The following is a 72,089-nucleotide window of genomic DNA, read 5'->3' on the forward strand; positions in this document are numbered from 1 at the left end:
ATTGCTGCTGTTTCCCAATATTGTAGGTAAAACGAACTTGTATAATAAGATTCCTTCTGGGATGGAGATATATATGGCTTCATTGGTAAATGCCTGAATAGCATGCATGAAGCCCTTGGTTTGAGCCCGAATATTACATAGTTCAGCATGGTGGTGAATGACTATAAGCCCAGTACCTGAGAGATAGAGGCTCGGGGTTCCGAATTTACCAGTCATTCTCAGATGCATAGGCAGTTTGAGGCAAGTCTGGCATATATGAAGCCATGTCTCAGAATATAGTAATAATTGACAGTAATAATAAAGATTCATCTGACAAATAGTAAGAAATGACATATGAGAGGAATGAAATTCGCTAAGGATTGAATTTATAATTCAAAGACAAAGCGGTTGAAAACACTTGGGAAATTTGCACATGAGCTCTAGGAAGAATGGAAGGGAAACTCAGGGAGCCCAAACTAAGGGCATGGCCATAAGACCCTTAGATAATGTGACTACATGGATAAAGGAAGCAAACTTTGGAGAAAATTTCCTTTAATGAGACTCCTTTTCTAACTTTTCTAGTTGGTTTTGGTTTTAAATTGATTTTGTTAGCTACTGGAATGAATACATTAGCTTAGAAACCCACTTTTCTCATTCAGCCTTTGATTATAAATTGTGTTTCTTAGAGGCAGCAAAAAGATGGGCCCTGTGTTTTATTCCATCTATTGTGTCTTTTAATAGATTTTATAATTTAATAAATTTTGGAATTTAAAAACCCTCCACTCAGTGCTCATGGATATTTATAGAAAAGGACATAAAAAGATTGCAAAGCCAGAAGTGACAATGGACTTCTGGGTAAGGGTATTTTGTATATACAACAGGGCAAAGGAATGTATGAACTCATAGCCATTATGACAGAAGACACAAGACTTATTCAAACTAAATTCACACAAAAATCCCAGCCGGGCGTGGTGGCACACGCCTTTAATCCCAGCACTTGGGAGGCAGAGGCAGGTGGATTTCTGAGTTTGAGGCCAGCCTGGTCTACAAAGTGAGTTCCAGGACAGCCAGGGCTACACAGAGAAACCTTGTCTCAAAGAAACAAAAAACAAATCCAAAAACAAACAGACAGACAAACAAACAAACAAACAAACAAAAACCAACCCAGCATTGGGATGGGAGTAGAAGGTATCTACACAATCACATCCTTAGCTGGCGGACTATTGATAATTGATTGATGCTTACGTTAATGGTAATTTCTGCTATATTGACTACTTTTCAGAGTAGGCTCTACACCTAATCTAAGAGTTAGTAGAATTGGCAGGTTATAAGGTCATATATATATATATATATGTATATATATATGTGTGTGTGTGTATACACACATGCAGTGAGAGAGACAGAGAGACAGAGAGAGACAGAGAGAGGAGGTAGATTTATTTGGAGATTGGGTAGATCTGAGAGGAGTTGTGGGAATGGATATGAATATGATCAAAATTGTATGAAGTTTCAATGAAATGATTCATAACGATATTTGGCTATACTCTTTGATCAGTGCCTAGTCCAGCAGTCATCAGAAAGCCTGACACTGGTAGCTAATAGGAGTTGATACTGAGATCCACAGGCAAACATTAGGCAGAAAGAGAACTCAGGATGAAGGTGTCCATTTGTTCCTTACTCTTTGAGCTCAAAGACAGCCACCCTCTCCCCCAAAAAAAAACCAGAAGAGAGGAAGAAGAATTGTGGGAGCTAGACACTGGGAGATCACAGCTAAGTGGGGCTCATGGGGGCTCATAGAAACTGGAGTGGCAATCACAGAGCCTGCATTGGTTTGCATTAGATCTTTTGCATATGATGTGGTCGTTATCCTGGTGTTTTGTGGGACTCCTAACAGTGGGAGTGGGTATATCTTTGACTCTTTTGCCTGCTTTGGGGAACCTTTTCCTCCTACTGGGTTGCCTTACCTAGTGTTGATGTTAGGGTTTGAGCCTTGTCTTGTTATATCTCTTGTTTTGTTTGGTTGATGTCCCTGGGAAGCTTGTTTTTTACCTGGGGCAGATGAGGAGGCTTGCAGGAGCTAAGGAATAGATCCAGGGGAATGGGGGGGGGGGGAGAGGAAGTTGAGGCAGTGGAGGGAGGGGAAGCAGCAGTTGGAACATATTTTATGAGAGAAGAATAAATTTAAGTAAAGAAACAAAAATGTCAAACCCATAACTTTGTATGCTAATTTTAAGAACTAATAAAAACAATTTATTTATTTATTTATTTATTTATTTATTTATTTATTTATTTATTTATTTATGGTTTTTCGAGACAGGGTCTCTCTGTATAGCCCTGGCTGTCCTGGAACTCACTTTGTAGACCAGGCTGACCTCGAACTCAGAAATCCACCTGCCTCTGCCTCCCGAGTGCTGGGATTAAAGGCGTGCGCCACCACGCCCGGCTAAAAACAAATATTTTTTAAAAATAAATAAACTTGGTGAAAAATCCTGAAGACTTTTTCAGAGATCTTAACAATAAGTCATGTGATCAGCCCACACATGGGTTGTTTCTAATGAAGCACACACTGGCCTTTTCATTCTCTACTTACCATCACCTTAGGACTGTGATCCCTGAATTACGGAGGTCAAGGACTATCCTACACATAGCTCAGATGAACTGAGGTGTAGTTATGGATACTAGTATAAGCACTAACCATCAGTTAAACTTATATGGTGCTAACCTTGAAGGTATACATAATGCATGACCTATGGGTACTTTGCCTATTATCCTACTAATTTACTTGACACTCAAAAGAACCAGGTAGAGAATTGTCACTGGAGAGATCTGTAGCTTCCACCAGGGTGATATTCAGCAAGACCACAAGAGTGAGGACATAAAACTGTACCCTCAGTTGAACAATGACATGGAAGTGGGGCGATTCCCCAACGCCAAATAAACAGAAGAAAATTAGCAACAAATTCAGCCTAGGAAGGTGCAGAGATAAAGATGTCTGAACTGTTGAGTAGATCAAATGTTCCAAAGTGACAAGGGAAGCAAGCATAGTACCAATCCTTAGTGACTCAACCATGGCCCCATGTGCCTGTAATGGAACATAGAGACAAAGGACATAATTGTACTAATGCTGCATCCATCTTGAGTTTCCTACTTACAGGGGGTCAATTAAAATGTTTTTTTTTTTTTTTTTTTGGTGGTGGTGGGGGAGCTGTTTTACCCTTTTGGAATAGGAATGTCTGTCTTATGTCTGCCTCACCATTATAGACTCAAACCAGATTATATTAATTTAAAAGGCTTATAGCTAGAGAGACATCTATTCCAGGAAGAAATATGACTTGAGACTCACTCTTATCAGATTAAGATGAAACTTTCTACTTCTGGAATAATGCCCTAATGAGTTACAAATTTGGAGACTAGTAGGATTCAATGAGTTTATTTTGCAATATAAGAAGGACATAATATAAGAAGGAGTAATTCTGTGATTTCCCACGTGAAATAGGGAAGATGAATGCTGATAAAGGCTGGCTGATAATGAGTGCTCTGCTGTCATGGATGGGTTAGTGTTGGTGACCTTGGTCAGTGTTTTATCACAGCAACTAGAATACCAACTTACACTCATGTTGTGGTAAATATCATTTGGGGGTTTCAACCTCACCTTAGATCATTTAGTTTCAAATAAAAGAGACAAATCCTTTTACATGTATAATAAGCCTTAAAGCATTAGATCTGGGCAGATGCCAACCCTATATGCTATCTTATCTACTTGTCTGTCTAGAACCCTGAGATATCATCTACCAATTTCTGCCTGGGCTGCTCCTCCAAGAGGCTGGCCCTCATGGTCATGTGCTCACAATCTCCCTACTCTATGGTGACTTCTTCCTTCTCCACCTCTCTTTTTGTGGTCTTTGCCTCTGACCACAAGCCCTGGAAACTTTACTCTTCCCCTTCTCTTTTGCCCAGACCAGGCTGTTTGCATGTTTATTAACTAACTAAGGACAAGGCTTACATTAAAATGCCTGGTATATGTAAGGATACAACTGTCTTGAAGCAGCCAGATCTTGAGGTACACAATTTAGCCTTTGAATACAGACAGTACCAGAACAACCCCCTACACAGTCATTCTGTGTCCTACACTATAGAAAGCAGAAGAAACCTAGGAAAGTATTGTAAAGGCAGTTATCCTGCCCCCCCCCCCCGAGTTTGAAAGAAGAGAAATACATGTAAGAGATCATTCCACAGATTTATGAATTTTAATATGTAACATAGTATTTTATAACATTTCATTCATTTTAATTGGCTGTTCATGTTAAAAGACTTTTAACCTTACTGGCATAAAGCAAAGGAGACCACGTTCCTTCTAGTATTTAAAAGCATAAAGACAAGGAAAACCACAGTTTATTATGTATAGTTTTGCTGAATAAAAAAATGGCCACCTGGTCACAGAATACCCTGCTACAAATGTTAAGTTTATCTAGAAGTCCTTCTTCCCCCTACTGCCTCTTTCAAGTATTTCTAAATGTGTGTCCTTTGGACTATTCTTCCATTGGCTAACAGTTACTGCCCATCCTATGCTCTGGGCACTGTTTCCAAGGAGATGTAAAGAAACATGTACCAAGGGCCCAAGGGCAGCCACTGAAGCCCAGCTTGATGAACCAATGAGTTCACTGAGGACTGGCTTACAGTGAGCTACTTACAAACAATGAATTACTTACAGGGCTGTATGTGAGGGGCTACTCATAGGAAGAGAAATGATTCAATGACAATGACATCATCAAAGTCCACATAAGCACTGATGACATCAAATGAAAGCTGGGAACCTGAATCAGCAGATGCAACCTGCAGGCCATTCACAGTCTCTTTCAGGTAGTTCATGTGTCTGAGGCTTTTCTAGAAAATGTAGCTGTTCTCTGCTTCTCTTAGGTGGCTCGTATGGTGTACTTCTTCCAGGAAGCTTGCCTAGGTCACACGCTGTCAGCATTCCTTACTGCTTATATATGCTTGGAAGAGTGAGGCTGACTGTACTTGGTCAATTTCAGTGACATTTTAAAGCTAGTGGGTTGTTTATGGTTGGAGCATAATGAATTTTCCTGTACGGTAGAATGTTTCCCTTCCCTATAGAATACCCTGTTGTTTCTCCTGTCTAGCTTCAAACATTCTGGGTTTTAATGAGCTCCCCTCTAAGATGGAAGACTTTTAACTTTGAAAAAAAAACTTTCTATGGGAAGAATCCATCCATCTCCCCAGTCCATACATCTACTAAATGAATGGGCTAGAGAACTTTAGTAGGTCAGACCTTCTCATATTTGACCCTTTCAATTGGGAAGGTCATAAGTAGAATTAGAAGATTTATGTTCCAGACAACTGAAGAATAACAATTAAAATATGACTCTCTTTCTCTCTTGTGCATGTATGTCCATACACACGCGCGCGCGCGCGCGCGCGCGCGCACACACACACACACACACACACACACACACACACACACACAGAGAGAGAGAGAGAGAGAGAGACAGAGACACAGAGAGAGAGACAGAGAGAGAGAGGCAGAGACAGAGAGAGGCTTTCTTATAAGATGTTCATTTCATGAATAACCACTAATTTGTTACAGTAGCCAGCAGCCTACCTTTGTTTCACATTCTTTGGACAATTACATATCATCCACCAGTGCTAGGATTTTGGAAGACAATGCCACCATTTGTGGTGGAAAATTCTATGACTTGGAAGTGAGTCTGGAAAAAGCACTATATTTTTGTTTGTAGTTGTATTAATAGGTACTTGTAAATTACCTTATTTATTTATTTATTTATTTATTTATTTATTTTAGAAGGAAGCAAGGTTGCTGGGATGACTCACCAAATAAAGGCGCTTGCTGTAAAAGCCCAAGGAACCCAAGTTTGATTTCTGGAACCCACAGAAGGATAAAACTAACTCCAGAAATTCGTTCACACATACAGACATGCTTGTGCACATATGAACTTGCACACAGATACAGTGATAATAAAAAAATTAAAAATGATAACAGTTTAGGAGGCAACAGACAAGCTGGGATCACAGTACTTCTCTTTCCTCAGACCCAGGAGAGGAAAATGGATGGGGATTTGAATCTAGGATTACATGAGGAACAGCTCAACTTCACGAAGCCCTGTCTGTGCTGCCATTTTCATTATCTGATACAGTGGAGATGATGGGGTAGAGGGTATGAAAACAAGACATTCAATATAAAGGAAGAATGACAATAAAGAAATGTACTTTCAATATCCAGGATAAGTCATGAAAAAAGTGCATTTTTGGAAATTTTAAGCAGTTGTTTTCTAAATGACTAAAGCTATTATGGAAAGATATTTTATACCTGGAAGTATTTCTCCAATATATACAGAAGATACCAAACTCCCACAGGACACTAAAGTGTCCAATCACAAATGAACACATGGTATGTACTCACTGATAAGTAGATATTAGCCCAAAAGTTCAGAATACCCAAGATGGAATTCACAGATGACATGAAGCTCAAGAAGAAGGAAGACCAGTCCTTCAGTCCTTCTTAGGAGGGAGAACAAAATAACCACAGGAGGAAACATGGAAACAAAGTGTGGAGTAGAGACTAAAAGAAAAGCCATCCAGAGACTGCCCCACCTGGGGATCCATCCCATATACAGTCATCAAATGCAAACACTATTGTGGATGCCAGCAAGTGCTTGCTGACAGGAGCCTGATTTAGCTGTCTCCTGAGAGGCTCTGCCAGAGCCTGACAAATACAGAGGTGGATGCTCACAAACAACCATTGGACTGAGCATGGAATCCCAATGTAGGAGTTAGAGAAAGGACTGAAGGAGCTGAATGGGTTTGCAACCACATAGGGAGAACAACAATATCAACCAATCAGAGCTCCCATGGACTAAACCATCAACCAAAGAGTACACATGGAGGGACCCATGGCTCCAGCTGCATATGTAGCAGAGGATGGTCTTGTCAGGCATCAATGGGAGAAGAGGCCCTTGGTCCTGTGAAGGCTAGATGCCCCAGTGTAGGGTAATGCCAGGGTGGGGAGGCAAGTGTAGGTGGGTGGGTGGAGGAACACCCTCATAGACGCAGGGGGAAGGGGAATGGCATAGGGAATTTCTGGAAGGGAAACCAGGAAGGGTGATAACATTTGATATGTAAATAAAGAAAATTTCCAAAAAAAGAAAAGGGAAAGAAAAGATTTATTTCTGGGTTAACAATTTTGAGATGGGTGATTGGCCCCATCCTTCAACTAGGGGCAGTGACTACCTATTGAAGGTGGTCTCTACAGGGGTCTGTCTCCCCTTTGTTGGGTATTTTGGCTAAAATCATCACTGTTAGGTCATGGAAACCACTCACTTTTCTGGCATCTAGGAGTTTCTAGTGGATAGCTCCAGTTTACCATCCCCCCACTGCTACATATTTCTATCTGATTTCCTGAGCCACTGTACTTTTGTCCTTCCAATACCTAATCCTACCCCCTTGTTTTCCTTCCCTCTTCTTTTTCTTCCCAAGTTTCTCCCTTCCTCTACCTCCTCTGATTATTTTGTGTCCACTTCTAAGTGGGATGGAAGCTTCCACACTTTGGATTTCCTTCCTGATAAGCTTCATATGGTCTGTGAGTTATATCGTGGATATTCTGATCTTCGGGATAATATCCACTTATCAGTGAGTACACACCGTGTTTATCTTTTGTGGTCTGGGATACCTCACTCAGGATGTTATTTTCTAGTTCCATCTATTTACCTGCAAATTTCATGAAATCATTATTTTTTAATAGCTGAGTAGTACTCCATTGTGTAAATGTACCACATTTTCTATGTCCATTCAACTGTTGAGTGACATCTGGGTTGTTTCCAGCTTCTGACTATTATAAATAAGGCTGCTATTAACATAGTGGAGCATGACATGGACAAAAACTGGAACAGAGACTGAAACAAAGGCCATCCATAGACTACCCCACCTATAGATCCATCCCATCTGCAGACACCAAACCTGGCTATTGCTGATGTCAAGAAGCACTTGCGGACAAGAGCCTGGTCAGATCAAGTCATCCTCGACTACATATGTTTGTGGAGCCATGGATCCCTCCATGTATACAATTTGGTTGATGGTTTAGTCTCTGAGAGCTCTGAGAGCTCTGGGTGGTCCAGTTAGTCGACATGGTTCTTCCTATGGGGTTGCAATCCCCATAGGGCCTGTCCAGGGAGTAAAAAGTTCTTGTCCTAACATTGGATTTGTAAAATTGGAAATAGCCAGCTTAAAGCCAACCCGATCTGAATATGGTTTTTCATCCTTTCTTAGACACTTTTGTCTTAAGTATATGAGAACATATGAAAGAGTCTATGTGCTTCTTTGCCAAAGGGGAGATCCAAAAGAAATGAAGTGGGTCTTCAATGTAGCTACAGTGTTGTCAATCCAAGCATGTCCTAGTCTCACCATAATTGAGATAAGCCAGGCCAGGCCCAACAGTTCCAACCACCAGGCTTCAAGCAGGCTGAAGGAAAGTGCAATGACACTGATGATCATTCCAGGCAACAGGTTGGACGATGGCTTGTAGGTACTTGGTTGAAAGGGGGAGAAAGGTTCCTATGTAAGATTGAAAGAACCTACCGAAATCTTAGCCAAGACTATGACTCTATGGTGATGATACAAACATCTACAAACTGACTGAATGTGTACATTCCAGGCTGGGGATAAAGTATAGGAGATATAAGAGATAATATAATATAAATAATATTATAAAGATAACTAATGCCATTCATAAAGTCATTTTCTTTTTTTTTACTTTTTAAAAAATTTTTATTATGTATTTTCCTCATTTACATTTCCAATGCTATCTCAAAAGTCCCCCATTCCCACCCCCCCACTCCCCCTTTTCGGCCCTGGCGTTCCCCTGTACTGAGGCATATAAAGTTTGCGTGTCCAATGGGCCTCTCTTTCCAGTGATGGCCGACTAGGCCATCTTTTGATACATATGCAGCTAGAGTCAAGAGCTCCGGGGTACTGGTTAGTTCATAATGTTGTTCCACCTATAGGGTTGCAGATCCCTTTAGCTCCTTGGGTACTTTCTCTAGCTCCTCCATTGGGGGCCCTGTGATCCATCCATTAGCTGACTGTGAGCATCCACTTCTGTGTTTGCTAGGCCCCGGCATAGCCTCATAAGAGAGAGCTATATCTGGGTCCTTTCAGCAAAATCTTGCTAGTGTATGCAATGGTGTCAGCATTTGGAAGCTGATTATGGGGTGGATCCCTGGATATGGCAGTCTCTAGATGGTCCATCCTTTTGTCACAGCTCCAAACTTTGTCTCTGTAATTCCTTCCATGGGTGTTTTGTTCCCAATTCTAAGAAGGGGCACAGTGTCCACACTTTGGTCTTCGTTCTTCTTGAGTTTCATGCGTTTAGCAAATTGTATCTTATATCTTGGGTATCCTAAGTTTCTGGGCTAATATCCACTTATCACTGAGTACATATTGTGTGAGTTCCTTTGTGATTGGGTTACTTCACTCAGGACGATGTACTCCAGGTCCACCCATTTGCCTAAGAATTTCATAAATTCATTCTTTTTAATAGCTGACTAGTACTCCATTGTGTAAATGTACCACATTTTCTGTATCCATTCCTCTGTTGAGGGGCATCTAGGTTCTTTCCAGCTTCTGGCTATTATAAATAAGGCTGCTATGAACATAGTGGAGCATGTGTCCTTCTTACCAGTTGGGGCATCTTCTGGATATATGCCCAGGAGAGGTATTGCGGGATCCTCAGGTAGTACTATGTCCAATTTTCTGAGGAACCGCCAGACTGATTTCCAGAGTGGTTGTACAAGCTTGCAATCCCACCAACAATGGAGGAGTGTTCCTCTTTCTCCATATCCTCGCCAGCATCTGCTGTCACCTGAATTTTTGATCATAGCCATTCTGACTGGTGTGAGGTGGAATCTCAGGGTTGTTTTGATTTGCGTTTTCCTGATGATTAAGGATGTTGAACATTTTTTCAGGTGCTTCTCTGCCATTCGATATTCCTCAGGTGAGAATTCTTTGTTCAGCTCTGAGCCCCATTTTTTTTTAATAAAGTCATTTTCTTTTTTTTTTAATTAGGAATTTTCTTCGTTTACATTTTCAATGCTATCCCAAAGGTCCCCCATACCCACCCCCCCAATCCCCTACCCACCCACTCCCCCTTTTTGGCCCTGGCGTTCCCCTGTACTGGGGCATATACAGTTTGCAAGTCCAATGGGCCTCTCTATCCAGTGATGGCAATCACTAGATGGTCCATCCTTTCATCACAGCTCCAAATTTTGTCTCTGTAACTCCTTCCATGGGTGTTTTGTTCCCATTTCTAAGAAAGGGTAAAGTGTCCACACTTTGGTCTTCGTTCTTCTTGAATTTCATGCGTTTGGCAAGTTGTATCTTATATCTTGGGTATCCTAAGTTTCTGGGCTAATATCTACTTATCAGTGAGTACATATTGTGTGAGTTCCTTTGTGATTGGGTTACCTCACTCAGGATGATGCCCTCCAGGTCCATCCATTTGCCTAGGACCCAGATATAGCATTAATAATAATTTATGGATGATAGGTGTAAATCAGGATTGCCACAGTGAATGCAGTCTATAGGAGAGGGTCAAATTCTGTTTTTCCTGTTGTGTGAGTGGGGTAACAATATGGAACCTAGAACCTCACCCTTTCTGAGCAAATGGTCTGACGACAAGCTTATCTACTCTGATTCTTTTTCAGGTGGATAATTTATTTAGACTGAGATATGAACAGAAATGGGAGAAATCTTTTATCCTGATGTATTCATTTGCTTATAATAGAATATATTTGTGGGACCACCATATATCATAAAAGTTATACTACAGCACTGAAATCGCCCTATGTAAAGTGTACATAGAAACCCAGTAGGTGAGATTTGGCTGAAAAGTGCAGAAGAGGAGAGTTGTAAGAGGGAAAAAACATGTTATAGAACAAGAATCTAGTGCCTGACAACTGAGGGACTGTGACTAGACCTTCCCAGCTAGGAAAAGTTAGTGGTGATGTGAACTCTGAACTACACCTGAAAGTGTCTTTTTTTTGCCATGGGTAGAGTTCCACAATTAGTAGGCTCAATCCTTGTAAAAATCTTGCTTGAGTATAGTTTTGATATACTAAGGGAGGAGGTGACTGTATTCATGATATGTTAGGTGAGAAGTAAAATAAAAGTATCAAGAACATCATTCAGGAAACCCTGGAAATAAATAATACCCAAGGAAGATGGGAAGGCAGGAATTAGAGAAGAATGTTCCCTGTGGAGTAGAAGCCCTCTATGAATTAAGGCACTGCCCAGAAGGGAGTAGGAATGGACTCATGTGCACATGCGCATGCATACACCCACACCCACACCCACACCCACACCCACACACACACACACACACATATGTATGTATATCAAGGAAAGGTTGATAATTGAGAAGTTAAAATTATCTGGCCCACAGAAATGAAACTAAATATATTTTATATGCTATTATACATTAAATCACAGTATCATTGGCCAGTCAATATCATTATTAAGTGAGTAGTCATTGCAATAGCAGACTATTTTTTCCTGGGCAATGGAAGTGTTGAACACACAAATTTAGTTAATGCTATAGTAAACACAAAAACTAAAGAAAGAAATTCAAATTAGTACTTTCTCAGCTATTGAAATGTCCTTTTCTTCTCATGTGTTAACGATAAATAAATAATTCCAGTTCTCTGCCCTCAAGTTGTTGTTTATTATTATTAAATAACTTACAGACAGTGGCATAGATTTATACCTACTGGTTATTTAAACTTCATGAAATGCCTTCAACTCTCTGGAGAAAATGCACTGAATACATATAACATAATAATAAAATAATAATATGCCCAAAGATAAACTGTGTGCCTGTGCTTTCATATTGAGAGCATCATGGGTGTTCTCCAGTACAGGTTGTTTATAAATGAGGCCCCCGGCTGTTGCTGAGAGTCTCAGTCAGAAAACGGGAGCAAATGGGGGATAATAATCCTGATTATAATAGGAGGCTGTTTCTCTAGTGAACCAGGGTGAGTTACACTCTCCATAGGAATAAACTGCTCAGTCAGTGACTCCTACCAAGTACCATGTGCTAAATCACCTCTTTCCAGGTACTAAATGATGCCTTGGAAAAATTAATGGGTGAGTGGTTTACTCTGCAAGCATTTTAGCCCCTGTGAGCCAACACAGGATTCCAACCAATTAAGTTTTGGAGGGCAGCATTAGTCCTCGAAAGAACAGTTTAAAGGTGTAGAGTTGAAGAAGCAATATAGAAACTAGTCCCCACTGTGTAGTAAAGATGGGACTGCTCACATGGGGAAGGCATTCAGAGGCAGCAGATCTATTTCCCTCAGGGACCAGTGCAATGGGTGAAGAGGATGAGAGTCAATATGTAAAGCATAAAATACATTAGCATATACGCTTTTCCACATTTATCAGCACAGATTATGTATCTCTTAGTCTTTTACTTTTATTTTTTATGCTAAGTTGTGTAGCCTTTCAGAGTGCTGATAATAATTCAGGCACTTTCCACACCATGCCAAAACAATACTGCTTCATTGTCTAGAGATATCTGCTCTGCACTGAATGGCTTATATATCCATTTACCAGAACCATACAGAAGTCCAATGTGGAGGCTAGAGGCATTGTTGGATTTTAAGAGAAAAGTTTTTGTTGTGGTTGTTCTTCTTCTTCTTTAAACAAAGGAAGCCAGAATGCCATTTTGTTTAGTTTTATCTAATTATTTCCTCAAGCTTCATGCTACAGCTGGTGAGATTAAATTAACAAAATTAAATTAATGGATGTCAGAGAAGGGTTTGTTTTGGAAGAATCCAGCCTTGTGTTTTCCGAAGCAAAACTAGGTATATATTGTTTTTATCTAAAAATGTTCACAAGTCCTTTGGGGGGAGTACAAGTGTAAATCATACAGATTTTTAGTAGTAATTGTAATAGACTGCCTGGTTAAGGTTATTATTGCATTTATAAAGCATTTCTTCTCAGAGAAACAGATTAGAAGTGAATGTGTGGAAAAATTCCACTGGCATTACAGCTTAAAAACAAATGTGCCTCTCCCCCCCTTTTGAAGCAATGTTCTATGCACATTTTCAGAATATAAAATGCAAGTACTATTTGAATAATTTTGAGGGAATTACACATGAGAAGAGAAAATTATATTTGCCATAATTTCTTCTAGGGAGGATAATGATTTGCTCTTAAAAAAAATTCTAAGCCACTCGAGACTCAGACACAGCCTCCTCCAAAGTTCATATCATGGAGAGATTTCTTGGTGTGCAGTGTCGAAGTCATACAGAGGCAAGGGGTGGTGACTTCTGTTGCCACAGGAAAGAGGTAAGGATGCCTAAAAGGGACAGAAAATGGCTGGGGCCAATAAAATGGGAGACGTGTTATTGTGCGATGTGAATTTCTCTTGTATCTTTAATTGTTAGTAAAAAAAACATAATTAGAAACCGTTAAGAGATAATATATGAGAGTCCTTTCAGCAGAGGAAGCTCTTCTGAGAGACGACTGCAGAGATTACCAGAGAGTTTGGGGTCAAATTGAAAGTTTGACTAGAGAGTAGGCCTGGAATGGATCAGATTCTGTATTTGGTTTCAAATATAAAAGTTTTTGGGAGAATTTAACAGTGGCATGGAATTTTAAATCATATTATGAATTATCCAGGAGTTTCTATGTTATAGCATATAGGGCGAGATTTGAATGGAGGCTCTTCTTATTAGACGTTTCTGAACTTCTATTTGAGAAAATTTATGTGTTTGCTAAATAGAGAGTGCGTGCCCAGTTTAATAGTCAATAAACATTATAGATAACGATATCTATGATGATTGATGATGATGATGATGACGGCAAGGTGCTCAGTGTAGCAGCCAATAGGTAGCAAGATGGCATACAGTTGTAAAACCTCACTATACAGTAATTATTCTCAGTAGTGTAGTATAATATTATTAATATGATAATAAACTTTTTTTCTGTTGACACATGTTTAAACAAGAGGAAGCTGAAAATAGGTATGAGTAATCATGATCTAAAATTCCCCCTATATCTTTAAATTATCATAATTATTGATGCCAGAATGAAATTCATTAGAAAGGGAGGCTGTGTTCTTAGCAGTCCGTGTGCACTTCCAGAAGGATCTGCAGTGTCCTCAGGAGACTGGGGTCAGTCAGTGAGGTGACACACAAAGGATTCCTGACACAGCCCTTTTGATTGTAATGAGGTTCTTTGTACATTCCAGTTTTAATATTTCATAAACATTTCCTGACATTAGATGAGACAGATTTATAAGAACCTCTTACTCCCCAGAAGGTAAAATATGCTGAGTTTTGAGCATTGCCCCTGAATTGGGATTGAATATTTGTAGGATGACACTGAAGAAAGAAAGGTTGATGATTTGAAATTATAACAGACTCCATGTTTAATGTAATTCTTGGGTTAGGGAGTTAATCCCAAAGGCACATGGATGAGCTCAATATAAACAGTAGTTTTCCTTTGACTTCCAGTTTCAACAGACACTTTCCCATTTTCCTGAGAAATGGTTTTGTCAAAAAACAAAGTAACTGAGATTGTGCAAAAAAGGATCTTTTGGATACACATCTGTGTAGAGGTGAGTGACCCAGGTCAGGTACTAGAAATTTAGTCTCTGATGGAAGGGTGCAGGCATGGAATTCTCCACTCCTGGTGTTGTTCTTAGTTAGAGATATCTTTGCTATTTAAGGCACTAGTTAGTTCAAAGAAGCTGGCCACCATTCTTTTATAATCATTGACATAATATCCATTTCTTTTGATTCTTGCATATGCTTCAGAAATAAAGCTCTATCCTACTTTATGTATAAATAATTAGGTGGGACTCTTACAAGAATGATACAAATTTCTTTCTTCTTGACAAGTTCTGTTTCTAGAACACTCCAATTTCTAATGTAGTTTCTTTCTATTTGCTACATACATTCTAGTTTCCCCTCTATCTTTATTTGAAAATTTCTAACGCGGAATTTCATGCCAGAATTTTTTTTCTTCCTGAAAGCTAGAAGAAATCATTTCAAGTTTCAAGACTGTGAAAATTGACTATGCCTGACTTTTCCCAAAATGACTCGCAATGCTTTTAGCCAGGCAGATTCTAGGACCAGTTAGTTTGTGATCAAAACTTACAGATGGTACTTACTGAAGACTAGCCAGGAGGGCAATTTTGAGAATGTCAAGATGAAAGAAAGAAAGAAAGAAAGAAAGAAAGAAAGAAAGAAAGAAAGAAAGAAAGAAAGAAAGAAAGAAAGAAAGAAAGAAGACATAACTATAATTAAAGGTTATTTAGGGAGAAAGCCAGATTTTCCATCAGTAGACAATTTATCCTTGAGGTAGACAATTTATAATAAGACTTTTTGACACAGTAATAGTTGACAAATACCTTGCAACCCAATATGTCTTTTATAAACAATCGAATGTCTACCCTTTCATTGCAGGTGCCTAGCTTTCAGGTGATATCAGTGAGGTTGTTATGTATCATATTGACTTCTCTGGAGCATTGGGGGTTATTGTTCAGTTGTCGCGACTATGTAATCATCTTTCCTGTCACCAGTTATTGCAGCTCATCTATGCTAGCTGATATCTTTATGCCAAAGCCACATAATATTCAATTGCCACAACATGGAGGTCATGTGATGATAAACCCATGATGAGGTGATGAGCTTTTTACCCCTTAACAATGTACAAGTGGAAATTTTATGCACTGAGGCAAAAGCAGCAAAATAATAAATATCTATAGTTTAATTTTCAGGCATCAGTGCTCACGGCATGAAATAAATAGCAATTTGAAGTAATAGAGTAGTTAAAGGGGTGGGCTAGTGGCTTGAAGAAGGGAATTAATGTCCATGATTAAAATTGCATGTATCACTGCCAAGGGCTGTGAAAATATGTCAGTTGCATGACTGTCTGTTTCAGGGCCAGGGGAAGAACATTTGCAATTTAAAAATAATGACTCTCTTTTATTATATAAAACAAACCAAAGCCCTCACTCCAGATGATACTAACAAGACATAAATTCCACCCATGTCTGCTTCAAAAATGATCAATGTTAATTATACATGTATTTTTATGGACTGTTAAGTACTTTAAAAATCTTTATTTAAAGAGCTGTGCCAATGAATATAATCATGCATTTCTACAGGGTCATATTTCATATCTTTCATGGATTCCTATAAATTCCAGAGCATAATTTTATGACCACTGAATACTGAATTCTAACTTAAATCTGTATTCATAATTTGAGTTTAGATGCTTTCATAACAAGGAACTTTCCCTGTTGCTTGGAAAAGCGTCAAACTGTATTATTTTCACTATTATTAATTTGCTATGTTAGCTTTCCTAACAATTATGTATGACCTTAATCTGCAACATGCAGTTTAATGTAGTGCATTAGGGAAAACAAAGAATGTGTAACAATAAACATGATGCTTCTTTGGACTGAGAATGTGTCTGAATTTTAGAATAGGTACCATAGACTCCATTTGATAGGCCATCCCCAGTATTCACAGTTGCTATGTCTGTGAAACCATGCTTTCTGTCAGGCATTTGATACAGAAAAGTTTCAAACAAGAACTAACTTGCAATTTGATAAAACAAACAAACAAACAAACAAACAAAAAAACCCTCACTAAATGTGTATTATTTTTCCCAGAATTCTTGTTTTAAAAACACTGTCAATTCACCATAAAGGGACATCCTTAAGTTCTAAAACTTATTAAATGTCATCTTTTATTGCCTGTGGCACATTGAAAATAGACTAATTTTCTTGCTATCAAAACCAAACACTCTCCCTTGTTCTGTTTGACTCCATCTGTGTTTCTTTCTTTTTCTCTTGAACACACTTTGTCCAGTCTCAAAATTGTGCTTTTATTTTTACCCTGTGCTCTTGAAGAAGAGTGCTGTACCTTTTGTTTAGCTTAAAATTGAGTATTTGCTCTGCACTCAACAAATAATAAGTTGTAATGACAAGAAACGAATCCAATTTGAAAGCATAAGGGGGGAAATGCAAGTGGTCCCAAATGCTGGCGTTCCGTGAGTTAATTCCATCTGTGGAGGAACTGCAATCCCAGATTTTTATGTTCGTGAAATAATTCAAATGATACTTTCCTATTTTTAACTTCTGGATGGGCCAAAGAGATTTTTCACACTGAAGATTACAGCCGTGGCTTTCACCAAGCTGAAAAACAAGCTTTAATGTGATGATCCACACAAGACCAAACTTGATGAGAAATGTAGGGTGTTGCTATGGCAATCCTACTCCTTGGAACTTTTTTTCTGTTGACTTCACTGTGACATTACAGTCTAAAAAGAATCCTGTCGAAAGGTGCACTGCAGTGAGGACAAATGTGAAGTCATGGAAATGGCTCTGCACATCTTTCCTTCTCCAGGAGACTATGTAAACCTATAGCGAAGCCACCCTGGCGAGATCAGAGATCAAGACTCAAAGATGCCATCCTGAGACTTCTTTGAAACCCTGGGGTCTCTTTCTGTTTAGCTTGATTGGGAAATTTGTAATTCTCGGATTATCACTAGACTCACTATGTGAAGGATGCTCAGGCTGAAATGAAAGCTATGAAGGCACTGCTCTGGAGACAAAGAAGATAGATCTGGTTGAGCTATATTATTTAAATTTGAGCAGAAGTATGCTGCATCAGAGCTTTGTTTAAACCATAGGAAGTGAATACCGAACTCTAATTTCTCTGCTGGAGAAGAACACAGAGAGACAATATCCAACTTTACATTATTGATTTGCACATGGGCCTTTCCAGAACCTCCTCAGTTAGATGATGTACCCATCAATGGGATCAGAAATGATTTTCCGATTAATGCCAAACTCTTTCCAAGCAACTCTAAAAAAGCAGACAATATTGACTGTATTTTGCACAGCATGAAAGAGAAACCATTATAAAGCTAAGAATTAATCACCTTTAAGAGAAAAATCTCAGAGTTGAGGTCAAAGCCAACATTTCAGTGTGAGCAGGCAGCCAGATAAGGGTTCCTAAGATTGTAAGAGGCTTCTAGTTCAAAGGCATTTGAGGCATTTCTCTTTGGAAATGTTTAAAGTAGTCCTCATGGGACTCTGGTTATTTACTGAGAGAATTGTAAGAATGAAGACTATACTCTCTCCAGTCTGGCTACTCATCTTCCCAGGCAATCTCTCCTCCTTACAAATACTCTTGATACTATCTATTGCAACCTGATATAACCATTGACTTATCAGGCAGAACCACAGGCTTCGGACTTCCAACCTTCAAGATTATAAAAGGTGTATACTGGGCATGTCAAATTTACATATATCCAACCTCAGATTTTTTTTGCAACAGTAGAAAACAATCTAATATAATAATCATGTATATATATATGTATATATATGAATATAGAATAATTAAATAAGCCTTTAATATCACCAGAGAAGTTGTTAAATATTCTCCCATTTCACAAACCTGCAGAAGGTAGTCCTTTGGGTGGAGGTAAACATCATTAAAATGTCAGTTGAGGCAAGGAAACCAATGATGTTTTTCTGTATAATACTGGGAATAGATTATTCATTTTATAGATAAATAATGAAAAATGGATGTAATTTGTTTTCAATTTGACATGCCCAATATATAGTTTTTTGGTTAAAAAAAAACTACTTAAATTTCAAAAGAGCATCTCTGATTGACATCTGAATACTAAAACTCATGTTGCCACCAAAGTATGATGTAGATAGGAGTGGTGGACACTTCATGGGCATCCCTAGAGCACAATAAGGAGAGTGCTATGTGCAGCTGAGCTCTCGCTTTCAAGAAACATGATAGCAGGCATCAGCTTAATGGCACAGAGTGCCCAGAGCTCCTGTCCCACGAGTCAGGAAATGGATGCACCCAGCCCACGTAGGAGGGAGTGTTTCCTCCCTGCCCTTTGCAGAATTTCTCCTAGTGTTTTCTTCAGGGAAGACATGCTTGAAAGGCACATCCAAAGACATTGTTTCACAATAGATTCTTAATTATGGAAAAACACAAAAATTGTGTGTTTATGTGGTGTTGAGGTAAGAGTAAAATATACCTTCATATTCCTTTGCCCATAGGAATGGAGAAAATATAAATACAAACGTGAGATTTATGTGGAAAATATAAATATTTACATATTTTATAAGGTGTATTTTAACAAAACATTTGAATTCTATTTAAAAGTTATAAATGCACATGTATAAATATATGTATATGTTAGTTTATTTATATATAAAACAGAGAAGATAAATAATGAATAAGCAATAATTCACTGGGAATTAGAGTATAACAATCCAAACCTTCTTATTTACTTATTTGGCAAGTAACATAGACCATTGTTAAGTAGACTTATGAATATTATTATAGTAAGTAGACTTATGTTGTATAGACTGGCATTGAACTTATACATAGCCAAAGATGGTATTGAACTATTGACAGTGTTCTTCCTTCCTCTACTCCTGGGGTGAAGAGTACAGGGTTATGCTCTTCTGCCTGGTTTACCTGATGCTGGAGACAGAACTCAGTGCTTTGTGCATGCTAAGCAAGTATCCTGTTAACCAAATCATGCCCTCAGCCCTCCAAGTAGCCCCCCTAGAGCTTATTCATAATTTTCAAACTTTACACATCAAGAAAACTATTGCTTCCATAAGAAAAACTCAATAAACAGACCTGTCAAGTTTAAATGAATACTGTTTAAGGGATGTCACGAGTTACCAGTGACTCTGACATGAACCTAGAAAGGATCAGCGATATGGGCCTTACTGGTCTCAGACTGACATTATGAACAAATCTGTCCTGGAAAGATTTTGGGTGTCTCCAGAATAGTAAGGAGAGCTAAGAAAGCCTGTCCTCCATCCACACCGCCCCTGACTCTGTGGACAGGAGAACAATGAGTTCATTCGGGTCCATGTATTGACTTATGTGTGCTTCCCATTGGTCTGTGACTACCTGGAGATTAATGTAGGCTCATAGCTAAATAATGGCTACTTACCCACATAGTCATTAAATTAATGATTGGAGGCATGAGTAAGTTGAAACATAAGAATGACTGAATTTCCCAACAGTCACTTGAAAGGCTTATTACTGTATTTCACACCCTGTCTTTCAATAATTTTTGTGTCCACTATTTAATATTCACAGTTTGCTTTCAAAATAAGCCTTAGCTAAGCATCTGGTACACTCACATGGCAGAGGCAGGCAGATCTCTATAAGTTTCCGGCTACTTTAGTCTACATATTGAGACTCTGTTTGGAAAGAGAAAGAATATCATAGAATGGTTTTTATTTCTTTATTAATTTTTACAAATATATATATTTAAATCACAATTTTAATACTCTTTGTATCCACCTAGAACATAAATATTTGATAAAGAACAGACTTTTACTTTAAGAAAAAGTGACTATTTAATTGAAAGTGTAAATCAAATAGTAGGCTATTAAATATTGGGATCATTTATTTCTAAAACTAAACTAGCCTGTCTTATAAATCAAAATGTCCTGTTCAAGGGAAAATAAGTTATCACTTGTATTAAAATCTTACTTTGAACTCAGAACTAATATGATAATGATATAAAAGTTAACCAATATTGCTCAGCACTTCGAGGCTGAGACAGGGGGAAAGTGAATTTGAGGCCAGCCTTGCCTACATGGTGAAATCCTTTCTCAACAAACAAACAACAAATAAAAATAATTACTAACTTTCAATAATATGTTTTATTAACATATTATTTTGTTATATTTATTATGTATTAACGATGTAACTATCTTACAACATTAATAGAATTTGTTAGAGAAGAACAACTTTAACTTACAAAACTATGAAAATCTCATATTAGTCTATTGATGCAGGCTTATAAAGAGTGTGATCTTTAACAAACAACTATTGCCAAGCGAGGTGAAAATGATGCAATTAGTTTTGTTAATATTTCAGAAATAAAACAAAATAAAGAGATAATTTGAGTGCAGAATAATATCATATGAATGTATTTTTCTTTTCCTCTCTCTCTCTCTCTCTCTCTCTCTCTCTCTCTCTCTCTCTCTCTCTCTCTCTCTCTCTCTCTCTTTTCTTTTTCCCAGGCGAGGTAGTTAATGCTTGTAATCTCAGAACTTGAGATGCTGAGGGCAGAGGATCCCTTTGAGCTCAAACCCAGCTGGTTATAGAGTTAGTTCCAGGCCTATCTGGGTTAGAATGGATGGGGATGTCTCAACTGTTCTCACCAACAACCCACCAACCAACCAATTAAACAAACAAACAAAATGTTATATAAAAAATTTAGATATGGATCATATTTGATTTTCTAAGAAATCTCTAGCTCAAAAGGCACCAGGAGGATGTCTTAGAGTTTATTGAAATCCTGGATCCCTGGTACCTAATGTTCTCTTAAGATGCTAGCAGTCTGCTTAGTTTCCTTTAAGAAATTTGTTTTTAGAAGTCATTTTTATTTTATGTGTGTGTGTTCGTTGCCTACAATAAGACTACATACTACATGTTTGCTTTGTGTCCATTCAGATATGAAAGCAGCATCTTATACACTGGGACTAGGTTTAAAAGTGGCTGTGAGATGTCACACGAGTCCTGGGAACTGAGCCCTGGTTTTCTGGAAGAGCTAAGACATCTCTCCGGCCACCTACTTGGAATCCTGAATGCTAGCTACCTATGCCATTTGCTGCTGTGTAATACTAAAAGGCTGTACAGAGAGAATGAGCTTCCTAATAAACTGATATTTCCACATTAATCAAGTAAATTCCTTTTGTTGTCAGTGAAAAGTCTGTGATTTTAGTGTTGGTTTACAGCTGAAACCAAAATAGATATGGAAAATAAGATGATATTGACGTCAATGGTATAAATTACTCTCTTGATTTTCATTTGCCTTACAAAGCCTTTAATTAGATTTGTTCTCCAGGAATTGTTGCATAGTATTCTTCCACAGGTATGAAAAAGTATATTCAACTTCTGGCCTCTTCATATGATAAGTGATCAGGTGGTTCTCCAGAACATATATCCCATCAAACCGAACTGCTGTTTAAATCTTGCCTTACCATTGACTTTCCAGGACTTTATAGTTTATTTTCTCAGCCGATTGAAACATTATAGAACATCACACCTTTGGTGATTTTTATTCATATAATTTTTTTGTAAATTATTGTAAATGTTCAATAAATGCTGATGGGTGGTTTAAGGTTCTGATGAAATGTCCAACCCAGCCCTTGACTCTCATTTGTCTATTCAAATATAACTTGATAATCTAATTTGTAGTCATTACGACTTTCAAATGTTCACTACATTGGCTTATATGATCCATCATTTAAAAACTCAGAATTTCTCTACATAAAAATGCTTAAACACGTAAGACATTTTTAATGTGGTAGATTTATACTATGGAGAATTAGTGATGTTTGCATGTAAACCATGCTCAGGTCCATGTAAATATACTATATAGAAACACCAACAACAATCTAATTTTGAATTCATATTCAATTAAAATTACATCAGGATGTAGACTGAAGTTTTTCTTAATCTATATATATTACTCAGTTTAAAAATTAAAGGTAAGATGCTAATATTTGAGAAGCAATAAATATTTTTTACATACTGAGTAGGTAATAATGATATTCTACAGAACAATGTTTAGATCTACCTGACCTTTCTTGATAATATGGATGTATATTTAGGCAAGAACCTTCACTATGCCAGCAACACATGAGGATGGTACAATTCAATAAAATCACCCATTAAAACATTAAACATTATGCTTTATCATCTTAAGTATTACATTCTAGGAGCACTTTAAACAACTTAAAATACAGGGTGAAAATCGTTGTGGAAATCAAAGGGAAATCAACTTAGTACTATCTTGTCTACCACATCAATATCATTTTTAAGCCTAAAAAGATGATGCCATCCATGATACTCAAAGTAGCACCAACATTTCATCGAGGGGAACTGGAATCCTTAGATACTTAGACATCCTTAGATACTTACTGGGAAAACAGAAAATGTGGAATTCTCTGTAGCTTTGTGCCTCTTTCCCTCTTTGTTTGAAGGAAACACACACACACACACACACACACACACACACACACACACACACACCACACCACACCACACACGTACGCACATGTGAATTCAAAACCTCACCTTTGAGGGATTTTAATATCGAAAACACTAGTATGGGTGCTTTCTAATTATCACTTAATGAATAATAAAAAAACCTCTTGTGCTGGGTCTTTAAAACAATCATTTATGCTTATATTGATGATATCCTTAAAAGCTCAGCTTATATTTTTTTCAGCAAATGCAGTAATTCCACATTTTAAATAAATGGTATAGAGAGACTCCAAAATTATAGAATACATTATGGTACTCATTTATTTATCTCCAGTATTTGATTCCTAAGAGAACAAGAAGAAAAGGAAAGTGGCTTCATAAAACAGAAAGTGAATACTCAAAACAAATGACATCTAAGCCTTCAGAGAACTACGATGGCCTTTTGGAGAACTCTGTTTCAAAAGAGCCATCTCTTCTGCACACGTGTAGCAAAAAGGCACTGGGGGAAGATGGCAATATCTGCGGAAATAAGACAACAAAACTCCTGTTCTCTTCCTTTGTTTTGTGGTTGATGAAGCTGTAATTCACTTAGATTTCAAAATTAGACTCCTGCCCACTAGTCTTTCAGCCCCCACCCCTCCCCTAGTTGCTATATATCCACTACCATCTACTTGTTACAGTCATTTCGTTATTTTCTTTTGTTCTCTGCTATCACAGGAGAGAAATTATCTTAAAATTATTATTTTTTTCTTTCTGCAGGCATAAAAGTTTTCAGTCCCTTAGATTTTTTTCCCAGAAGAAATAAAAGAAGAAAAAAATTGAATTGAAATGATGGGCTGGATTAGAAATAATTATTTGAATTGCTTTAATTTTGGGAAATTGAAGAGACAAAGCATATTTTTCATTTAAGAGTAGCTCATTTTAAATAAGACCCTTCAGGAATCATTTTACAACTTGCCTGACCAGTGTCCACTAGATGACACTGTTGTATAAGCACAGTAATAGGTGGCACTTTTTTTGACAATAACATATATATATATATATATATATATATATATATATATATATATATATATATATACAGTGTCTCTTTTCAGATGAAACTGGCTTAGCATTTTTAATTGGATATGGTTGATAACTATAACTTCACGTGATTTAGGGTGAAGTTACCCACAAAGGTTAACATGAAGGGGAAGAAAAGAAACATCCATTGCACAGCATTCGTCTCTTTACAGTAAAAAAAAAAAAAAAAAAAAAAAAAAACAAAAAAAAAAATTCTCTCCCAAACCTACATATTTCACAGTTAAAATAAACCTCATTGTGAGCCTTCCACGGTTCTGTGTTAGAACAGTGACCATGAGTCTATCAAGTGTCTGTTTTTCAAGTAGCATTTTGTGAGTAATCTGTTTTTCTTTTTCCTTCCCCAAAGCCTCCCTCTAATCTTTTTTTTCTTCCTTTCCTGTAACCTTCCTCTCTTCTCTTGTCTTTTCAATGCTTCCTTTTCTTTTTGCTTGAAGACTGAGAATCATTCAGGTGCAGGCCAAAGTAGGAGGCAGAACCAATTGTCTTAAGGCAAAAGCCTTTGTACCCTATTGTTGCCAAGCTAGAAAATGTTAGCATGGGCAAGCTCACAGCAAAGAAGACATGGTGCTTTTGCACCTGATGAGGGCAGAACCATGAGTCAAACTGAACACCTGGGGCTCATGCAAATTGTGTACCTAGAAACTCTTATAAAACCTACTTATTTGTATCTATCATGTGGGTTCCTCAGGAAGTAGAATTCCTTTACAAAACAGCAACAACAACACCCCAATACCCCTCTTATGTCAATGCTTAGCATCTCTGTCAAATTAAGCTTATTTGCTCTGATTTCATTGTAATGAGACAAGTGGCAGCCTGGTTGCTCCCTGTTATGTATTACGGACACTGATCTCATACTGCTTTTTTGACAAATCTCAAAGGAAGAGACAAACCCAAATGGAAATTACTCTAAGTGTGAGTGGGACTGAAGTATTTGATGGCATGTGGCATGTCTCAAAGGGAGAGTGCACATTGTCACCTTTTCTTATTTTTTTTCCTTCTCAAACCAGATAAGTCAAAGATAGATAAGGATGTATGAGCTGTCTTTGCCTTCACTGGGGAGCCTACTATGTGCTACAGTGTCTGCAGTGCTGTAAGATTCACTGTGGTACTACAATAGTTGAGCCTCATCTATGATGTGCTGTGTTCAAGGCACCTGTAGACCAGGTGCATCTCCCAGGTTATGCCATTACAACCACAGCCAGGTTTGTTGTTGTTTTGTTTTGTTTTTTGTTGTTGTTTGTTTTTTAAAGACCATGGATAATGGAGTCCTGTGTTAAAAATCTGTTTTCAGGAATGTGGACATCATACTTAAAATACACGAACCTTCTCTTAAGGGGCAAACTGGATGTTTGATGAGATGGTCTTTGTGCAGAACTGTTTTCCTTTCTGCTTCATTTCACTTCCTGCATGTGTGCTTTTTTTTTTTCTGTTGTAATTTCCCACCTCTGATTACATCCAAAGGGCACACATGCTGTGCGCCCTTAACTGAATATTATAATACCATAGACAAGGAGTGTTGTTTTTTTTTAATATATACACCAGCTTTTTCATTCTGTATATTGTATCATCCTATGGAGCCTTAGTGTCTCCAGTACATAGTATTGTATCAGGTGCTATAAAGATTGCATGATATTGCAATACTTATAACATCCTATAGTAAAATAGGTATGCAGGAAGTGCCACTTGTAGAATGTTTTCAAATTAAATATACAATAAATAAGTACGTAAATAAGTGGAAGCTTTTGAGTAAGTAGGTGTTAGGAAGGAATTCTCATCAATGATAACCTATAAAGTGGTGGCACTAATTTAACTCTAGGCAGGAAGCAATAATGCAAGAAGGAAGGACTGCCATGAAGTTGAGGACAAAATCTAGAAATGGTGTTGAAGGAAAAACAGAGAACACAGGAGAAATGGTATTATCACATGGAGAATTTCAATGTCTTGAGTGAACATTGGATGCTGGGCCTTTCTATATATCACCTCATTCAACTCTCACAAATGAGTGTGTTTATTGAAATGTATTTAGTGTAGAAACCTGAGGCTCTCCGAATTCAAGTATCAAGCCTATGTGCTCAGAGCAACTGGATGGTAAAATCTGTTTGGGTTCTAAAGTATTTTCCCAATGCCATTCAACTGCTTCTGGCTCATCACGTTACAGGCAGAGGAGGCAGGATTCCTGTTTGTATGGCTTTGATTGAGCACTGATAGATGTGCTTGGGAATCTTCCTTCAACACCCAGAATGAATTTTTCCCCAATAAGATAGTATTTACTGTTGGCTAGTTGCTGCCCAATCAACACACCTGCGAACAACTTTGGAGAATTGGTTCGGTTGATTGAGGGACAGGGAGGAATTCCTGCATCTGTGGAGGTAGCCATGGTCTCTGGGGCAAGGTTTGCATGCCCACATACCATTGCCCATGGTAGGGATATTGGAAGATACTTAATCTACATACTCAGGGGTTATAAGGTCAGGAGTGAGCTTGGCAGTGAGTCTTATAAGATCAAATATGGAGTGAAGCCTCATACTCTCATGGTAATCAATTCCTCCTGGAGTTGATAGGGGAGTCGATTTATGGTACCAGGTTGGGAGGGAGGAAAGAGCCAACTCCTGATAGCCTCATATTTGAAGTTTCTGGGGTTGAAGCTCCATGGATCCTTCCTCTGTAACCCTGGGCCACTATGGCCCTATAGCTGGTGGTTCAAGCTTACCTATCAAAGTGGTTTTAACTCAAAACAGAGCTACCTAGGTTCTGTAGTCCTTTGAAGTAGTATCCATATGATTAGACCCTTGGTTCTGATTTAGAATTCTAATGTAGTTCCACTGTGCTGAAGCAGGAGGATGCCACATGTATTCCCATCAGGTGAATGGACTTAATACATGAGAAGAAGGAGTTGAGATGGTACCCTTAAAAGATTTCGAGAAGGTTCAGCAGCTTCTATGTTCTGTCGCCTATGAGTTGTTTGGGATGTGAAGGGCCCTGCATGATGCACACTGAGTTTGTGTTTCAACAGAAGTCTCTAATTCTCAGGGATTCACATATATGCCTAGGCACACATACATGAAGCACGAATTCCCCACCACTTTCCTGGCCATTTGACCCATCTCACTACATTTCCACACATCTTAAACACACAATGCCAGTCCTCTGAACTACTTCAACCAATTTAGCAAAAGGCAACCTGAATTGTGTATCTGCTTGTGAAATTGGAAGTTCCTTGTTGTACCCAAATTTAGTATTCAGTTTTGGGTCTTGAGTGTGTCTCCTAACATCTTAGCAGACCCAAGGATGGGATGAGAATTCTCAGAAATCACCCCATCAGATCTTGCAGCACTTACAGTGAGAACGTACTTTTTCTTCCTCCTTTAAGAAATGAGTGTTATGGTGACATGAAGGGCATCTCCTCACTAGCAATCCATTGTTACCTCTTACTTTGTAAAAGGGAAGAAAGAATTTCTACTTACTTCCCTTAATTTTTTTTTATCTCCAGCTAAATATATCCAGCAATCTGGCTCCAACCTCCAGCCACTACTAACACTGTTAAACCTCTCCTCCTGTAACATTTCTTTTAGCATTTATCTGCACAATGCACTAGACATTTGGTCTCCCAGTCTGGTAGTGTCAAGTAAGAGTTGGGGCCAAATACAGGTGTGATGTCAGGGGGGTCTTCTACTCTGGGAAAGAATTGATCTTGATTTCTGAGAGTTTGTTAGTTCCCATTAAAGGAAAATTAGGTAAAAAGAACTCCCATATTTTCTTTCACCAAAATGGCATTTACAGTGAAGCCTTTACCAGAATCAAGTGGTTCCTACTTCCAAGCATTTGAATATCCAGGACAGTTACCAAAAACAAACTTCTTATAAGGCGTATAGCCATGGGTATTTTATTATAGCCACAGAAAACAAAACAAAACACTTTCCTCAGTACATCAAAAACGATTGATGGTTATTTATGCTTTCCATTTAAAGGTTTTTATCTCCTGTTTGAAAAAGCTATAGGTATAGCAAATATTGGGTAATTACAAATGTGATAATATAAAAAAATATATAGATCTTTTCCCAGGGGCCTGTGGATTCTGATTAGGTTCCTAAAAGACAGATTTGTGTGAATGTGTTCAGACTCAGCAATCCGACTTCATTAAAAGCACAGGAGATGTTTAGATACCAGAACTACTTTACTTATCTTTTTATATAAAAATACATTTTGTAAGACTACTTTCAGGGCTTTGCCTTTGGTTGAGAAAAATAATGATGTATATTTAGACAGAGATTTTTCTCAGGGGTAATTATACTTTGGAACATTAAATAAGTTATGTCATCTCTTTTTCAGATTGACATTATTTGTGTGACATTGTCAGAGGATGTATATGTTTCTTTAAAAATAGGAGGGGAAAGAAACATTTTTATATTGATGATCTGAAGCATGAGAGGTACATATATATTTTCCGAAATATATGGGTGGCATGCCTTCTAAGTATTACAACATTCTATAATTTAAAGCCATTTATTACTCTTCCACACATAAATTGGAAATTTCTTGGTAGCATGAAATTTAATTTGAATAAAAAGAAAAAGGTTTGGAGGCTTTTCCTTGGTAATTAGTCTAAGATTTATAAGATTAGTCTTATGAAACTAGGATTGCAGTAAGTTGGTTAGATACTGATTGCAAAGACCAAATCACTATAGAAATAAAACATATACATTTTTCTCATTTGTGAGCTCAAGTTTTTGAGAAACACACAAACACACTTTTCTGGAAAGAGAGAGCAATTATTTTATACCAAGGATTCATGAGCATCAGGAATGCCAAATATATGTACGTATTTGTGTATGTTTCATATATGTGTATATGCATATATATGCATGCCTTCTTAATTTTTGTAGGTATATAGTTCACACATATGGCACTGTATCCACTGGACATCTGAGGTTCTATCAGGCCACTAGGAGACTAGAAATCAACATTATGAAGCTTCCACTGAAGATAGAGACAAGGTAAGTACACGATCATATTCTCTGAAGTGAGAGTCAGTAACACATTTGGATAACATTGTTACCTTCATAAAATCATAGAAAGTTGTATCAAAATTGTGATTTCAAAAGAAAGTCAAAAGGAATTTTTAATATATCCTTAAAATTGTGAGTACTGCAACTACTCACTAATCTCTCTTCTGAGTAGATTGGTTTTCTCATTTCAGTGACAAAACACCCAACAGGAAACAAGTTAAGGAAGGATGTATTTTGCTCTACTTTGAGGAAGCAGTCTATGGATAGGAAGGGGATGCACATGGCCCTCCAGCTATGCAACAGGAGCAAGAGCCACTAGGCACATTGGGTTCACACTCAGGAAGCTGCGCTGATTGTGTTCTTCATTTCCCCTTTTTATTTCAACAGTGATGTCATCCAAGAAGTAAATCACCAGTCAAGGTGACATTGAAGGCTATCCATCATATTTTATAACCCAAATGCTGCCATTGGGTACATATTTTCTGTTTTGGGCAAAGACAACCCGGATTGGGTTTCTTTGTAAGAAAAGCAATCTTCACACGCTTTGAACGCAAGTGGCTGACTTGTAAGGTAATGTTCCTATCAGTGAAAATACTCTCTTCTCCTTTCAATAGTACAATCAACTGTTACTTTGTTACAAATATGGTGGTGACTTTCCTCCTACAGAGGAGCAAGCCTTGATAGTTCTTGTTTTTCCCCTCAGCAATTGTCTGTAACTTATTCACTATAAACTCTTCTTTGTTCTCTTTGCCTCTCTCCTCCTCTCCTTCCTTTCCTCTACCCCCTTTTAATAAATGTAAATTCCACAGGGACAGAAATTTTATGTGTTGATTCTTAGAATATTCCCCATATTTTAAAATAGCACATAATAGGTATACTATAATTTTATGTTAGCATATATATGATTTCTTAAAATGTCTAAGAAACTATAATATGTGGCATTTTCTATATTAATAAAAAGTTACAGGTTTGTAAAAGACATTTAAATCTTATGTAGATTATTGGTCTCTAGTTTAATGGATTTCTTTTATCTTTGTGATCATTTGTAATTAAGACATTACTCTTGTTTCAAAAATTAGTGTCAAAAGAGGAATATGGATTGCTGAAATTAAGGAAACAAAAGAACATATTATATTTATTTTGTCCCACTTTTTTTTATCTAGGTTCATATAGGAAGTAAACAGAACCATCAATTTGTTCACTAAACTCTAAGCACTTACTCTCTGCCATGCACTTCAAACCCATGGTGACAAAGTCTATCTCAGTTGGTGATAAGACTGAGACACTGAACCAGGACAAACATGTTTTTGCTCTAAGCTCACAATGGAAATGACATGTTCATGTAGTTGGAGTGCAGTTAAGATTTCGTCTAAGATTTTTTTCTTTTTATTATTTAAAAGAATTTTAAATTTATATATTTTGATCATATTCTTCCCCTTTCCCCCAAGTCCTTCCAGATCCCCTCCCTCTTCTGACCCGCCTAATGTTAAGATCTTTCTCCAAAACAAACAAAAAAACAAAAACAGAATCCCAATAAAGCAACCAAACCAAGAAAACAAAATATAACAACACCCAAAAGGAAGAAAACCAAACCAACCAAACCAAACAAGACCTCACCAAATGGTAACCTAATAAAACCACATGCATGAAAACAAAAAAACCAAACTAAAGGAAAAACTTGAGGAGTCCATTTTATGTTTGTCAATCACTTCTGAACATAAGGCCTATCCTGGAGTGGTTGATATACCTAGTGTCTGTCACTCCATTGGAGAAAGGTTTTTTTCTTCTTCCAGTAGGTATAATGACAGTTAGTTGCTAACCTTTACCCTAGTGGCTAAGTATTCATTCATTCACTCACTCACTCATTTGTTCATTTGCTTAAAAATATAGCAAAATAAAACATAATGAGATAAAACCAAAACTATCACAGTGAAGTTGAACAGCACAAACCAATAGAAGGAAAGAGCCAAAGAAAAGTCCCAGGAATCAGAGATCCATTCATTTGCATGCTCAAGGATTCAATAAAAATACTAAACTGAAAGGCATAATGTATGCATAGAAGACCTTGTACAGACCTGTGCAGGGCCTGTGGATGCTGGTTCAGTCTCTGAGTTCATAGTTGATTTAGAACTATGCTTTCTTGCTTTCTTGGTGTCCTCCATTGCCCCTGGCTCTTCTAATTATTTTCCTGAACTCTGAGAGGAGGGATTTGATTGATACATCCCATTTAGAGCTGAGTGTTCTAAGACCTCTCATGCTCTGTGTCATATCAAGTTTTTGGTCTCTATGTTTGTTCCCACCTGTTACAAGAAGAAGCGTCTCTAACATAGCTGAACAAGGAATTCATCTATGAGTATAACAGAATATCACTAAGAATCATTTTAGGACAGTATAATTTGATTTTACCCTAGGGCCCTTGTTTATGTAGTCTCAGGTTCTTGGTCACACAAGCAGTATTGAGTATGGGTTACATTTTGTGGACTGGGCCTTAAGTCAAATCAGTTACTGATTGAATACTCCCACAAGCTTTATGCCAATATTACCCTAGCATATCTTGCAAGTAGCACACTATTTTTGATGGAGAGTTTATGTCTGGCTTGGTGTTTATGCTAATCTTTTGATAATGTGCAGAATATTTTCCTATAACAATGCACTGGAACAGAGGGGTTAAGGCTCTATGTAGGTACTTGCTTGATATCTCCATGTTCAATATAGAAGCCTAATATTTGGAAATCCCATATGGGGCCTTGATTTTAGTTTGTGGAGAACAACCTACAGTCTTGGCAACAACTTGAATTGTTGAGAGATTCTTATGGGGCCATTTGCTAAACATCACAGTTACATAAAATCCAATCCTGGCACTGAAAGATATATTTGGTGACAAGAGTTGGCCAGTGGGCACTGTCTCCCCCATTATTTGGCTATTTTATTTAGATAATCTTTACCTAAGATTTTAACATGACTTTTACTAATGCTTGCATGCACGTATGAGAGCAGAGAACAGAGAGTATGGGGTGCTCAACTTCATGCAGTGGACATCTTGAGGAAGTTGGTTCTCTCTTTTTACTGTGTGGGTTCTGATGATGGATCTTAGGTTATGATTTAGCTTGGTAGCAAGTGCCATTACCACCTAATATATCTCACAAACTTGTTAATAACTTTTGTTAAACATGCTTAGATATGCCTACATAAACATTACCTGAGTTGTGCTGAACATTGTAAGGATTCAATAGTTCCCCCAACATGTTGGAGGCAGACAGATGAGAAGTAGTAGCTGTCTGTGGTGTAAATGGCATCACCTACAAGTCGTACCAGAAGTTCAGTGGAAAGATGTTCCACACTGAGGTCACTCTCTGAGTGGTTAACTATAGAAAAGGCTTTTAAAGTATCCATTTATCAAGATGTGGGAAAGCTCAAGCAAATACAATTGTCTAATATGTTAGAAGCGATTACACATCCAGGGTACACCGAAAAGTGAAGATAGAAATCCCTCGACTGAGAACAGAAAAAAGAAATCTGATGAACAGGACATGTGATTTTCACTTTACTGGTTCATCCAGCTCATAGGAGTCCCAGAAAGAAGCCTGGAAAACCTTGACTTCTTCTCTGACCCTGGACCAAACACAAGCTCACAAGTCATCGGACAAGACAGATCTATTGGTGCGGTTGATTCAAGATAGCACCCTAGACCTTGGAATAGAGTGGTGAAGACTCAAGAGTTAAGGTGTCAAGATGAAAAAGAGAAGGTGGCTTTGGTGACAAGAGAAAGAGCTACAGCATCAAGAACTGATTTAGGATGCACTAGCTTGCTAGGTGAGGAGAAGCAATGCTCAGAAAAACATCTAACAGCATGGTTTCTGTCTTAACTGGGTAGTGTGAACTTTATCTCTATATCTCAGGGTTCCATTGAGCAAGAGCTCTCCTGCTATGAGATAATAGTGTTAGCTGAACAATTACAGGGCATCCTCAGAGACTATGAACTGAGTACATCTGTACACATCAGCAGACACACCCTGGCAATCTTCAGATTTATGAAGTTTATCTGAAGGCCTTCATTTATATTGAAGGTGAAAATTAGCTTGATATGGTTTTATCTTTGTGGTACAATGTAAAACCACAAAGTGATAGACTCCTAGACAAAATATTAATAAATACTATGATTTGAGACTCTTTAGTCAGTGAAGGTTAAGGATGGATAGTATTTTTTTAAGCTTCTAACTGAAATTATTTCAAGGGTATAATGGGCTCCACTTCTCTTGATGAGAAATTATTTCTTCCTTATACAGAGCAGCTGAGTCACATATATTGAACTGTACTCCACTTGGAGCAATGGTATGTCTTGAAACAGTGGTTTCCAATGTTTCAAAAGGCAATTTTGTCCTGAGAGCTTCCATGTATAAAGCAAGAAAAGGGGAAAGGTAGGTTTTCTGACAGGTTAAGTCCTCATTGCTCAGAAGACGTTCTTCTGCAAACAGTGAGGCAACGTTGTAGATTCTTGCACCTTCTAGGGAACAGCTTGACAGTAATGAAGAACACGAATATGGAAGTATAAAACAGACAGAATTGTAGGGTTCAAAACTGGGTAAATTTCCCCCATGAGCTAGCATAATGTTAGGAAAAGTTCTTGAGGGACACAAAAGTATGCCACTGATTTTCCTAAAGAATGGTACACATGATGACTTTTGACATGTCACCAAAACTCTTTACAGTTCAGGTACTTTACTGTGAACTGGGTTAACAGGTACTATGTCAATCTTTAACCATAGAGTTGTTGCATGAACAATAAAAAAGAAATATCAGAGTGGATCTTTCTATCTATATTCTCTCTTTCTCTCTCTCTCTCTCTCTCTCTCTCTCTCTCTATATATATATATATATATATATACATAGACACATATATATGTTTATTTATTTGCATATTTAGATTATACCACACACACACACACACACACACACACACACACACACACACACACACACAGATTAATATAGAGCTACATCCTAAGCAGTGCATGCTCTAAAAGAATCCATAAAACTATGAGGACAGTGTTAGTTACAATTTAATTTAATTCTCTTGGACCATAGCATTGCTGTTTGAGGATGTACACTTCTCATTTGTAGAGACTGGCTCAGGTGAACTAAATTTAGGAGAAGCTCCAAGGCTTCCAAGTGGATATGCCTGGTCCTCTAAATACCAGTGCCATGAGATGCAGTGAATGAAGTGGTGGGGGTAGAAGTGACACAAGAGCAAGAGCTTTGAGCACCAGAGGAAGCAGAGCTGCTGATGCACATGTGTGCAAAGCCCCTAACACCACACACACACACACAGAAGCAGAAAGGAAGCTTACTTGGTTCTATAATTTGGTTGCAGAAAACTGGCCAGGAGATTTACTCCCCAGCTTGCTTAAGCCCTGTGCTTCTGCAGTCTTACCTAGAGTAGACTTCATTATTATGCACAGACTAGATTGCCCGCTGATGAGGAGAGCTATCTTGTGGCAGATCTCGACTGTACACCTCCTATTCTTCACAGCCTCTAGTCTTGAGAGCTTGCTTCCTTATGATGCTGACAAGGGAACCCAAAGCCTTGCCTTTATTAGGCAGATTTATTACTGACTATCTTGCTAGCCTTCCATATACTTTGACTGAGGTGTGGTTCTTTTACCTTCAGGCTGAAAGGTATTTTAGGGACTATCATCTTTGCTTTTCTGCTTTCTCCTGCCTCCAGATAGTGGCGTAAAATCATCCTAAATCATAGCCTGACTTCATCTGTCAATTGTGAATAACATTCTATCCTGTCCTCTGCTGCCCACCTGCATGCCAAACTCCTTGCAGGGGACACAAAGGCCTCCACAATGACACCAAGCCTCATATGCAATCTATCTGCGATACTTCCATTCTGAACTTAGCATCTTTCTCCTAGCCTTCAGCACTCAACTCCTCACGATCTTCCATTTCCTTCACCTGTACCTTGTGACCCCCCCCACACCCAACCTCTGCCATGATACAAGGTTTCATCTTAGTTAATGGCATTTCCATGCAAATATATAAGGTACTTTGAGCACATCCCTCCTCCATATCCTGCCCCCACATTTCACCTCACCCACCTGTAATTCCATTAGTTCCCTTGATTTTCACAGATAGTTCACTTTGACCTTCACAACTCATGTACATGTATGGCTTACTGTAATAAATGGCACACTCTGTTAGCATGTGGTTCTTATTCCACACTGTTTCATTTCAAGGTCTCCCCACACATGTTTTCTGTCCATTTTTGATTATCATCCAGCCATTTTTCAAATCTAGTTTCAGCTGACTTTCTCCACATTTTTGAGTGTCTAATTATTAATCTAAGTTTTCAGCATTGAGAAGATACCAAATATACATCTACTCAGGAGAATAAATGAGGAAAACCATAAGCTGAAGCTAGTGTAATATAAGATAGCTTGTTACTGCCACCCTATAGGTGGAACAACAATATGAACTAACCAGTACCCCCAGAGCTCATGTCTCTAGCTGCATATGTAGCAGAAGATGGCCTAGTCAGCCATCACTGGGAAGAGAGGCCCCTAGGTCTTGCAAAGTTTATATGCCCCAGTACAGGGGAACACCAGGGCCAAGAAGTGGGAGTGGGTGGGTAGGGGATCAGGGCAGGGGAGAGGGGGGGAGTGTATAGGTGACTTTTGGGATAGCATTTGAAATGTAAATGAAGAAAATATCTAATAAAAATGACAGCTTGTTAAATATAGTCCGTAAAAGCAGACACACTCTTCAAATATTTTCATTTATGTATGTATGTGTGTGTGTGTACTCCAGAGATGTTATCTTCTCTGGAACTAGAGTCACAGGTGTTTGGGACTCGTTCACTCTTGCTTTTCAGCTATTGAATGAACATTCTAAAGCTGGGTGGTGGTTTAGTAGGCAAACATGCTTGTTGTGTCAATGTGAGGACCAGAATTATAATCTTCAGGATGGAAGCTAAAGTTAGACTTATATCTGAAACAACCATAATCCCAAGGAGATGGGAGGCAGAATCTAGAGAATTTCTGTGAAACCTGTGTGCTCTATAGACAAATAAATGTAGCAGAAAAGTAAGAAACTCAGTCCCAAGTAAGATGGAATCAAGAAGCCCATTGGACACGCAAACTTTATATGCCCCAGTACAGGGGAACGCCAGGGCCAAAAACGGGGAGTGGGTGGGTAGGGGAGTGGGGGTGGGTGGGTATGGGGGACTTTTGGTATAGCATCGGAAATGTAAATGAGCTAAATACCTAATAAAAAATGGAAAAAAAAAAAGAATCCACATCGGAGTTTGTCCTTTGGCCTCACATACATAAAAGCATACACACACACACACACCACACACACACACACACACACACACAGAGAGAGAGAGAGAGAGAGAGAGAGAGAGAGAGAGAAGACAAACAAGAAAATGAATAATCCATCAAAGTATCTTTTACCATACTTGTGCATCTGTGCCAATCTGCCAAATTTAGGACAAGCCAGTAAACCTGGAAGGGGTTTGTTGGCAGAGACACAGAGCACGTCTACATGGACTGTCTCATGGACAGATAGAACTTTCTGTTTCTATATACATCCTTTCAGACTTGTTAGCTTCCATTTCCAGTATCCAGCGCTGTGCAGGCTTCATTGTTGCCATTCCTTAAATTCCCTTCTATCAGACAAGGCAGATAACCTGGCTTTGAAGTCCCCAGAAGCCACGTTGTCAGTTATCTCAGGAACCCATGGAAGTACACATGAGAGCAGGCATTAGAGACATGGAGATCAGAGGCTGCTTCAAAAGCGGCAGGAGCTAGCTATTCTTGTATTGAATATTCTTGCATCATAAGGGGCTCTGATGCCAGGAGAGGGTGTGTTGGACTCCGTGCTATCTGGTTGAAATGCATTTGTGGTTTAAGCACCCAGAGTCCTCATTTGAAATCCTCCGTTTGCAAGGGAAAACTGTTTGTGTTCTGACCCTTCCTAGCAGCATTTCCAGAGGAACCATGTACCATGCCATTTTTCCATGTCTATAATGTCAGGGGTGGGATTAGGAGCAGAACGGAATGCCACAGAAGAAGGTGGCTGCTCTATCTCTGCTAAGATGCAGTGATTACCTCAGTGTTGAATCCAGGCTCCACTATGTCCTGAAGGGCTGTAGACATTAAATGTATATTTGCATGTTTGTATGGATCTGCTAAAAAGTAACTGCTTCCCTACCAAGTGAGAAAATATTGCCACCTCTTCCACTCTCCATGCAGCGAATTAAAGGGATAAATTAGGTTAGATGTGAACACCCTGCACTGGAGTTTCTCTGACAAGTGCATTTGACAAGTGAGAAAGAGAAGGAAGAAAGGAGGCTCTCCTGGCTGCGATTCACTTGGTGCAAAATGAGAAGTGGAAGATGGGAAGGCTTACTGAGCTAGGGTATGAAGCTGCATGTCCAGGATAACTGAAGACAGCAAAAGGCGCTGTAAGGAGCCTCTCCTGAGAAACTCTTTAGGACAGGGGCCTGGCTACAAAATAACTAACATGTCCCTATTGGTCGATCTTCCTTCCCTTCTTCCAGTAGAATTTTCTCTTGCTGTTGTCCACGTGATGGCTGTATTGTTGTTTCAACCACGATAGCACTGAAGGATGGCGGTGTTCTCTCGGTTTAAAAAGACTGAAAACTGAAATGAAATCTGCTTTTTTTTTTTTTTTTTTTTGATGAGATACTGAGGAAATAATTCCGCAGATCTCTCGTACTTGAATCAGACTTCTCAGTTGGAAAAACAAGAGCAACACAAACAACCACATTTCCTCCCTGCTTTGTTTGCATTGTGGTACTGTATTCCATTTCAGAATCAATGGGGACATGTTTCACAGTACAGAAATCAAAACACACAGGGTTGAAGGGAAACAATGGTTATGATCCAGCTCCTATTTCTTATGTAAAAGTTAGACCATACGATAATGTAGTTGTGCTGCATATTCAATTTTGATGTGTAACCTTTGAAATAAATTGGAATATTCTCTCTTTCTACTCTTGGCCCGCACTGAGTGATCATAAACAATAATCGCCTAAAGGTCACTCGCTCTGTAAGCTAGGCTCTCCGAACGAAGTAGGAAGGGCGATTCAAAGATATGTTTTTCCTCTCTCAGAGACACGTAATTTATTCATTCTCTTTTTCTCCCCTTTGAAGCACCAAATAACACAAATTGTCTTATACCGTGTAGACTCTGCAGATTTCTGGATGTTTGTTGTTTTTCTCTTTTTCTTACATTTTGTTTAAATTGGCTGATGAGAATGTGGTAGAGCCTTTTCAAGTATCCGGGAAGGTAGTTAGACTATTTAGCCAAAGACTAATTGTCTATTTCAAAGCAAATGATTTGGTTTGGGCTCCCCTCTCTCCAAATTCATTGATATGGATAGACATGGCTAAAAGAAGTCAGCAGACCTATTTCAAACATTTTTCTTGTATGAAACGTGTTCACTTTAAAAGATATTTCAGAAACATTTTAACAAACCCCAAAAGAGCTTACCAGTGATTTGCTGCAGTAACTTCAACTCCTCATACAAAAGCAAGGAACCATGGTTTGAAAAAGCTGAGCTCTGCTGCTGTCAGTTCTGTTTCTCTTACATTCAAGAAAAAGAGACCAATCAATATTACTATACATAAAGATATGTTACTATAAGTCAATTCCATCTGCGGAACAATAATACAGGCAACTATCCATACAAGGTAGCCACACAGGCCAGGCCTCTCTTGGTACACACCTAGTTGTCTGGGTCAGTCCTAAGCTGTGTAGATAGTTGTCATACAGCCTGCAGGTTGTGTGGAAGGAACAGTCAAGACAGCAGCCCACGTAAAACCTGGTGGGGAAGATTTGCCTGTGCTGCCAACTGAAAACCTACACATTTCAAGTCTCCTCACCTCTTAGTTAAAGAATGATCATAGGGTGTTTTTAAAGATGTAACTGGTAAAATGAAAATGGTCATCATCTTTTATCTCCCATGTCTTTTTTATTTTTGAAAAAAAAAATCTTAACCCATTCAAAATCTTGGTTATTATCTTCAGTTGCAGTATAGCACATTCTGTTTTTTATTCTCATAATTGAAATGTGTGATTTTTGGATATTGTGAGGTCAGTTAAACAATTAGTCCTGTTAGTCTCCCATTTTATTAGATCTATCTGAGAATATTATTTAAATTTATAAAAATATGGATGAAATTATTTGATTGCCAGGTACAATAACAGGGAGAAGGTTTTCTGGATTCTTTGCCCTTAAAAATGGAGCCACAAGGTAAGAACTGATATTAATAGAACCTGGTGGTATCTTGGAATAGATGGGTGAAGTCAGTGGTTACAGGTGAATAGGAAGAAATGGTAACTGAGCGCTTTCCCTCTGTGGTGATAAATCACACACTCTAAAATATCATCACATTCTTCACACACTAAACAAGTACTCTACCATTGAGTTACAACCCCAGCCCCTGAAATATTATCTTCACACTGGTAAAGGGATTTTTCTAGAAAACTTTAGAGTCTTAGTTGATGCTTCTTAGTACAGGTGTTCATTAAATGTGTAATCTTACTATCGGGGGAAATAATAACATTATCTAGAACACAGATTACTTGAAATTAAAAATCAGCAGTGCGCTTGGAGAAATCTGTCAGCCTCGTTGACCTCTGGCTCCCATTGTTCACTCCATCAACCTGTCAGTCACTGAAAAGACAGAATACGCATTTAACTGGGGTCCAGCTGGACATGACTTTGGGAGGAAGGTGAACAGCTGTGGCCTGTGGTTTCTTGTTGGAGTTGTTTCCCACTGATAAATAAATAAATAATAAATAAGACTGGAGACCGTCAGAATCCTCAGTTTACGTTCATAAAAGGCAGTTATATGTCCTATGGATTTTGTTTTAGATTGAAACATAAGTAGAAAATACAATATAAAAAGACAAGCTAATTTACTTTACTGTTAAAAATGTATAAACATAGGCATATATCTTTGGGAAAAATCATTGTATTAATGCTATGTGCAGCCAGACCAAGTAAAAATTCAGAGTGAATACATTGTAAGAACTGAGAACACAATTTTCGGCAAATCTTCTGCTTATTTATTTATTTTTCACTTCTTCCCCTCTTTGTTAAGCCACTTTCCTTGTCTAGCACCTATAGAATGGCATCCAGAAAATATGACTGGAGTTTATGAGTCCTGAAAGAATTTGCATTTATTTTCGTCAGGAGGCTAACTGAAAAGCAGGGAGCTTTCTGTGAAATATTCTAATTAATCCAACTCACCATATTTTGTATTCTGAAAATCCCATCAACTCAAATTCAGATCTTATTTTAAGGAAAGGGAAAAGAGCAGAAGAGTCCCAGAGGAGGAAGAAGGGAGGAATTAAAATGAAAAGGAAGCGAATATAGCAAAAGGAAAGGAGCCAAATGGGCAAATTCTGCATAAACATTTCCTTCTCATGTGTTTCTTCCAGGAACCCCTGACCTCTGCCTTACTGGAGAGCGCATCCTGCTTTCAGAGGACAATTTACTCCTCCTGATAACCTAGAAACTTTCACTGAATTGTCTTCAACTCAGCTAACTTGCTAGCCAGTGCCTGCCCACCACCCTGCCACCTCGTCTGCCACATGCAAAAGTGGCAGTCCCTAATGGCTGATCACTGTGGGTTTTTCCACACATAGAGGATATCCTTTGGTGCTCAGCAAAGCAGAAGAAAACAGGCTCATTTGCTAAGACTCTCCACATGAGTATGTCCTGTTGGACAATATCTTCCCAGATGTCAGTGTACAGATGAATTCTTTAAACATTCATTCCAATGAACATGCAGCCAGAACAGCAGTGTGGCTCCTTGGAGGGATCAGATAAGTAATGAAAACAAACTTTCAGGATTTGTACTCTATTTAAAAAGAGATATCTTACTGTGCGCTGAATCTTGAGATTTATCTGTCTAAAGGTTTGTATCCACACCATCTCCAAATGTCTTCAGACACATATGGTACAGTCTTCCAGCCATTCAAAACTATAATTTCTGCATATGGCCATGTTCTTATATGTATGAATATTGATGTGAGGTACCTTCCTCCATTGATCTCTTATTATTTACTAGGTGTGGTTTGGCTTAGATCCATAGTTTACATATTCAAGAAGTCTAGCTGGCTGGCTTGTCCCAGAATCTAGATTCTCTATCAAACAAATGTTGTAATGGAAGTCTGACGATTACTTCTAGTTGGATTTAATGTAGATGCTAGGGATTTGAATTCTGGGAAAGTGCTTTATCTACTTAGCTTCCTCTCTAAATCCCAGTCTCATTTGAAGTAAGATTGAAGTACTATATTTTCTGTGGTGGTTACTCAACAATTGTGTATTAACATGTGACAGATAACATAAAATGGATACAGTTTCCCACTCTTGCAACAGAATGAGCTATATACCATATGAACAATAGTTTTGGATTCTGCAAGGATAGGCACAAATAGTTCATGTGGGAGTTTCCTTTTGTACATTTAAAATACTAAAACTTTTGTCATTTGATAATTAAGCTTGTCTATAACTAGAAATCTGAAATAATGCAACCTTAAAAATAAAGCCCAAAGTGCCTTCACATGAAATTTATTTTAAGTTACATAGCAAACTATTTAAAAATATTATGCAGTTCAATTTTAGGAAGACATTATTTGCCTTAAGGTTGTGTTTAAGAACTTATCAAACTTGGATAACTAACTTTGCAGTCTGTGGAGAAAATAAAAGAACATCTATCTTCCAGGTTGATCTAAATGACAGTATTTGAGCAGCATCAATTGTAATCGATCTGTTTCTCAGAAGTGGGCTTTCAAATTCCTCAAAGTTCATCAAAGGCCATTTTTACTAGGCATTATTACAGATAGAGTATGTTCTTTTGAATTCCTTAGAATTGAGGACATTAGAATTAAACTTTTTTAGCTTGTTAATAATCACTCAGGGGTCATATACTGGTCATTTATACCTAAGTAGGAAACACCTTAGCCTAGAATGAGGCTCTCAAAACAGAAATTTGTGCTGTTAGAACAAGGTATAGATTGGTCTTATACTTTTTGTTTAATCTGTCTAAATCAATTAGACATTTGAATTGTGGTTTTTGCATTTCCAGGAAGCTTCATTGCTTTCTATTATCCTCATGACAAAAATAAACAATTCCTTTTGAAATCATAAAGAAAAATGCCTCCCATTGAGTTGGTGCTTTATGCTGTTATATGGAAGAACATATGTGTAATAAAAATGAGAAATCATGGATCAAATAATGATGTTGGAGCCACTTACATAAACAATAGAGAACATTTTGGATGAGTTCCAAATATCATCGCTATTGTTTAATTTCAGTCCCTGTTATGCGTCTGCCCAGGCTAGTGTCAAAGATAATAATCTCACCAGATAGATGTAAAATGCACAACTAAAATTACACAGCTCCATTATTCTGTTTACACAGAGTGTGAGGCCTTCCTTTTCCAGCTGACTGACCCAATAGTGCATTTCATACATTGAACTCCCTTGCAAATTCAGTAGGCCGATACCTATTTCTTTGTATATATTAGGTCATTTTCTCCCAACACAGGCATAAAGTAACTTAAGAAAGATGTGTGTGTGCTGGCTCTTTAGTGAACTTGTCCCTTACATATTGCTCTCTGTCTTCATATACAATTGTGGGCTGCTAAAAGGAATAAGTGTGCTATTGCAAGTCACAAACTGCCAGTTAAAAGATACAGACAGGATCACAGTGCCAAACACTCATTTTGAGAAAACAAGGAAGACAGAGACAACAATGCATCCCAGCTTTCTTCACAGAAATGTTCCCTGTCACTGGGCACATGACAGAATCCTCAACTCCAAGGAGGATTTAGAAGGTTACTAAATCCAGGACCAGGACTTAGACATGAAATCATTCAGAGAGACAATTTTCATGTAGGATGATAGTAAGAAACATGAAAAAGAAGGAAAGAAAGAAGAAGGAAAGAAAGAGAAAGGAAAGAAAAAAGAGACAGAGAGAAAGGAAGGAGAGAGAGAGAAGGAGGGATAGAGGAAGGGAAGGAAGGAGAAAGAAAGGGAGAAATCAAGAATGGGAACAGATCAACTTGCTACAAAAAAAAAAAAGAGGTAGGAAGGAAGAGACAAGGGGGTGAGAGAAAGAGACAGAGATAAAGATAGAGAGGAGGGAAGAAAGAGGTAAGGAAAGATAGGGGAGGGAGAGAAGGATGAGAGGGGGAGTTATGAGGTATGGGGAGAGAAATAGAATACAAAATTCCAACCAGAATGTTTTTCACTCATATATTCTTAAAATGAACACTGAAAGGTAAACATTGCCCAATTTACGTCTAAAGTAGAGGTAATTGAGAAAACTATGATTTGTGGGTGGAAAGAAAGATCATATTCTTTTGTTAAGTTCTGGATTGATAGACAAAACTTTTGTCATTTATTTTCTCTGAACGCAGGGGCACCACAGTCGGAGAGCCAAGCAGGATCTGCCTCTCCATCACTGACAGTTAATAATTAAATCAAACATTATATTCGGCAATAGAACATATGCATCAGCTTCTTTCAAATTGCATTTCCTTCCTGTTAGGTCCATTAGCGTAAGCCAGACTGCCTTTAGAAACCCCCTTATTGCTGCTGTCTTTCAGCACAGTTCCTGAAATGGATAATGTGGTGCGTATTATGGGCAATTACACAGAAATCCCCAGTGATGGGGCTTGAGAGTTACAGAATGAAACAGCTGGAACTACAGAGCTAGAAGCTAATCAGAAAAAAAAAACAGTTAAAAAAATATAAACTAGATAAAGGGGGAAGAAATCTCAGAAACAGTTCTACAAAATCATTGTTCTTAGAGAACCTGTCTCTACCTACAAATTAAAGTCTCTGGGATCCAAGTATAAAACTATCTACATCTCAACATATTATTCTTTCTTTCTTTTTTTTTAACCATTTTTATTAGATATTTTCTTTATAAATATTTCAAATGCTATCCTGAAAGTTCCCTATACCCTCCCTCCACCCTGCTCCCCTACCCATCCACTCTCGCTTATAGGGATCAACATATTATTCTTAAAAAGTCTTTTTCCCCCAAGTCTTTCAGACTCCTGACATAACTGCATCTAACAGACAGCATTGAATCTGGGAATTAAAAACAATAACATATTTTTCTCTCCAGTTTGTTAGTGTGGTGATTTTATTAGTTATTGTGTTGTGAAAATCTGGCCTCTTTTGACTTTATTTCTATAAAAGCACACACTGTACCAGAAGGTGGGTTTCAACTCACTAAATGAGCCACGTACATAATATTCTTATCTTCTTATTTTCTGTTTGGGCTTCAGTGTGGACTCTGCCATGGAGATCTTTTTTTAATTACATAATGTATTTCCCCACTTGGTACAGATGTTACAGTTGGAGTGTTCTGCCTTAGAAATCAGATGTGAGCTTTCCTGTATACCAAAGGGACAAGTTTCATTTTCAAAGGGGAAAGATCTATACTCTTATTTTTTTCCCCACAGTTTTAGGCAAGAAAGTAATAATAGGCTTTGATAGTAAAAAAAAAAAATGTACCTTCGTTTGGTTGTAAGCAAAGTGCAGTTTTATCTCATGCCGATGAAGTGCTATGAATTTTTTTTCAGTCAAAGGACTTTATAACTTGAGAAATAATGGAACAATCTGCACAATGACTACAGGGAAATGAAAGCAAAGTGGGTGCAATTTCAAACTTTAAATATAGTTACAAAACTATTTTCAGATTTGTTACTACAGTCGTCTACCGAAATCTGAAGATACTGCTGGCAGAAAATATATACAGGTTTTAAAGAGCTATTCTTTTTTTTTTCTTCTATAAAGACATGGATTAGATAGTCATAGCCAGATTTATGTGGCTGCTTATGTACTTTTAGATGGCTTCAGTAGCCGATATTTATTTCAGCAACACTAAAATGTCAGTGGGAGGAGGAAGCTGGACGTAAAACATGCCAGCCAGTTTGATGACAATGTCATTGAGTCCTGCTTCCCTTAAAAGCAGCCCTCTTTCATTGCTGTTAGTCCCTCCACCCTCCCCCCCGCCCCAGTAAAAGCTTTATTATGATAGAGTGGAATGAGAGGAGACAGAGATGTTAACAAGACAAGATGTTAAATCCAAAGGAAGACTATGTCTCTCATTATAAAATGTAATGCTCACTCTCACAGTAACCCCTTGTTTGTTTTATTGTAGAAGTTTATCTGTGACCGTACAATGTAAGTGAAGATGTTCAGAATACCCAGATGTATTTGTTAAGCAACAAATCCAGTTTAGGGGACTTCTTTTGAGAGTTATGTCCATGTGTATGCATCTGTCTTTTCATAAGGAAATAGTAACCGGGATGGAGGGAAAAGAATGTTAGTGCCATGGGCAGAACTGCAAAGAAGCTTGTGATGGCAAATGTGTTCAACTCCTTCCACTTTTATCTGAATTTATCTCAGAGGTTGGGGAAGATACATTTTACTAATTTCTAATAGAAGATTTTACAACTAAGTCCCTCATCTTTGTATTAAATAACTGTCTTCTCTCTATACAGTTTAAATGAAAACAGCTAGTAGTTCTATAGGATAACCTTACAGTACCTGAGCTCATGGCAGATTCCCAGGAAGACTATTAACACAGTACCTGGCTGCATCCTCCCCACCACATCACACTGTAATGCAGAGATTACTGTGTTCATTTGAGAGGTGAGAGAAGTGAATTGGAGGCCTTAAATGATTTGACATTGACATCTTAAATGTTAGAGCTAAGACTTGAAACCAACAGGTCTAATCCAGAATCCAGGATCTTAAATATCAAAATATATTACCATTGAAGATAGACATATTTCAAACATGAATGGTGCAAACATTTCAGGTGTTGGTACTCAAATCTTCCAGACAATATGACATTTCTCTCAGTGGGTTCCAGTGTGACTTGACCAAAAGAATCACACATTTTCTGTTTGGAGACAGTAATAGAGGTTATGCAATATTATTTTAGTGACTGTTATAATGCCTATAATGTTTTCATATTTACCTTATATATTATTCTGAAAATAAAAACAGACCTACCTACTAATATCATGCAACATTTAGACCATTTATTTGCTAATTTAAAATATTTGGCCTTGGGATCTGAGGAAGTAGGCTCAGTGAGTAAATATCGGAATGTATTATCATTAACAATAGATGCTTTTCAGACATAGTATCTGATTTTGTATTCTCTGAATTGAATTAAAAGGTGGGAAACTGCTACATACAGATACCTACAACCCCAGTATTGGAGCACAGACACAGGCAGATCTCAGAAGCCACCAATCAATAAGCCTAGTCAAAGCATGACGAGAGCCTGTCCCAAGATGGAAATAGAAAACCATCTGATGTCCTACTCTGTACTGTTCATACATGACAGACATGGGCACACTCCATGAGCCACACATATAACACAGACTCCCCCCCCCACACACACACACAGATACACACATGCCTCATTTTAATTGTTACTCCACAGAAGGCTCCACTCTTGGCTGGAATGATTCTAAACCAGCTGGAAAGATACACACTCCAATAATCCAGGGAACCCCAGATTTATTTTAAAAAGCTAATTACAAAATATCCTACTATGTATAATAAATCAATTATACATTTAAGTCCCTTAAAGGTTATGATGTTTTGTCTCTTATAAAATGTGTCCAGTTTTTAAATGAAAACATTAGAAGAAAATATAGAACAAAATATTCACAGGAGTTTAAGTAGTGTGCCCTTCCTAAAGGAGCCAAAACTCTCAGAATTCATAAGGCATGAGATAGACATTCTTAAGCAGACTAAAAACTTAAGCATATGGTAAACATAATGTGAATTGGGGAAAAAAAACCTAGATTACAAGGTAAGGAAATGTTTGTTATCCATACGACATCAAAAAAGACAGAGTGTATTAGAGAGCTGGTGCACATTTCTGTGAGATTTTATCTTAGCGCCTAATTTCCATTGGTTATTTTCTATATATGTCTCTGCCAGGGTGAGTCAAACTGAAGTTCCTGGTTCAGCAGTGGCCGGCTCAAGAATGTGTATGATGTAGAAGTTCTACTTGTGGCCACTGCTGCAGTATAAAGTGTTTGCACTGTGATTTCTAATTTGTGCAAGTGCAATAAACTGGTTAGCTTAAAAATGTCCAGGGATAATGGTTGTGATTTATATTCTTGGAAATTATTGGGAGGCCAGTTATATAAAATAATAGGCAAAGTTATTTTATCTTTGGATTTCAGGGAGGATTCCCAAAACCATGTGAATGAAGACTGGTGTGAGAACTCTTTTCCCCCCATTTTTTCCTAAAGGGAACACACACACACACACACACACACACACACACACAAGAAGCAATTGAAGAGAAGACGGAACAAGTCATATTTACAGACAATTGATGAGAAACGATGCTCAATAGAGAGTGCAATGACCTTTTAGTCATAACATAAATTTTAAGAGCCAAGAGGTGATCTATTTTTCCATTACATTTGCTAAACTGAAAAGTGAAAATAAAATTTTTGTTTTTGGGAAGGATGTGTGAGATCATGGCAGATTAGTGTACCTGGCAAACACCATGAAAACTTATGTAAACTACACATCCCAGGTGAGAAACTGGGAGGCTCTGGAAGGTAACTGTCTTGTCAGAGGTTACACTGCTAATAGAGGATGAATCTGGACTCTAAACCCAGACCTTTAGAAACAAATTTTTATGACCACAATTATACTCTATGGGTTTAATATTGTGTTGATTATTTATGGGGCCCAAAATGAGATAATTTATTACTATAGTGAGTTCGCTTTTATTCAATTTTTACAAATAAGAGTTAAATGGCATGCCCTGGGTCTGTGATTACAGTACAGATACTAAAATAAATTCAAAGAGCATTGACTTGTGTGCACCTGCTCTCATTTGCATACTGTCTATTTGATGGCTAAGCCTACTGATAATAATAAGGTCATTGTAAATAAGGAAAAAATACCTCTAACCATGTAATTTAAAAACCCCACGCCCCAATTTACATGCAGGAAAATAAGCTTCATACAGATTAAAGAGTCAAATGAATAAATGAAAACAAAATATTCAAATAAAAAGCACATCTCTATTTCATCTCAAGATGGTGGAGTCCAAAATAATAAAGCTATAAATTAAATTCTAAATAATAAGGATTTTGAGAAAGGGGAGGTAGGGTGGAAGAGAGAACTACCACTAAATCATTTCCTGTTGAACATTTACATACGTTCCTTTATACAGTATATTTATTCTTCTGAAAATAGGCTATTGATAACCCTGGCTCCAGTACACAGTGCATCATTTTCTCTCTGATTTGTAAGAATACTTTATATTAACTTCGTTTATTCACTCTCAAATATTCTGTGTTCATCTTTTGCCTTTTCACTTTGTTCTTAATGTTTTGACATTATTTTGGCACATCCCCTCATAAAAATATGTAAATAAGACCTCTCTCCAAGAACACACTGTAAGAGCATCAGAAAGCTACATAGAGCATAAGAAAATCGGTTCAATATGAATGTGAGCAAAAGAAACCTAAATTATTTCCTCTCATTATATCTTAAGTGATTTCCCAACAATGGTACTGCCTCTGACGAAGGAACTCAATTACAAATTTACCTTTATGACTTCTCCCAGTTAAAATGGAAATATATTTAATATTCATGAAAGATGATGAGATGATTTGTAGCAAGGACACTACAGAGTTCAATCATATATACTGTTTAGTTCAATTTGTTCAGGACTAAGCATAAACTCCAGGTTTACACATAGACCTGACCATAGCTCCGACCTTGTCACTTGAAGAATCCACAAAAGAAATAGACTAATTGTGCAGTTACACATTTATAAAACCCTTTAATGATAGGACAAGCTTTTCAAACAATCCCTTAATGAAACCTAACTAAAAATCATAGATAACAGGCAACAAAACATATACTTATATTTTTAAGTATGCTTCAAGACCAAAGAGAAGATTTCTACATATTTTATGTATTTATACATACACATTGACAACTAACTTGGTAAACACATAGTATCAGAAAGAGCAGAACCAGGCAGATGTATTTGTCTTCCTAGCCACACTTTTCTGGATGTGTTTACCCTTTGGACCAAACTCTGTGTACTTGAGCTGGTGGTGTTTATTTTCCAATAAATTGATCTCATTCAACTATGTCATTGAATAAATTTATGAAGAACTGAAGTCAAAATGACACCCTATTTTTCCATTTATTATATTTGCAGTTTGTATCTTTTCTCCATTTTGTTTTCTTTGTTTGTCTCTATTTATTACATAGTAAAAGAACAAGTTATATACATTTATTTGGTCTATATATGGCTTTAAATTGTATTGACTTTTGGCCATGAGTGTATATATGCATATGTATGTATGTTTGTGGTGTATGTGTGTATGTGTGTGTGTCTTTTTGTCTATATGCATGTATATGTGTGTTTTTGTTCTTATGCTTTATTTAAATGCTTTTTTTGTTTTCTAGTCCCTTAAGTTGAAAACATAGGTGACTAAATTAAAAATTGCCCATTTTTTAAAAATATATAATTTATATTATACACACCTTACCTTTTAAATATTAATACCACACTAGTTGTTCCTAACTCCTATATTTTTCTTTCAGTTATTCCAATATTTGTATTTTAATGACATATCAAGTCAACCAATATAGAATTATGCAAACTATTCTCATTGCCCTATAAAAATTTCTCTGATGCCTGTTTTATTATCTCTCCTGCCTTTCTCACCATTAGAAACTACTATAACACATGACATGTATGTAAAACACAGTATACATTTGTGCACTATTGTATATCTCTACCATTGTATAAATATTACTTTCAGGATTTGGCAATCATGAATAACACTGCCATAAATATAACTGTGAAAGTGTTTGTGAAGACAACCATTTTAAATTGATTTAAATAATGTCAGTCATCACTATTGCTGGATCACATTGAAATCTGAGAGTGTTACAAGATGTCCTTCCAAAATGGAGTGTCACTCACTCAGAGTCGTGCTACTCATATGAACTGAAGTTCTGGCTACTTGATATCATAACGAGATTTTTTTGGATTTTTATTTTCCTAATATCTGGATAGGGGTAGTGGAATATCACATAGTTGCTTTAATCTACATTTTCTGATTATATATAGGGTATTGAGCATCTTTATATATATATAATCTTTAGGATATACATGAATATATATCATTTTTTTTGACAGTTGCAAAGTTTGTTATTATTTGTCTACATCTTTGTTGGCATGAAAATTATTAATGTGTAGTTATTTACTTTTTTTTCCATTTTTTATTAGGTATTTAGCTCATTTACATTTCCAATGCTATACCAAAAGTCCCCCATACCCACCCACGCCCACTCCCCTACCCACCCACTCCCCCTTTTTGGCCCTGGCGTTACCCTGTACTGGGGCATATAAAGTTTGCGTGTCCAATGGGCCTCTCTTTCCAGTGATGGCCGACTAGGCCATCTTTTGATACATATGCAGCTAGAGTCAAGAGCTCCGGGGTACTGGTTAGTTCATTATGTTGTTCTGCCTATAGGGTTGCAGATCCCTTTATCTCCTTGGGTACTTTCTCTAGCTCCTCCATTGGGAGCCCTGTGATCCATCCATTAGCTGACTGTGAGCATCCACTTCTGTGTTTGCTAGGCCCCGGCATAGTCTCACAAGAGAAAGCTACATCTGGGTCCTTTCGATAAAATCTTGCTAGTGTATGCAATGGTGTCAGCGTTTGGATGCTGATTATGGGGTGGGTCCCTGGATATGGCAGTCTCTACATGGACCATCGTTTCATCTCAGCTCCAAACTTTGTCTCTGTAACTCCTTCCCAGGGTGTTTTGTTCCCACTTCTAAGGAGGGGCATAGTGTCCACACTTCAGTCTTCATTCTTCTTGAGTTTCATGTGTTTAGGAAATTGTATCTTATATCTTGGGTATCCTAGGTTTTGGGCTAATATCCACTTACCAGTGAGTACATATTGTGTGAGTTCCTTTGTGATTGGGTTACCTCACTCAGGATGATGCCCTCCAGGTCCATCCATTTGGCTAGGAATTTCATAAATTCATTCTTTTTAATAGCTGAGTAGTACTCCATTGTGTAGATGTACCACATTTTCTGTATCCATTCCTCTGTTGAGGGGCATCTGGGTTCTTTCCAGCTTCTGGCTATTATAAATAAGGCTGCTATGAACATAGTGGAGCATGTGTCCTTCTTACCAGTTGGGGCATCTTCTGGATATATGCCCAGGAGAGGTATTGCTGGATCCTCCGGTAGTACTATGTCCAATTTTCTGAGGAACCGCCAGACTGATTTCCAGAGTGGTTGTACAAGCCTGCAATCCCACCAAAAATGGAGGAGTGTTCCTCTTTCTCCACATCCACGCCAGCATCTGCTGTCACCTGAATTTTTGATCTTAGCCATTCTCACTGGTGTGAGGTGGAATCTCAGGGTTGTTTTGATTTGCATTTCCCTGATGATTAAGGATGTTGAACATTTTTTTCAGGTGCTTCTCTGCCATTCGGTATTCCTCAGGTGAGAATTCTTTGTTCAGTTCTGAACCCCATTTTTTAATGGGGTTATTTGGTTTTCTGAAGTCCACCTTCTTGAGTTCTTTATATATGTTGGATATTAGTCCCCTATCTGATTTAGGATAGGTAAAGATCCTTTCCCAATCTGTTGGTGGTCTTTTTGTCTTATTGACAGTGTCTTTTTCCTTGCAGAAACTTTGGAGTTTCATGAGGTCCCATTTGTCAATTCTCGATCTTACAGCACAAGCCATTGCTGTTCTGTTCAGGAATTTTTCCCCTGTGCCCATATCTTCAAGGCTTTTCCCCACTTTCTCCTCTATAAGTTTCAGTGTCTCTGGTTTTATGTGAAGTTCCTTGATCCACTTAGATTTGACCTTAGTACAAGGAGATAAGTATGGATCAATTCACATTCTTCTACACGATAACAACCAGTTGTGCCAGCACCAATTGTTGAAAATGCTGTCTTTCTTCCACTGGATGGTTTTAGCTCCCTTGTCGAAGATCAAGTGACCATAGGTGTGTGGGTTCATTTCTGGGTCTTCAATTCTATTCCATTGGTCTACTTGTCTGTCTCTATACCAGTACCATGTAGTTTTTATCACAATTGCTCTGTAGTAAAGCTTTAGGTCAGGCATGGTGATTCCACCAGAGGTTCTTTTATCCTTGAGAAGAGTTTTTGCTATCCTTGATGCCTGTTTTATTATCTCTCCTGCCTTTCTCACCATTAGAAACTACTATAACACATGACATGTATGTAAAACACAGTATACATTTGTGCACTATTGTATATCTCTACCATTGTATAAATATTACTTTCAGGATTTGGCAATCATGAATAACACTGCCATAAATATAACTGTGAAAGTGTTTGTGAAGACAACCATTTTAAATTGATTTAAATAATGTCAGTCATCACTATTGCTGGATCACATTGAAATCTGAGAGTGTTACAAGATGTCCTTCCAAAATGGAGTGTCACTCACTCAGAGTCGTGCTACTCATATGAACTGAAGTTCTGGCTACTTGATATCATAACGAGATTTTTTTGGATTTTTATTTTCCTAATATCTGGATAGGGGTAGTGGAATATCACATAGTTGCTTTAATCTACATTTTCTGATTATATATAGGGTATTGAGCATCTTTATATATATATAATCTTTAGGATATACATGAATATATATCATTTTTTTTGACAGTTGCAAAGTTTGTTATTATTTGTCTACATCTTTGTTGGCATGAAAATTATTAATGTGTAGTTATTTACTTTTTTTTCCATTTTTTATTAGGTATTTAGCTCATTTACATTTCCAATGCTATACCAAAAGTCCCCCATACCCACCCACGCCCACTCCCCTACCCACCCACTCCCCCTTTTTGGCCCTGGCGTTCCCCTGTACTGGGGCATATAAAGTTTGCGTGTCCAATGGGCCTCTCTTTCCAGTGATGGCCGACTAGACCATCTTTTGATACATATGCAGCTAGAGTCAAGAGCTCCGGGGTACTGGTTAGTTCATTATGTTGTTCTGCCTATAGGGTTGCAGATCCCTTTATCTCCTTGGGTACTTTCTCTAGCTCCTCCATTGGGAGCCCTGTGATCCATCCATTAGCTGACTGTGAGCATCCACTTCTGTGTTTGCTAGGCCCCGGCATAGTCTCACAAGAGAAAGCTACATCTGGGTCCTTTCGATAAAATCTTGCTAGTGTATGCAATGGTGTCAGCGTTTGGATGCTGATTATGGGGTGGGTCCCTGGATATGGCAGTCTCTACATGGACCATCGTTTCATCTCAGCTCCAAACTTTGTCTCTGTAACTCCTTCCCAGGGTGTTTTGTTCCCACTTCTAAGGAGGGGCATAGTGTCCACACTTCAGTCTTCATTCTTCTTGAGTTTCATGTGTTTAGGAAATTGTATCTTATATCTTGGGTATCCTAGGTTTTGGGCTAATATCCACTTACCAGTGAGTACATATTGTGTGAGTTCCTTTGTGATTGGGTTACCTCACTCAGGATGATGCCCTCCAGGTCCATCCATTTGGCTAGGAATTTCATAAATTCATTCTTTTTAATAGCTGAGTAGTACTCCATTGTGTAGATGTACCACATTTTCTGTATCCATTCCTCTGTTGAGGGGCATCTGGGTTCTTTCCAGCTTCTGGCTATTATAAATAAGGCTGCTATGAACATAGTGGAGCATGTGTCCTTCTTACCAGTTGGGGCATCTTCTGGATATATGCCCAGGAGAGGTATTGCTGGATCCTCCGGTAGTACTATGTCCAATTTTCTGAGGAACCGCCAGACTGATTTCCAGAGTGGTTGTACAAGCCTGCAATCCCACCAAAAATGGAGGAGTGTTCCTCTTTCTCCACATCCACGCCAGCATCTGCTGTCACCTGAATTTTTGATCTTAGCCATTCTCACTGGTGTGAGGTGGAATCTCAGGGTTGTTTTGATTTGCATTTCCCTGATGATTAAGGATGTTGAACATTTTTTTCAGGTGCTTCTCTGCCATTCGGTATTCCTCAGGTGAGAATTCTTTGTTCAGTTCTGAACCCCATTTTTTAATGGGGTTATTTGGTTTTCTGAAGTCCACCTTCTTGAGTTCTTTATATATGTTGGATATTAGTCCCCTATCTGATTTAGGATAGGTAAAGATCCTTTCCCAATCTGTTGGTGGTCTTTTTGTCTTATTGACAGTGTCTTTTTCCTTGCAGAAACTTTGGAGTTTCATGAGGTCCCATTTGTCAATTCTCGATCTTACAGCACAAGCCATTGCTGTTCTGTTCAGGAATTTTTCCCCTGTGCCCATATCTTCAAGGCTTTTCCCCACTTTCTCCTCTATAAGTTTCAGTGTCTCTGGTTTTATGTGAAGTTCCTTGATCCACTTAGATTTGACCTTAGTACAAGGAGATAAGTATGGATCAATTCACATTCTTCTACACGATAACAACCAGTTGTGCCAGCACCAATTGTTGAAAATGCTGTCTTTCTTCCACTGGATGGTTTTAGCTCCCTTGTCGAAGATCAAGTGACCATAGGTGTGTGGGTTCATTTCTGGGTCTTCAATTCTATTCCATTGGTCTACTTGTCTGTCTCTATACCAGTACCATGTAGTTTTTATCACAATTGCTCTGTAGTAAAGCTTTAGGTCAGGCATGGTGATTCCACCAGAGGTTCTTTTATCCTTGAGAAGAGTTTTTGCTATCCTTGATGCCTGTTTTATTATCTCTCCTGCCTTTCTCACCATTAGAAACTACTATAACACATGACATGTATGTAAAACACAGTATACATTTGTGCACTATTGTATATCTCTACCATTGTATAAATATTACTTTCAGGATTTGGCAATCATGAATAACACTGCCATAAATATAACTGTGAAAGTGTTTGTGAAGACAACCATTTTAAATTGATTTAAATAATGTCAGTCATCACTATTGCTGGATCACATTGAAATCTGAGAGTGTTACAAGATGTCCTTCCAAAATGGAGTGTCACTCACTCAGAGTCGTGCTACTCATATGAACTGAAGTTCTGGCTACTTGATATCATAACGAGATTTTTTTGGATTTTTATTTTCCTAATATCTGGATAGGGGTAGTGGAATATCACATAGTTGCTTTAATCTACATTTTCTGATTATATATAGGGTATTGAGCATCTTTTTATATATATGATCTTTAGGATATACATGAATATATATCATTTTATGATAGGGTTTTACTATATACCCCAAGCTGTCCTTTGGTTCACATCCTTCTGACATAGCCTTCTCAGTTCTGGGATAAAAATATGCATCCTAGGTAGCTTCGATGTGTTTTGCTGAGTTCACATGAAATCTCTTTGACTAGTGTTTTTTTAAAAGTACATTGTCTAGTTCCCCTGTATCTGGAAATGTTCCTCATATATATTGGGGTGTAATTGAATTTTAGGGGTTTGATATTTAATTGGATTCCACTATGATTTGATTGAATCTCAGTTTTGTTTAGTTTGTGAAAAAAGTTTCTTACAGCCAGTGTTATGATTTACTTGAGGAATGTTACAAGCTTCAAAAGAATGCATATTTTGAAAATATGGCAATATATTATACAAATAATGGTTATGTTTTATATTGATTAGGCCTCTTAGTCTTTTTATATGTTTAATGATTTTGTGACTAGTTATTCTAGTTATAACTTAGGGGAGGGATGTTCCACTTCCCAACCACGATTTTGCATTAATCTTTCAATCTTGTTAGCTTTGTGTCATGTGCTTTGAAATTGCAACAGTATTCTGATGCATACATATGCATAATTGTCATGTATTCTCTGCCTTAGCTATTGTATAATTGTATACTGCAGCTGTTTACATCTGATAGTTTCTTTGCTCTGTGTTACACTATACCAAATCCTGTTACGGTTTGACCAGCTTTCTTGTCATTCATGTTTGTAAGCCAATCTATGTCTATTGTTTTTATCTTTAACTAACCTAGAGTTTTATGTAAATAGATTTTTTTGAAAATAGCATATAAGTGGGATTTTTTTTTACCCATTTAGCTGAATTGTGTCAAAAATGTTTGGACTCTTCATATTTAATATAATAATGGTTGACCATTAGAACATCATTATACATCTCTCTGAGCATGGTGCCTACTAGGAGCTAGAGAAAGTATCCAAGGAGCTAAAGAGATCTGCAACCCTGTAGGTGCAACATTATGAACTAACCAGTACCCCGAAGCTCTTGACTCTAGCTGCACATGTATCAAAAGATGGCCTAGTCGGCCATCACTGGAAAGAGAGGCCCATTGGACAGGCAAACTTTATATGCCCCAGTCCAGGGGAACGCCAGGGCCAAAAAATGGGAATGGGTGGGTAGGGGAGTGGGGGGGGAGGGTGTGGGGGACTTTTGGGATATCATTGGAAATGTAATTGAGGAAAATACGTAATAAAATAATATTGAATAAAAAAAAAGAATAATAAGAACACAACCCTGTGTGAGAAACTGGAAGGATCCATAGGCTCTGAAGGGTCATGGGACTTAGGGGGCTTATGGGCAGAGAAAACAGCACAGGGCATATTTCCTAAGGTATTCAATGAAAAGTTCCTTTCAGGAGGGCTGCCCACTTCCTCTTGCTTCGGTTAAATAGCATTTGAGAACAAGATGAAGACCTTTGTCAGATCAATCAAAAGACCTTATTCACCATTTCCACCACACGCAGAAACAGAAAGAGTGTTGTACTTTCACAACAGATATTAAGTAAAATAGTGCCTGGAGCTTAGACTTTCTAGACTCCAGACTATATACAATTCTTTTGTAGTTCATATCCCATTTATGGGATCTTGGTTTAGTACCTTGAGTGGGGGCGAAACAAGGGACAAAGCACAAGAGAACAGATCCAGGAAACTTGGAACTTTCTCACCAAACAGCCTTCCCCTCACTTTTTGGGTTTTTCTCCAAGTTTGCCATCTGTACATTACCTAGAAAGTGGACCTCAGTAAGTGGTTAGAATGTTCTTACCTCCACTTATTTGGCACCAGACTGTTCCAGTTTCTTTCCGTTGCTGTGGTTTTGTTTTCATTGCTGCATTTAGTTGAATTTTTGTTTAAGTATTCTTTATGCTAAAAATTGTTTAAAAACACTGAGTTTCATAATTCCATTAAAATATTTTGCCTGAGTAATACTTAAATAAATTTTCAATGGTACATAGCTCTTCGAAGAAAACATAAAATCTTTAATGTGTTTATCAGAATATACAATAAAAAGTAGTCCTATTCTCTAAGATAAACATTAGCATTAAGGAAATTGGATTCAGGGGGCAAGTTTGTGTTATTGTTTTATTGAAACAAATGGTCATTTAGTTCCTAGGAACACATATTAGGCATAGAATTCAGAAGAATATATTTCTGTATATCTACATGTTTCACTTTCACTTAAGATATTTTCCTGCACAAGGTCCCCAATGAAGGAGCCATAGAAATACCCAGGGAGCTGAAGGGGACTGAGGCCCCATAGAAGGAACATCAGTATGAACTAACCAGTACCCCCAGAGCTCCTTAGAACTATACCACCAATCAAAGAAAACACATGGTGGAACTTGTGGCTCTAGCTATATATGTAGCAGAGGATGGCCTAGTCAGTCATCAACAGGAGGAGAGGCCCTTGGTCCTGTGAAGTCTCTATGCCCCAGTATAGGGGAATGCTAGGATCAAGAATGGGAGTGGGTGGGTTGGGAAGCAGGGAGAGGGGGGAGGGGATAGGGGATTTTTGGAGGGGAATCTAGGAAAGGGGATAACATTTGAAATGTAAATAAAGAAAATATCTAATAAAAAAAGATTTTTTTTCCTGAATGGTTTGGGTAATAATTCTGGTTTAATAGGAACTGTGACTAATGTCATAGCCTGGCTGCTGTGAACCATGTTTATAGTTCAAGTTAAATATACTCCAAATGTTATAAAATATTACTTTTGATGATTAAATTTTATTTCAGTTGACAGGTTAAATAATTGTTCTTTAAGTTCACTCAGTCAACATGTAGTAAAAGTATTCCAGTCCACAGAAGGCATGCAGAAAAGAATGAAATGTAATTTCTTTTTCTTCTTTTTTTAATCAGATATTTTCTTCATTTACATTTCAAATGCTATCCCCAAAGTCCCCTATCCCCCCCGCCCCCTCCACGCTGCTCCCCAAACAACCCACTCCTGATTCCTGGCTCTGGCATTCCCCTGTACTGGGGCATATAATCTTCACAAGACCAAGGGCCTGTCATCCCATTGATCGCCCACTAGGCCATCCTCTGCTACATATGCAACTAGAGGCACAACTCTGGTGGGTATTGGTTAGTTCATATTGTTGTTCCTTCTATAAGTTTGCAGACCCCTTTAGCTCCTTGGGTACTTTCTCTAGCTCCTTCATTAGGGGCCCTGTGTTCCATACTATAGATGACTGTGAGCATCCACTTCTGTATTTGCCAGGCACTGGCATAGCCTCACAAGAGAGAGCTATATCAGGGTTCTGTCAGCAAAAACTTGCTGGCATATGCAATAGTGTCTGGGTTTGGTGGTTGTATATGGGATGGATGCTCAGGTGGGGCAGTCTCTGGACGGTCCTTCCTTCAGTCTCAGCTCCGAACTTTGTCTCTGTAACTCCTTCTACAGGTATTTTGTTCCCCACTCTAAGAAGGAACGAAGTATCCACACATTGGTCTTCCTTCTTCTTGAGTTTCATGTGTTCTACAAATTGTATCTTGGGTATTCTAAATTTCTTGGGTAAAATCTACTTATCAGTGAGTGCATATCATGTGAGTTGTTTTGTGATTGGGTTACCTTACTCAGGATAATATCCTCCAGATCCATCCATTTGCTTAAAAATTTCATAAATTCATTGCTTTTAATTGCTGAGTAGTACTCCATTGTGTAAATGTATCACATTTTCTGTATTCATTCCTCTGTTGAGGGACATCTGGGTCCTTTCCATATTCTGCCTATTATAAGTAAGGCTGCTATGAACATAGTGGAGCATGTGTCCTTATTACATCTTCTGGGTATATGCCCAGGAGAGGTATTGCTGGATCTTCTGGTAGTACTATGTCCAATTTTCTGAGAAACTGCCAGACTGATTTCCAGAGTGATTGTACTAGCTTGTATTCCCACTAGCAATGGAGGAGTGCTCCTCTTTCTCTAAATCCTCTCCAGCATCTGCTGTCACCTGAATGTTTGATCTTAGCCATTCTGTCTGGTATGAGGTGGAGTCTCAGGGTTGTTTTGATTTGCATTTCCCTGATGATTAAGGATGTTGAACATTTTTTCAGGTGCTTCTCAGCCATTCAATATCCCTCAGTTGAGAATTCTTTGTTTAGCTCTGTGCCCCATTTTTTAAAATATAGTTATTTGATTTTCTGGAGTCCAGCTTCTTGAGTTCTTTGTATATATTGGATATTAGTCCCCTATTGGATTTAGGATTGGTAAAGATCCTTTCCCAATCTGTTAGGTTGCCTTTTTGTCTTATTGATAGTGTCTTTTGCCTTACAGAAGCTTTGCCATTTTATGAAGTCCCATTTGTATTAAGGAAAAGTAATTGTTGCTTCCTGTTATTTTTGTTGTTAGAGTTTAGATTCTGTTCTTGTGGCTATCTTCTCTTAGGTTTCTTGAAGGATTACTTCCTTGCTCTTTCTAGGGCATAATTTCCGTCCTTGTGTTGGAGTTTTACCTTTATTATCCTTTGAAGGGCTGGATTCATGGAAAGATTTTGTGTGAATTTGGTTTTGTCATGGAATACTTTGGTTTTATCCATCTATGGTAATTGAGAGTTTTGCTGGGTATAGTAGCCAGGGCTGACATTTGTGTTCTCTTAGGGTCTGTATAGCATCTGTCCAGGATCTTCTGGCTTCCATAGTCTCTGTTGAGAAGTCTGGTGTAATTCTAATAGGTCTGCCTTTATATGTTACTTGACGTTTTTCCCTTACTGCTTTTAATATTCTATCTTTATTTAGTGCATTTGTTATTCTGATTATTATGTGTAAAGAGGATTGTCCTTTTTGGTCCAGTCTATTTGGAGTTCTGTAGGCTTCTTGTATATTCATGGGCATCTCTTTCTTTAGGTAGGGGAAGTTTTTTTCTATAATTTTGTTGAAGATATTTACTGGCTTTTTAAGTTGAAAATCTTCATTCTCATCTATATCTATTATCTGTAGGTAGGTTTGGTTTTATCATTGTGTCCTGGACTTCCTGGATATTTTGAGTTAGGATCTTTTTGCATTTTGCATTTTCTTTGATTGTTGTGTCAATGTTTTCTATGGAATCTTCTGTACCTGAGATTCCCTCTTCCATCTTTTGTATTATGTTGCTGATGCTCACATTTATGGTTCCTGATTTCTTTCCTAGGGTTTCTAATCTCTAGAGTTGTCTCCCTTTGTGTTTTCTTCAATGTTTCTACTTCCATTTTTAGATCTTGGATGGTTTTGTTCAATTTCATCACCTGTTTGATTGTGTTTTCCTGTGTTTTTCTCTAAGGGATTTTTGTGTTTCCTCTTTAAGGACTTCTATCTGTTTAGCAGGGTTTTCCTGCAATTCTTTAAGGGAATTTTGTGTTTCCTCTTTAAGTAATTCTACCTGTTTAGCAGTGTTCTCCTGTATTTCTTTAAGTGAGTTACTAATGCCCTTTTAAAAATCCTCTACCAGTGTCCTGAGATATGATTTTAAATCTGATTCTTGCTTTTTGGGTGTTTGGCATATCCTCGACTCACTGTGGTGGGAGTACTGGGTTCCAATGATGCTGAGTGGTCTTGGTTTCTGTTAGTAAGATTCTTATGTTTGCCTTTAGCCATCTGGTAATCTCTGGTGTTAGATGTTCTAGCTGTCTCTGGCTGGAGCTTGTTCCTTCTGTGATTCTATTAGCCTCTGTCAGCATTCTTGGGAATCCAATTCTCCTGCGTCCCAGTGGTCGGAGCACTCTCTGCAAGCAAGCTCTCCTCTTGCAGGGAAGGTACACAGAGGTCTGGAGCTCAACTCTGCCTCCTGGTTGAAGATGAAGGCCCGAAGGGACTCTGCCCAAGAAGCCCTGTTGCTTCTGTTGCCCACATGCTCTCCTGCGCTGACTGATCTCTGAAAGACCCAGGATACAAAATGGGGCTCTCACCTGAGTCCTGGGGCCAGAGCCCTCCCTGGAGGCCGACTCTCCTCTGGTGGGGAAGGTGTGTAGAGGTCTTGTAATTTCTTTATTGTTTAAATGATGTTGATAATGTACTGAAAAAGAAACACCTTTGTAAACCCAAGCTGCAGACAGATGTCTCTAAAGCCTTTGAGAACACAAAGCAGAACTCAATGGACACTGTCAGTAGTTGCTGGTAGTTGGTACCCTTAAAGATGTCAGAGTAGGAGGAAGAGAAGATTAAAAAGTGCTTGGGTTATAGATGAAAGTAAGCTGTGACTTCAAGTCTCTGTGATTTTTTTTTTACCCCCACTTTTATCAGGAGAAGTAAAAAACAGAAGTTCAGTATGGGTTGCATAAAGGAAAGAACGTCAATATATGTTCAGCTAGCTATATATAAATAGGAAGACATGAAAGAGCTTTGGGCATTGCCTATCTTTTGATGGGTTTAGGCTGTTAGTGTTTGGGGATTCTGTTTCCTGAGTAGTAAAAAATAAAATGTATAGAGAGGAAAAAGAGACTTTGGAAGTAAACTGTTCTGAGAACCTCACTGTACCTTTATGTCCACATGTCTTCTGTGTACTGTTCTAATCTGCTTAAAACTTGAAAGAGGAATTTGACCTGAAGATTGAATTATCAAGTTGAAATAACCCAGGGTACAGAATATAGGGTAAAATGGAAGTGAGTGCAATCTTGACAAATAGCCTCCTAGAAAATGGGTTGTAGCAATGAATAACGCACAAACAGGAAGGAGGACAGAGGTAAGTGGTGGTTCTTATCCCAGGGGCATTTCTGACTGAGGGCCAAATGCAAGAGAATAGCCATGCCAGTGTAAGCCTGCCCATTGCTGGCTATGCATATGTCCATGGTAAGCATGAATGAACTCTGGCAGGGGCTGCTTAAAGTGTGTTAGGAAGTGAGAACATGCATATAGTAACTACAGAATCTTTTATTTTTATTATTATTATTATTATTATTATTAATTTATTATTATTATTTAAATTAGGTATTTTTTTATTTACATTCCCAATGCTACCCTGAAAGTCCCCCAACCCCCACCCCCCTACTTCTTGGCCCTGGCGTTCCCCTGTACTGAGGCATATAAAGTTTGCAAGACCAATGGGCCTCTCTTTCCACTGGTGGCCGACTAGGCCATCTTCTGATACATATGCAGCTAGAGACACGAGCTCCGGAGGGTACTGGTTAGTTCATATTGTTGTTCTACCTATAGGGTTGCAGACCCCTTTAGCTCCTTGTTTACTTTCTCTAGCTCCTCCATTGGGGGCCCTGTGATCCATCCAATAGCTGACTGTGAGCATACACTTCTCTGTTTGCTAGGCCCCGGCATAGCCTCGCAAGAGACAGCTATATCAGGGTCCTTTCAGCAAAATCTTGCTAGTGAATGCAATGGTGTCAGCGTTTAGGGGCTGATTATAGGATGGATCCCTGGGTATGGCAGTCTCTAGATGGTCCATCCTTTCATCTCATCAAGAATTTTCACAGAGATGGGGGAACAGGCAGACGAAGAAGTCTAAGGGCAAGTAGCCAGGAAAAAGAAAAAAGAAAGAAAAAAGAAAAACTAAAAATTCAAGTGAAAAAGTTGCTGAAGGAAGATGAACAGGGTCACAAGATCCTTTGAAGATAAAACCAAAAAACAAAACAAAAAATCCAAAACAACAACAAACAAACAAAAAACATAGCAAAAAACCCTATGTGTTAAAATTATGATTGTTTCTTAAAACTTCTGTGTTTGAAATGCTCTAAAATCATTAAAATTTGGCTCAGTTGCTAAAGTTCCTGGGAATACCTTCTCTTAAATGTACTCTTGGAGACAGGTGTGTTTACCACAGATGAACACGTCTTCACTTCCAAGGTGTTTTTTTTTTTCTCACATAATTATGATTTCTGGATTTGGCCCAAAGTTATTTTAAGTCACTTGATTAAACAATGTAATCTGGTGGACATTCCTTTGATAAATAATGATTTTTGTGTAACAGACTATTAATTGGTAAAATAGTAAATTCTAGGAAGATATTTCACCAAATCATTGCTGCTAAATCAATTGGAATAAGTTTGTGAGGTTTTCATTTAACTGTTTAATAAAAATATATGGATATTCTTTTGAGTCTTAGACACTGAGTTAGGGGGTGGTTTGACATACAACTCTTATTTGGACATGTTTTGATCAATTTGTTATAAAACAGATTATGTAATAATGCATATTAAGTTGCTATGATCCTACATACAACTCCCTCTAAAATCAGTCAAAGGCAAAATTGTAGTCATGATTTACACTTCCAATATATATTCTTCCAATATTTATATTTCTATCTGTTCTGAAGCACTTGAGCATACCTCTGAATTAGTTTGTAATCCTCTGTACTAACAAAGGAATTCTGCTCAATAGAGGAAGTTTGAAAATCTTATACTTACCTAGCAAAGAAGAAAGTCTCAATTCACTGCACTCAGCCTGGTTTATATGTGTCACTAGATATTTGAAAACATCACTTCCTTGTAGCAAAGGGGCAGGCATTGGCACACAAAGCTTATCCTCACTTCTGGCATGTGTCTCGCATCATCCCTAACATGTGTGCCTCAACTTCTCCATCACATCCCAAGCATGGTCAGGTGGCAAATCTGCATTTTTTTACAAGATTGCAGGTGATATTTATGAAGTATAAAGTTTGAGAATTGCTGCTGGAAAGGCTTGGGGAAAAAACTATTTGCTACAAAAAAAAAAAAAAATGCTTTGGGATTGATGCATTATGAGCTCGGGTGGCCAGGTATGACAGAGGAGCAGGCAAGCAGGACAGTAAACTGCCGAGAATATTGACTTTTTGGCAACTTGACTTGAATTAGACTCCTCTACACTCCTTATGGGCCCTATGCGTAAGAATAATAATTGACTTCTTTGATCCCCACTTGTACCTTTCTGTAAAATGATGGTTATTGTCCTTACAAATTTACTGAGTGTATTAAAAGAAAATATAAGCATCTTGATTATCTTCCAGTACAGGCTCATGCATAAGACAAAGTACACAGAAGTCATAAGAGACAGCAGAACACTATAGAACCTGGTGACCTCGAGATGAAAAACTCTTGTAGGGGCATAATAATAAAAATGAATCTCAGTAATAAATAACATAAACTTCAAAATTCAAACATAACTCGTTCTTCTGCTCCACTGTGACACAGGACTAGGTCTGTCCTTTGCCTTGAATTGGTAAAGATGGATGCCTTTTTAAAAACAAGTGCCTTTGATGCTGATGTCTGTTTTCAATCCTATGGATATGTTTCCACAAACTCATGATTAACATATCTAAACTAACTCAGTAGCCATATATTTTATCCCCTGGGTCTTGGAGGGCAGAGTTCGGGTCTTCTGAGATCACTCTTTCTGTAAATGCAGTTCCACAAGGCTCTGTCTATAATTCTGGTCATATGACCCATTCCAGATTGCAAAATAAAGTAACTATGATAAGTGAAGACATATGAAATCTTTTCTCTGTCCCTATTATGAGACCTTATTCTCTTATTTTCCTTAATAGGAGGTGAAAGGAATAAAGATCTGTTTTGTTTGTTTGTTTGCTTGTTTTTTGTTTTTTGTTTTTTTGTTTTTTTAGACAGGGTTTCTCTGCATAGCCCTGGCTGTCCTGGAACTCACTTTGTAGACCAGGTTGGCCTCAAACTCAGAAATCCACCTGCCTCTGCCTCCCGAGTGCTGAGATTAAAGGTGTGCGCCACCATGCCTGGCAGGAATAAAGATTGAAAGAGTATGTTTCTGTTAATAGTGAAGAAAAAGATAATTATTTTGCTACATGAAATAAACCTGTGTTTGTTTGTTTATTTATTTATTTATTTATTTATTTATTTATTTTGGGGGGTTTGAGACAGAATTTCTCTGTAGAGTCCTGACTGTCCTGGAACTCACTCTGTAGACCAGGCCTGCCTCTGCTTCCCAAGTGCTGAGATTAAAGGCGTGTGCCACCATGCCTGGCAAACCTGTTTCCCCCCCACCCCTTTCTCTCTCTCTCTCTCTCTCTCTCACACACACACACACACACACACACATTTTTTTATTAGATATTTTCTTCATTTACATTTCAAATGCTATCCCAAAAGTCCCCTATACCCTCCCCCTGCACTGCTCCCCTACCCACTCACTCCCACTTCTTGGCTCTGGCGTTCCCCTGTACTGGGCATATAAAATTTGCTAGACCAAGGGCCTCTCTTCCCAATGATGGCCAACTAGGCCATCTTCTGCTACATATGCAGCTAGAAACATGAGCTCTGGGGATACTGATTAGTTCATATTGTTGAAGGGGTTGCAGACCCCTTCAGCTCTTGGGTACTTTCTCTAGCTCCTATATTGGGGGCCCTGTGTTCCATCCTACAGATGACTATGAGCATCCACTTCTGTATTTGCCAGCCACTGGCAAAGCCTCACAGGAGACAGCTATATCAGGGTCCCTTCAGCAAAATCTTGCTGTTGTATGTAATAGTGTCTGCGTTTGGTGGCTGACTGTGGGATGGACCCCCAGGTGGGGCAGTAACCTGATTTTTAAAGCCAGTTAACAACATAGCTTCACCACCTGCAGTAAAGTAATTCTCTATTGAGGCTGAAGTTCCATACTTATAACATAGACAAAACAATTCCTATGGTTATCATGAAGGTTGAATGAATACAAAAGTTCTGTCATGCTCTGCTTAGCATAACTGGGGAATTTGTTCATTTGCTACATCTTAACAGCTGTTTCTAACCATGATTGGTTAACACATCCTCAAATCAGGGGCTGAGTAGATCAAAAGTATTTAGGACTAGATCTGAACAGTGAAGGTAAACACAACAAAAATGAAGTTTATTGACATAAAGGCCAGGAATAGAGTGCACACCCTTTAGGAATTCTTAGTCAGAAACCCACGGATGCTGGCAAGCCAAAACCAAATTCTTATAATTGACAGCAAATGATGGATGCCTATTTAACACTATCTTCCAAACACTTATCCTTATACTCAGAGATTATTGCAGCTCTTAACCTTCATCAAAATAACCTCTTACTCAGACTTGCATGCAACATCTATATCTCTGCCTTACCTCGAAGGCTTAGGAAACATTATTGAAGGAGTGGGAACCCTGTAACAGCTGTAGGTCAGGGAGGATTGTGATGAAACACTGTTTTCTACACATGACAGGGCTACTCTTTTGTAAACATAAAGCAGGTACAGTTGCCTGTAAAGGACCTGCTCTAGATCAAGCCGGTCAATGTGTCAGTATTGATGGGGGAGGGGCTTATGAGGCCCTGCCCCAAACTGAGGAGTTATTGGCACTCTCAGATGGAGAGCTCATTTTTTTCAATGGTGTAGTTAATGACAAATTCCCATGCTCTACTGGAGGACACTAGTTCCATGCACATGCTGGCAACTCTAACTAGACTTGGCAGGGATAAAAAGAAAAACACGACAGTTATTGGAAGCAACTATTTGGAAGAGGGGGTAGCAAAAGTACATGTAAAAAAAGTACACTGTATACCTGTATGAAATTATCAAAGAATTTTAAAAGATGGAGCACTATAATAAGCATTCTGGGCCAGTTGGGATCCTTCAGCAATAAGCTTCTGAGAGAAGTGACACTGTCTGCCTTTTATGTAGGATATTATTTGACACTCAGAGGTCTTGTGCAAGTCCCACACATGGCTTATAACAGAACCTGGACATAGATTCACATTTTAGTAGTAAAGTTCATATATTTTCTCTTGTACTCTATGCTGAACATAAGAGTATTGTTTGACTTCTCCATTACTCTACACAGAAGGTCTCTTATTTGTAATTCATGTAGAATTATACATACCAATTATTACTTGATGTAGAAGAGGTATTGAATAAATTTTGATGGTGGATGAATAGCAAGGAACATACATACTCCAACCTCATGTGTATGTCCCAACTTCTCTATAGATAAATATGTTCAGAAATTCACAAAATAATGTGAGTTTTTTCAAATTACTGGAAGAACTTTATGTTTAATTTAGTGAGAATTTATTACCTATGTTGTACTATAAGTAAATATACATGTTATATATGTTATATACATATGTGTATAACTATACACAGACACACCCAGACACACACACAAATATACACAGACAGACAGACAGACAGAAAGACAGACAGACAGACAGACAGACACACACACACACACACACACACACACACACATATATATATATATATATATATATATATATATGTAAAATCAGTATTTTCTATAGAGGTCTTAAGAGTAATGTTTCAACAGAAGTAAGGTGTATAATAAAATTCTTGAATACATACAGCAAAATGCATTGAACATGTCTAATCCATTTACAAAACTACTTTTTACAAAGCAAATATGTACCAGTTTCTGAGGCAAAATATCATGTTTTTTTTTTTCAAGATGAAAACAAATATATGTTCATGAAAATATAACAAGAAAACTTTAACATATCAGAATGTTTTAACAGTTTATTTTACAATAAATTAACTAGAAATCAAGTCACTATCCACCAACAGAAGTATGTTTATACAGTCAAATATTACATTCATTTCAAACCTGAGAATACTGTCCACTTCATTGACTAATATTAATGAACTTTACAACTTTTACATTGAATGGCAAACATCCTGACACAAGGAAGAACACAGCATGGGATTCTAATACATGGAAGTCAGAGCAGAGAAGACCAGTATACATGGATGTGGAAGAGAAGCCAGCAATTAGAATGGGGAAACTATTGTGACACTGTCTAGAATGATGTAGATGATCTGTATTGTGATTACACTATTTCTGACATGGGCACACACATTTACCAAAACACATTGAAGTAATCAGTTAAGATCCCCAAATTATCAAGAGACTGAGGCAGGAGAATCATGAGTTCAAGGCCACCCTGGGCTTTAGAGGGAAAATATCTCAAAAAAGGAGCTAAAACCATCCAGTAGAAAAAAGACAGCATTTTCAACAAGTGGTGCTGGTTCCAAAGGAGGTTAGCAAGTAAAAGAATGCAAATCAATTCATCCTTATCTCCTTGTACAAAGTTCAAGTCCAAGTGGATCAGAGACCTCCACATAAAACCAGACACAGTGAAACTAATAGAAGAGAAAGTAGGGAAGAGCCTCGACTACATCAGCACAGGGGAAAAGTTCCTGAACAGAAAACCAATGGCTTATGCCATTGACAAGAATTGGTCAAGAATTAATAAATGGGACCTTATAAAATTGCAAGGCAAAGGACATTATCAGTAGGACGAAACGGCAACCAACAGACTGGGAAAAGATCTTTACCAACTCTACATCTGATAGAGGGCTAACATCCAATATAGTCAAAGAACTCAAGAAGTTGGACTCCAGAGAACTAAATAACCCTAGTAAAAATGGGATAAACAAAGAATTCTCAACTGAGGAATATCCAATGGCTGAGAAGCACCTAAAAAAACATTCAACACCTTTAGTCATCAGGGAAATGCAAATCAAAACAACCCTGAGATTCCACCTCACACCAGTCAGTATGGCTAAGATAAAAAAACTCAGGTGACAGCAGAAGCTGGTGAGGATGTGGAGAAAGAGAAACACTCCTCCATTGTTGGTGGGACTGCAAGCTGGTACAACCACTCTGGAAATCAGTCTGGTGGTTCATCAGAAAATTGGGCATAGTATTTATTGCCTGAGGACCCAGCGATATACCCAAAAGATGCTCCAACATACAACAAGGACACATGCTCCACTATGTTCATAGCAGCCTTATTTATAATAGCCAGAAACTGGAAAGAACCCAAATATCCCTCAAAAGAAGAATGGATATAGAAAATGTGGTACATTTGCACAATGGAGTACTACTCTGCTATTAAAAACAATGACTTCATGAAATTCTTAGGCAAATAGATAGAACTAGAAAATATCATCCTGAGTGAGCTAAACCAGTCACGAAGAACACACATGGTGTGAACTCACTGATAAGTGGATATTAGCCCAAAAGCTCAATTCCCAGACCCAAGATACAATTCACAGACCACTTGAAGCTCAACAAGAAAAACAACCAAAGTGTGGGTGCTTGGGGGGAACAAAATACTCACAGGAGGAAATATGGAGACAAAGTGTGGATCAGAGACTGAAGGAAAGGCCATGCAGTGACTGCACATTTGGGGCTCCATTCCATACACAGACACCAAACACAGACACTATTGTGGATGCTTGCTGACATGAGCCTAATATAGCTGTCTCCTGAGAGGCTCTGCCAGAGCCTGGCAAATACAGAGGTGGATGATCGCAGTCAACCATTGGACTAAGCACAGGATCCCTAATGGAGGAGCTAGAGAAAGGACCAAAGTACCTGAATGGGTTTGCAACCTCATAGGAAGAACAACAATATCAACCAACCAGATCCCCCAGAGCTCCATGAACTAAACCACTAACCAAAGAGAACACATGATGGGACCCTTGGCTCCAGCTGCATATGTAGCAGAGGATGGCCTTGTTGGACATCAGTGGGAGGAAAGGACCTTGGTCTTGTGAAGGCTCCATGCCCCATTGTAGGGTAGTGCAAGGGCAGCCAAGTGGGAATGGGTGGATAGGTGGGGTACACCCTTATAGAAGCAGGAGGAGGGAGCGTGGGATAGTTATTTGTTAACTCTTCCTAGGTGTGGTAAATGGGAACAGGACTCTAGATCTTGATATTTGACTGATGCTCTAGTTTGTCTTGGATAATCACATAGCTCACTAGAATTACAACCTGCTAACTTAACCACACATTATTTATAGCAGCAAAGTTTACTGGGGGAAAACTGGAAAGGGGTTAACATTTGAAATGTAAATAAATAAAATATCCAATAAATAAAAAGCAAAGACAAAAAAAGAGAACAACAAAAAAGATTAGTGCATTCCAGTTTATGCCTGCATCTTTTTTCTTCTTTTTAAGTAATTCTGCTGGTAAACAACATATCTGGTTTTTTTAAGAAACTTGAATCTTTTTCTTGAATGTTAATAATACATTTTGAAATGCCTGCAATATTTGCTTATAGATAGGAAGTGTAAGCAACTAAAGTGGGGCCGAGCCTCAGGATTTGATAGTCAATCTTTTCCATTCAACATTTGTTTTCAGAATAGAAGCCATGAATTCATTTACATATCCATTCTCTATATATTGTTACAAATAGCATATAACCTTTCCCCTTCTGAAAATTGCCATTTTCCTGGCAAATTGATAGGAGCATCTATTTAAAATTGGTACAGGCAATAATTTATGACTTCTAATAACTGCATCCAGATAGCTCTACAGTTATTTGTTAACTCTTCCTAGGTGTGGTAAACGGGAACAGAGCTCTAGATCTTGATATTTGACTGATGCTCTGGATTGCCTTGAATGATCACACAGCTCGCTAGAATTACAACCTGCTAACTTAAGCACACATTACTTATATTATTTATGGTAGCAAAGCTTACTTGCTTTCCTAATTAGGATCAGAGTCGATCTTGCGTGTGATTTAGGGTTTCACATATGCTCATTTTGAGGAGAGGGTTTTGCTAATTTTCAGGATCATCCAATCTATAGGCTCTACTCCTGAGCCTGCCAAAAATCACTACAATCATTTGTGCCAATTGTGTTGGTGTTTCTATGACTCTGTTCATCTTCATGATCTGTGGACCCTCTCAACACATAAGTTTCCAGACCTTGACTCTCTGCCAACTGCTCTATTGATCTGAAATTTGGCCAGCAAGCAAAATCTTTTGTTTGTTTTCAGCATTATTTTTATTCTCTGGCTGCAAGCAGGGGCACAGGGTTGGGTAAAGACTTCAAAGAGCTGAGAACATGTTTTCCTTTGGTAGGACTCCTGTGGGCCCTAAACCTCATCTCTGGTGCTGTGATCTGAACTCTGATTTGCACTATACTGATAGCCACAACAGCTTTCCTGGCCTTTGTCTGTTAGAGCAGGAGCTATTCTACAGTTCGGGATGTCAGGACTCAGGGACACCGCTTTCCAGTGATCTGCTGCAAAAGAATAGAAGTAGCCTACAGAGGTAAAGTTCAGTACAGAAGTCTCCACCTCTCTCTCTCTCTCTCTCTCTCTCTCTCTCTCTCTCTCTCTCTCTCTCTGTGTGTGTGTGTGTGTGTGTGTGTGTGAGTGTACGTGTACGTGTGTGTATGGCATTATTTTAGAGATGGGTACTCAGTTCTTCATTCATTTAGTCTACCAGTGTTTTAGATTCTTCAAAATGCAGAATGGCATTACTAAACTGAGTACCCGAGGCAAGATCATATCTGAAAATAACAAAAACTGACCTTTAGAAATGGATTTCGGTAGAGTAATATTTGGGGAAAATCCATGTATAATATTCCTTTTTTGAAAATTTATATCAATGCACTTATAAAAACTATGAAATTTTTTTCCAGAGAAATCACAAATCAATATTCTTGCTTTTTTCCTTTAGATGAGTGTTTGCCATGTTTTTTGAATGTAAGGATTCACTTAGGAGAGATTTTATGAAATAAAGATAAGGTTGGAATGTAACGCTTTTCCATGAAAACTCTTTCAAAGAAATATTGAGTTACTGTTACATTAATATAATAATTAGCACCATATCTTCTAGAAGCAGATAGTGAGGAATGTGTTAGTAGATATGTATGTGTTCCTGCTCATGTGTGCATGTTAAGTAGACTA

The 72,089-nt window shown here is 38.1% G+C and overlaps 1 long non-coding RNA gene across 1 annotated transcript; it reads left to right on the forward strand.

Moving 5' to 3' along the window:
- The first annotated feature begins 13,296 nt into the window (after window positions 1-13,296).
- Window positions 13,297-41,491, forward strand: Gm32344. Its single transcript, XR_375987.2, has 4 exons — window positions 13,297-13,356; window positions 29,048-29,158; window positions 29,558-29,740; window positions 40,651-41,491. It is a non-coding gene; the product is annotated as a predicted gene, 32344 (long non-coding RNA).
- Window positions 41,492-72,089: the final 30,598 nt, after the last annotated feature.

Source organism: Mus musculus, chromosome 3 (assembly GCF_000001635.26).
Source record: "Mus musculus strain C57BL/6J chromosome 3, GRCm38.p6 C57BL/6J".
Lineage (NCBI taxonomy): Eukaryota > Metazoa > Chordata > Mammalia > Rodentia > Muridae > Mus > Mus musculus.